Source organism: Gorilla gorilla, chromosome 10, assembly GCF_029281585.2.
Source record: "Gorilla gorilla gorilla isolate KB3781 chromosome 10, NHGRI_mGorGor1-v2.1_pri, whole genome shotgun sequence".
Classification (NCBI taxonomy): domain Eukaryota; kingdom Metazoa; phylum Chordata; class Mammalia; order Primates; family Hominidae; genus Gorilla; species Gorilla gorilla.
In genome coordinates this window covers 48,843,425-48,914,154 of record NC_073234.2, presented here as the reverse complement: position 1 = coordinate 48,914,154, position 70,730 = coordinate 48,843,425, and the positions used below count along the sequence as shown (strand labels likewise).

Here is a 70,730-nt window from a genome sequence, read left to right as displayed (position 1 = left end):
TCTTAAGCTTCCGTGTCTATTATGTAGGTCACACATGGTTTTCTGGAGTGTATGTGTGCCTGTGCCCTGCCCACTGCAATATAATGTGACTCTCAAGGCCAGCCAGTGCTCTGTCTTCTGGGAAGAGAGGTTGTGAGAGGAGAAAGACTTGGGTTTGAATCTCAGACCTGCTCATAGTTGTGGGACCTTGAGCAAGCCATGAAACTTTTCTGTGCCTCAACTTGCATGTCTGTAAAATGGGGTTTGTAATGAATATTCACATGTGAAAACTTTTGCAATGCCTGGTATATGTAAGTGCTGAGTAAATGTCTATTGAGGCTTCCCTCCTTCTGATACAATCAAGTAATATTAAGGAAGTGCCAACCATGTCCATCCTGTGACTAGTCCTGTGGGAATTCAAAAGAAACACAATGCACATTATTTATCTTCAACAAGCTCATGGTCCTGTTGGGAAGATAAAACTGTACAAGATGGTGTACCATGAATCATCACCTCCAAGCTGCATTTGAGGCTGCCTATCCCAGAAGTCTCCCAGGCAGGTCCCTCCTCCTCCTGAGGACCAAGAATTCCTAGCTCTCCAGTCCTTCATCAAAAGAGCTCCAACAGCTGCACCTAGCAGAGGATTCGTTCCTTCCCTGTTTCTCCTGTTAACCTTGTAGACTGTGCTCTACATTCTATATTAGTCTACAAACCGCAAAGAAGACTTCAAGGCACCTCATCTCTCTGTTCTGCAACTCATTGCCCTGTCTCTACCATGGGAAGAGTCAAACCAAAACATTGCTGAATCTTCTTCTTTTTTTTCTGCCTTGAGACAGGGTCTCACTCTGTCACCCAGGCTGGAGTGCAGCAGCTCAACCTCGGCTCACTGCAACCGCCACCTCCTGGGCTCAGGTGATCATCCCACCTCAGCTTCCTGAGTAGCTGGGACTACAGGCATGCTCCACCATGCCTCTCTAATTTTTTTACTATTTTGTAAAAACTGGGTGTCGACATTTTGCTCAGGCTAGTCTTGAACTCCTGAGCTCAAGTCATCCATCCTCTTTGGCCTACCAAAGTACTGAGATTACGGGCTTGAGCCACCGCGCCTGGCCTGAATCTTCTTTTATCTTGCTGCCTGCTTTCTTCCTGCTGTGGTTTTGAAGCCTGGGAGAGTAAGAGAGGAATTAATCAGCATTCAGTCTCCATTTCGTGGATGAGGGCATTGAGCCCAGAATGGTTAACTAGTCAGACAGACCCACAAGAAGCAGAGCCAGATTCCACGGTCTTTCCACACAGGTGTCGTTTTAGGGGCACACTGGTAACCGACCATTTGGCAGAAGTTCTCACCTGTCTGGAATGGCAGCTTGGCACTTGGAGCGGTAGTTCTTTGTTCTCTAAACTGTTTCCTCCTTGGGGCTGAGGCCAGGGGGTAGGCCTCTCCCCCATCTAGAGATTATTTGGGAGTCTCAGTTTCCACAGGAAAGATATGAATCATAGCTTGTGTTGATACAGGCCAGGAAGAGCAGAGGAGTTCCTTCACCTGGTTCCGTTGCCAACCCCAGCCAGGGTGGTGCATGGTTCTCAAGTGGAAAGAATAATTATGTTTGTTTTCTGTACTCTTCATTGCATGATAATCTGGCCCCCAGAAGAAAGGACACTTGTTTCCTGAGCCATACTGAGCAAACGCTTGCAGAGCTTTCCACAAAACAAAGGCCTTGGAGGGTCCAGGCGTGGTGAGTGGCTGGGCCAGCATGCCCACGGGAAGGGAGGTCCCCAGCCTTCTCTCACCATGCTTCCGACGTGGGAAGCAGGCTCCAGGCTGCCTTCCCTCCCAGCCATTCCTTTCTTTCCCATGTCCCCTGCTGGAGCCCTCTTCCCAGGCACTTCATCTCATTCTGTTTCTGTTCTGGTTTTTCTCAGCCATCACCTCTTGCCTGGGGCTGCTCATTTATTCTTTTCCTCCTTCCCCTCTAGTTTTTCCAGGACTGCTGTTTCTGAAGCTAGACGGTCTTACTCACAGGCTTTGCCGAGTTAGATTGAAATAGAAAGATTGTTCACCTCCCTTCCTCCTCCACTCCCTCTTCTGTGACCTTTGACCTGCAAAGTGACCTTTATCCTGGTGGTCAATATCTAGAAGAGTGCCTGGGACATGTGGCTTCCCTGACAACTTGTGTCACCACCCTTTTAAAAATCTCAAAACTCAAGGATTGTTAACACCTTCTTCGCTTTCTGACATTTTTGTTTTGTTTTTAACCTCTTTGTAATTCTGCTTACAACTTATCCCTAAGAAGTCATCGAAGGTGAACTGGGCCCAGCACTACCCCTTAACGCTGTTTCCCTGGAATGCCTGTGTCTGGCATGCCCTTTGATGTCTTGGTTTTCTGGTGGTAGGAGTGTTGGTCCACTTCTGAGGGTTGGGCGTTTTCCTCCCAGCTCTGACTAGCCTCCTAGCCACCCCAGATTGAATTGTGGCAGAAGTTTGTGTGATTCAGGCTGTCTAATTTAAAGAGAACTACACATTCCTTTCTGTTCTCCAGTCTTTCTGCAGCCCTCTCCATCTCTGTGTTATTGGGTCTATCTGAGAGGAGTTTTCTTGAGTTTGGAGGAGTGCTGGATTCAGGGGCCATGGTTTGTGCTCTGGTGCATGAGGCTGGGAGAGGAAAACTCTTCAATTTACCTGTTCTCCGCCCATCCTGCTCAGGGTGATCTCTGTCATCCTGGGAGGAACACTAATGTCCTTGGCAGGTGGTGGATCCCAGGACATGGGGCCAGGTGTCGATCAGGGCTGTGGAGGAGAAGAGGAAGTGGGTGGGGGATGCCTCTTCCACAGATGAGAAGTGGGGAATGCCCCAGGGAGCTTTGGCTTCCAGCCAGGCCAGGGCCAGGGCAGGGCCGCCAGGGCTAAAGACCATGGGGCAGCAAGGGTTACCTCCCTAGAGCAGGCTGGCCTGAATCATAGAACCAGGGGCCTGGACGCAGCATCTGAGGACTTAGGCCACAGCCACCTGCCCCCAATTCCTCGACTGCTAGACTTCCCAGACTTCTCCTACTTTCTGTGGAGTCCTGGCTTTAGTGAGTAACTATTTATTAGCATCTATAATATGCCAGGCACTCGCTGTTCTAGCACAGGAGATACAGCAGTGAAGAAAGCAGCCACAATTCCCTTCCCTCCTGGAGTTTATATGCAAAGAGGAGGGGAGCAGAGGTGATTTGGAGGGGCAGACACAATCCGGGTCTCCCAGCTGACACTCCCAGGGGCCGAGTGTGGAGAAGGTAATCCTGTTGTGGACACTCTAGGGGCCGAGTGTGGAGAAGGTAATTCTGTTGTGATGGCACCTGAGACATGCTGGCCAGAAATGCTTTGCCATCTTCACTATTTGTGCTGGGGTGGCCGCACTTCCTCAATGTTTGGTGTGTCTAACAGGCACTGCCCAGCCTGCCTCAGATCTTCCACCTTACAGCCCCCTTTGTGCCTGTAGTCAGAAGCAATAATTGCTCCCCAAAGAGCACTACAGGTGCCAGCTGATCTGAACAAACTGCCAAGGTGCAGGACTTTGGACATCTGCTTGCAAATGGCCACACTCACCTGATCCGCTCCTGTCCACTGCCAACTCAACAGCCACTTCACATGGGCCCAAATTTGATGGGCAGACGTACAGCCTGTGCAGGTAGGCAGACAACCTCGCCTCTCAGTCCATTTCAGCAGGAAAGTGGTGTGCTCTTTTTATTCAAACTCAGGCTTAAGAAAGTGTGATGAAACTGTCCTGTCCCTCCGTAATCCAGCCCTTCAGACACACCCAACAGGTGTGCACGTACAAGGTAGACACACAGACACATATGTCTTCAGAACATTCACAAAACAGCAATCTGCACGAGTGTGGTGCTGCCCGGGTGTGTCAGGATACAGAAGTGAAGGAGCAGAATTAGTCTTTAAAGCCTGGAGGAGCCCTAGAGATGAGGAAACTGGGGTCAGAGAGAAGAGAAGAACTGTCGAAGGCCACATAGCTGTTTGGTAGCTGGGCCAGAACTCCTGATCCCTTCTGCTGCCCCACATTAGCCCCGAGGCTTCTCCATGTTAGAGAGCACAGCAAGAAACCTCCCTGTTGCCTGAGAGGCACAGGTGAGGCCCTCCTGGAAGGAGGGTGTTGGTGAGATGCCAGCCTCTCAGGGGCCCTCCCAGGGCACCCTGACAGGAGACAAGAATTCCAGGTGTATCTTGGCCATTCATCTCCAACCTTTTTGTTTGTTTGTTTTTTGCTTTTTGTTCTAGTTTTTGAGACAGGGTCTGGAGTGCTGTGGCACAATCACTGCTCACTGCAGCCTCAACCTCCCGGGCTCAAGCTATCCTCCTACCTTGGCTTCCCAAAGTACTGGGACTACAAGTGTGAGCCACTGTACTTGGCTTCTTCAGCCACTTTAATGGCCTCGTTTGTTCCCAGGGTTAGGACGCTTCCTCCACCAAGTCTCTCTGTGGCTTGTGCTGGGGAGAAGCTGCCACACAGGGAAACTGCAGGGAAGGAAAGTGGGAAGAAATGGGATGTTGCTCCAGCTCTTCCTCGGGGTGGGGACCCAGAGGCCCTCTCTGAACTGAGGAGCGCAGGACCTAGAAACCAGCCTGGTGAACACTGGCATGGAGTTCCAGCCTGTGGGTGCAGGCTCAGGGGCTGGTGATCCTGGCACGCTGCGGGATGCTGCTGAAACCTCCCCAGTGTCACAGGGTCTGGTGGTTGCTGTGGAGGCTTGGGGGTGTTTGTCACCTGATGGGAAGTCCGAACTGAAAGCGGCAGCCTCACCCTCGTGCTGGGCTTGGCACTGCCTCAGTGTCTCTTGCACACTGAAAACTTGGACAACCTGAAAACTCTTCCCTCTTTCTTGCTTGCCAGCCCCCTTTCCTCTCCCAGTTACATCTGAGAGACATAGCTGACCTGAGCCTTCAAACAAGCTGCCTTTGCTCAGCATTTATTCTTTCAAGAAGTATTTGCTGGGGACCTATGGCATGCGAGGCACTGGGATACAGCAGTGAGGGAGGCACAGTCCCAGCATGGTGACAAGGAAGTGGGTCATTAAGAGAGGTTGTCACTTTAGGGGTAGGTGCAGGGTGTGCACGGGGAGCTCATGATACCTGGGAGGCCATCACCCCATTGGTGGCCAGGCTGTGGCCATGCAGCCTGGTGGCCAGGCCTTTGCTGTTCACTGCAACTCTAAAAGAGCTCAGAAAGCACACATCATACAGATCCCATATTTCATGGATGAGGAGTGTGAGGCCCAGAGCCTGAGAGGAAGCTTAGAGTAAAACTGCAATAGGACTGTTGTCTCCTGTCCCCCAGAACAGTGTTTGCTCCGTGCCACACTGATCTGTGTGCTGGAGCAAATGGTTAAGTGTTCTCCATGAGTTCCGCCCACTAGCGGCTTGGGCTGTGGGGAAGATAGAACCGACACATGTGAAGCAGACATCATGTAAAATGGTATATAACAGAATTTAAAAATATAGGCCGGGCACAATGGCTCACGCTTGTAATTCTGGCACTTTGGGAGGCCGAGGTGGGCAGATCAATTGAGCCCGGGAGTTTGAGACCAACCTGGGCAACATGGCAAAACCCCATCTCTACAAAAAATACAAGAATTAGCTGGGCATGGTTGTGTGCGCCTGTAGTCCCAGCTACGCAGGAGGCCGAAGTGGGAGGATGGCTTGAGCCCTGGGAGGTTGAAGCTGCAGTGAGTTGTGATTGTGCTACTGCACTCCGTCCTGGGTGATAGAGTGAAACCCTGTCTCAAAAATAATAAAAAAAAAACAATGAAATTCAGACTGTGAGTGATGCAGTCTCTGGATGGGCCTTGAGGGCTTCAGAAGATCCTTGCTCTCCTGCTGGCTCCAGATGCCCCATCTTGGGCACACACAGTAGCATGGCGGGAAGCAGCGCTAAGCACAGGAGGTGAGGCTGAGGTAGCTGGTTGGGTCTAAACATTTCCCAGGGACAAATCAGAGTGGATCCACCCACAGACACTTCAGATGGGATCACTGAATGCATTCCTGCCTTGTCTCTGTAAAGCTGTGTCTGACATGAGGCATCCGGGTGATGCATTGTTTGCTTGTGTGTTTCCGTGAATGAGAACTTCTGTAGCCATGGAGCTGTGTTTTCCATGATCTTGAGAGGACAGGTCCCTTTGGCACCCAGTCTTGGCCTAGGAATTCTTGCCTCATTCTGAGGTGCATGGCTCCCAGCTGACCTGTAAGCACTAAATCAGCACACACTGATGATGAGGATGGTGACAACGACAAGGAGGTCAGGAAACCGAGAGCCATTATGCTAGGAGTGACTGACTCAGTGTAAATGGAGAACAGAAACCTCTTCCTGATCTGCTTTAAGAGGGGTAGATATTTGAAAGCCCCAACGCAGAGGAATGAAAAGTTAGGGCCCATGACTCATTCTTGACAAAGAATTAATCCCTTTGAAGGAAGACTCAGCAGAGGGCTCTTCTAATCAGCCAGCTCTCTTTGTGTGTGTTCAAAGTGCAGTTGATTGGCATGTCTCTTGGAGGAAGGTTTCCAGAGTGTAAAACCAGATATATTACCGGGATGTCATGAGTAAGATAGTTTCCACTGAACAGACCAGGGCTGTGTCTGTGATGCAGGTTACATCTGACCAGCCAGGACACCACTTTCCTCCCTTCCCAGAAAAGGGTAAAATGGCTTAGAAGGCCCACAGGCAGACGCCAGGATGACCTCTGCATGATCCTACCTGTGGATATTCCGGCTGTTCTCCCGTCTGGCTGTGAGGGAGAGGAATTTCTTTTAAAGGAAATGCCCGAAAGTGCTTTTCACTCACCCCTCAGCACTGGTTTATTAAGCAAGAGTTAGTCAACCTGGGGTGAGCCCAGAGACTAATGAAAATGACCAGTGAATTGGGAAACAGAGGTGGGAACAAAGGGGAAAGGAACTATGACAGGAGACCAATGTCTTTCTTTGTTGTTGCTGCTCTTACCATCAGGGAGTAAACTTAATTGGCAAGAAGGATTCCATCGAGGACTTCTATGTTCTAATGGTGAACAGAAAAATATGCTTCTAAGGGAAGTTGTAGAGATTTCTGTAGATTCTTCCTGGAATGATTTAGGGGGTGTGATTCTGCAATAAATGGAGGTTTTAAAAAAATCTTTAAGATAAGCATCTATACTCTCTACCCTGATAATGCTCTTTAGGCATCATGGTATTTTACAGATTTAGGATGGAAATAGGGTTTCCCTGCACCTTTCAAAATTTCCCCCAGAAGGGACATGCCCACAGAGCCCCTCTGAAGTTGGACCTGCCATTGCTCATGTTCCTTCATTCTTTGCATCCATTGCCCTTGCCTCTTGGTTTATGTGGAGTGTGCTTGCGTGTTCATAGGTATATTTCTGGCTCTGCCAGGTGAGAGGGATTTTTCAAAGGTAAGCACATAATTCAGTTGAATTCAACATGCATCTAGTAATGTACCTACCCTCTTTTAATTTGTTCTGTAGTATTCAGGACCCTGCTATGCCACAGGTAATCTTAAACTGTATTGCTGAGTGACTTTGCGGGGTTGCTGAGTGATATAGGGCACCTCTGAACAAATAATGAACTTTTGAAGACATTTTCCAAGGCATAGGTAACACAGGCTAAAGACAGTCACATTTCACTCATCACTTTCTCATCACCGAGGAATGAACAAGAAGTCAAAGTAGGGGAAATAACACTTCAGAGACTAGCATGGGCTCCCAGGGTAAGGAAAGACAAAAACAAAGATTGGAGGGAGTCCAGAGCTGGGGGAGGAGGGAACAGTCGGCTGAGCCACCTTGGGGGAAAAGGAGGCATTCCTCTTTTTCCCAATGTGGGCTGGAATTTCCAGGCTAAAGGGCGAGCATTGCACTGGCTGATGTCACCGTCCAGCAGATGCCTAGTTTAGGCGAGGAGCCAGCTCTGGCGTCTGCTCTTAGCACCCAGAGCAGTAGCTCCTTCACTAGAGGGCAAGCAAAGCAAGGAAAGACTGGAGTGGTGGGGAATGCGGTCAGTCTCATCTTGTTCATGCTGGCAGCACTCTCCCTCCCTCCTGGGGCCAGAGTGGGAGGTGATGGAGTCAGATTCCCTGAGTAAAGCCACACCTCCCTAGCAATGCAGAAGAGCAGAGTTCCTAAGATGAGGCAGGTTGTTCCTTGGATCCTGGCTCTGCCTCTTACTCACCAAGTTACTTAACTTTTCTGAGGCTTGGTTTCCTCATCTTTAAAATGAAGATAAAGTTTAGCAAGGCAGTTGGGTACAAGATCAAGGTACAGAAGTCAATCATTTTCATGCATTACCTTTCAGTAATTAGAAAACGTGATGGAGAGAAAGGAGTTCTAACTCATAACACAAAAACTCTGAGATGCCTAGGGATACCCAACAACAACAACAACAACAACAACAACAACAACAAAATGCACAAGAATAACCAGAAAACATTGAAGACAAACAATGAGTAGGACTTGCTGTATAAGAAACCAACATGTAAATAACAGAGTGAATGTCACCAAGATGGCAGAATACAAGGTAACCTGTTCATATCCCCCCACAACAACAAGAATTCTGTACCCAACCACAGTCCAAAATCTCTCTGCAGGTTCAGACATCATTGCACATCCTTGAGCATCGAGGATGTTCATGGAAAAGACCTCACCAAATGGACAAAATAAGGCACCAGAGACTGACCCTAAAGTAATAGAGAAACCAGCATGTAATATAAAGGTCTAGTAATCACAGTGGTGTGATCAGACAAAGAGATCAATGACACAGAAGAGAAAGTGTATGAATTCAGCATGTAATAAAAATGGTATTTCAATGGTGGAAAAAGTAGGATGTTGATCTTTATGTAGCAGAAAATTATGAAAATGAAAATAGTAATTACCCAAATTCATACTGCTCAGAATTAATCACTATTAATATTTTGTCCTGGCAAGACGGCGAACCAGCTGGGGCTGTTATCTCCCTCCCACAGGATGAATCCTGAGAAACTGTAGAAACACATGAAAGGCACGGATACTAGGACGTATGAACCAGGACCTCACAAATGAAGACACCCCAGGGGCACCCAAGTCTGTTTTGAGCTGATATGGGTTGGGACAGGTGAGTAGAGCTAAGGCCTGAGGTAACAGTGAGGGGGTGGTTTGGAGGAAGGGTCTTAAGCTTCGTCCTTGCCTTTTGTCTGCCCCTTACAGGAGAAATCCAAAGCAGCAGCCCAGTCACCTGTGTCCTTGTCTGTGGTTCAACATAAAGGAGGTTGACTTCATAGGCAGGGTTGCTAGATTTAGCAAATAAAAATACAGGATGTGCAGTTCAGATTGAGTTTCAGATCAGCTACAAATTTCTTTTTAGTTTAAGTATGTTTCATACACTATTTGGGACATACTTAGACTATGAATTTTTGTTGTTTATCTGTAGTTCAACTTTAACTGGGGTTTCAGTGCAGTGGTTCATGCCTCTAATTCTAGCACTTTGGGAGGTTGAGGTGGAAGGATCACTTGAGCCCAGGAGTTTGAAACCAGCCTGGACAAATAGTGAGACCCTAACTCTACAAAAATTACAAAAAAGAAGAAATTATCTAGGCATAGTGGTGCATGCCTGTGGTCACAGGTACTCAAGAGGCTGAGGCAGGAGAATCACTTGAGCCTGCGAAGTCCAGTCAGCAGGGAGCCATGATTGCACTACTCTACTCTATCTTGGGTGACAGAATGAGACTATGTCTAAAAAAAAAACACAACAAATTTAACTGGGCTTCCTCTATTTTGTCTGGACAACCCTATTCACAGGTGACTGGGATGCCTGCTCCAAGTCTCAAGCCAGCTGGCATCTAGCTGGCCTCTCAGAGAGGGTAAGCATCTGGACTTCACTTGAGGGTAGTGAGGGACCCTGCCAGTAGCCTGCTGTCCTCGAGCTTTTTACCTGAGGAGGGAGAATGACTTTGCCTGGCACACTGGGAAGTTGTCCTAACAGCTTTTGGGACTTGAACAACATGGCAGTTCCTACGCTCTGCTTCCACCATGTCTTTGACTTCAAACTCTAGACTGCAATGATAGAAAGGGAGGGGGTCACTAATTCCCCAAAGTCTCCTCCAGCTCCAAAGCTTCTGCTAATGACCTACTCAGTGGCAAGACCCTTGCTCACCCACAGACAACCATGGGAAGAAGGCCAGACCTCAACTACAGTAGTGACGCATGGGAAAGAGTCTCTGCTGTGGCATCAGATGGGCAAAATATGACCATAACTGAAAGGGTTATTGTTGTTCTTCAGGAATTTTCTTTCACTTTGTATTCTTCTGCTCATGGATAAGACCTGATTAGCCAGTTTCTAGAATAAGCTTGTGTAAACATGGCCTAAAAGATAGAGAGTCTGTTTCTGTCTAAAAGTGAAAATTACAACCCTGATGTTGATATCTGGTCAATTTGAATGAACGTCCAACCATCAATTTTTGCTTGTCAAAATTATCATGAAAGTTTACAGTTAAAATGTGCATGGTTTTTTGTTTTGTTTTGTTTTGTTTTTGCATCCTATCATCAAATGAGGAACTCCCTTAACCTTCATCATCCAGGCTGGAGTGCAGTGGTGCAATCATAACTCACTGCCACTTCAGACACCTTGGCTCAAGTGATCCTCCTGCTTCGGCTTCCTAAGTAGCTAAAACTACAGGTGTGCACCACCATGCCCAACTAATTTTTAAGTTTTTTTGTACAGACAGGGTCTGGCTATGTTGCCCAGGCTGGTGTCACACTCCTGAGCTCAAGTGATTCCTGCCTTGGCCCCCCAAAGTGTTGGGATTACAGTCATGAGCCGCTGTGCTCAGTCCCCTTGTTGATCTGAGTGTCGTCTGTCAGCATGGACCATGTCGTCTCATGGACCATGTCATCTTTGCCAGCAGCACCTCAACACAAACTCTCTAATTTTATAAAGAAATTTTATGAATTTATTTTATTTTTTTTTACAACTTCACTTTTTCTAAGAGTTGTTGAGGTATAATGTACAGACAGCCAAAGTCACTGTTTTTAGGTGTACAGTCATAAACATTCTAACCAGCCTTTCCCAAGATAAGTTATTTTTTTCTTTTTTTTTTTTAGATGGAGTTCTTGCTCTGTTGCCCAGGCTGGAGTGCAGTGGCATTATCTTGGCTCACTGCAACCTCCACCTCCCAGACTCAAGTGATTCTTGTGCCTCAGCCTCCTGAGTAGCTGGAATTACAGGTGCATAACACCATGCCCAGCTAATTTTTGTATTTTTAGTAAAGACGGGGTTTCTTCTTGTTGACCAGGCTGGTCTCAAACACCTGGCCTTAAGTGATCCACCCGCCTCGACCTCCCAAAGTGCTGGGATTAACAGGTGTGAGCCACCAAGTCCGGCCCCAGGATAAGTTCTTAAGTTCAGCCCATGTATCTTTGAGTTGTGTCAAAACCATTCCAACACATATGGCACTGCATGGCTTTAAATCCATACACTGAGATTTGAGGATGCTCCTTTACTGTATCTATTAGTTTGAATGATGAATTTTAGAAGTTTATATCAGAGCAAGCATTGGTGGCAAAAGTCTCAATAATCATAGAGTCGGGGCAAGCACCTGCTTCTTACCAAGTGTTTCTGATCTGCAAGGTCACTGCAATGTTTCCCTGGTGGTGGGGAGCCGGGGAGAGAGGGAGTCTCAGAGATCAGTGTGGGGTCAAGCCACCAAATGATGGGGCTGAAAAATAAAAAATATAAATGATTCTTAGTTATCAGATTATGCTGATCCAGATTCCAGGAATTAGCTTCCCTTTTTGTTCTGATGCTTTATAAAAGACTCCATTTGTGGAAAAAGTCCCAAGTGGTGAGGGCTGAGTAGTTGGTGATTGTCCACCGGAGTGTCCGACAGAATCACCTAATGTTGACTGATGGAGTAGGCTGTGGAGGAGGAGCTCCCGACTCATCCTCCGTGATGACTGGTCAGTGGGGAGAGCAGCAGTTCCCCAAAGATGAGAAACCATTTGTGGGGTGCGAATGTTTCTAAACCAGGATGTGGTCAGCAATACAATCTAACACAACATGTTCACATTCTCAATATGCTTTATTCAACAGAACAAAAGAAGGCAAAGAGAGCAGAGAAAGCAGTGCAGGAATGCAGACTGCATCAGAAGGTACATCACATGCCATTCAGGGACACTGCAAGAGAAGATCAGGACAACTGATTTGTCAGATGAGAACTCCTGAGTGTAGCTATAATGGGCAGGATGGTTAGCAATTAAAGAGAGGACTCCTCATCTGCAGCTGGACCTAGACTGAGTTTCAGTTCTTATGGGGATATAGGTCATTTTCTTCTCAGAATTGTGGCAGACTCAGATACCTGTAATAATACGGGAACTAAAAAGGACATTTGCATGTCTGAGTGCTGATAACTGTTGACTTGATGGTAAGCAACAGGAGCTCAGTGGAACAGGTATTGATGAGAAGAAAAGTGAGGGCATCCCAGCTCTACCCGGGAGGGCAGGGGAGACTGGAGGCCAGGGGAGGACAAGCAACCTGAGGAGAGGGCTTTGCTGCCAGAGAGGGGCCTGAGAGCTGTGGGACTGAGAGCTGGCGGCAGCACTTCAGTGCTTGTAGCTCTTCCTGCTGGAGGAGGAGGTGGTGGTGTACTTGATGGTGGAACTGCCGCCTCCGACAGAGCTGAGGCCACCCCCAATGGCTCTGCCACTGCTGGAACTAAAGCCACCTCCAACGCCAAGACCACTGCCATAGGAGTAGCTGCTTCCTCCACCCAGGCCTAAGCCACTGCCGACACCGCTGGCACCGCCATAGCCACTGGAGACGGTGGACTGCACTACAGCTGTGGTGGGGAGGGGACAAGGACACAAGAAGCCACAATGAGCTCATCCTGCCGGCCTGAGCCCAGTCAGAAGAGTGCAAGGGCAGGGGAGGAAGGCAAGCAAAGGTACTTACAGATGTTGACTTGTCCAACGCCTTCACCATTCAGCCTGTGGAGAGGAACACAGGGAGGGTGAGACCTTCCCTGGACGAGCATGGGAAGCCTCGGTGGGTGGGAAAGTCCATGGGAAAACTTTTAGTTTTCTCCCAAGAAGAGCAATTATGGCCTTGGGCAGTGCACCTTAAAGTTGTGCTCGGTGCCAGAACCTTGAAGATGGACTCAGCTGTTGGAGGAAGTCGCGTCAGTTACCCACCTCCACTCCTCGCCCTCCAGCAGCTTGCGGTAGGTGGCGATCTCCACATCCAGGGCCAGCTTGACATTCATCAGCTCCTGGTACTCCTTCAGCAGCCGGGCCAGGTCCTGCTTGGCCTTCTGCAGGGCATCCTCCAGCCCTTCCAGCTTATTCTTGGCGTCCTTGAGTGCCATCTCCCCACGCTGCTCAGCATCAGCAATGGCGGCCTGCAGGTTGGCACACTAGGAGGGGAAAGGAAGAGAAAGAACTTGTCATCTGGTCTTCCAGAGAAGAATAAATCTGGCTGGTTCTTTTCCAGTGAAGAAGGTACCAGGAACCCAGAATTGATGGTAAATGAGCTCTGACTCTTCCTGTCTAGCCTTTTTACTGTCTTCAAACTTTTTACGTCTGGAGTCACATGATAAAATCCTGTGCCCTTTGTGTTAACTCCACTGCCTAAAGATGTGGGTGATGACCAACGGAAGATGCCACAGTGGACACAAGACCAAGGACATTAAGTGTTGTCTCCAAAGCAAAACCAAAACCATTTTTGATGATCTTACATGGATGCCACAATAATTTGCAAACGTTGTCAACTGAGATGATGAGTTTTCACATGAGGCTGTTGTGACCTTGCCTTCCTCCTGCCTCACATCCTCTCACAAGCTTGGGCCACGTTTTCCTTCCTCATAGCCCTGGTTTCGCTTTCTTTTTCACCGTGAACCTCGAGCAGATTTGCAGCAATGTTACTGATGCTTTCTGACCTGACATCTTGCCCAACTTGGTCCTTTGCAATTCCAAAGTCAATCAGTCTTCTTACATAAGCCCTTCCAATGCCTCTGGACTATACTTTTACAGCTTTGACCAGGTGAGAGTGCTTCTGCCCAGGTGATTGTTTCATGTCCTTGGGTGTGATCCATGTCTCTGAGCCAGAGTGTTCTCACTGAGCCTAGGAACTGCATGTCTTTCCTTCTCTGCTTATCAATCAATTCCCAAAGAATTTTACTAAATGATGGGTGACTACTGCCTCATGACCTAATAAAAAAAATGATGCTTTTCTCCTCCATTGCCCCTCACCATACCTGCTTCTTGACGTGGTCGATCTCAGATCTCAGCCTCTGGATCATGCGGTTGATCTCAGCAATCTCCTGCTTGGTGTTGCGCAGGTCGTCCCCATGTCTGCCTGCTGTGACCTGCAGCTCCTCATACTGCAGCCCAGAGGTGGAGAGAGAGACAGTGTCTATGGGTTCTTACCTGGGAGTGATGACTTTCACTTGTGTATCATGCATGTCATGAAGTGGACCTAATGGCTTCTCCCCAAGAAACTTGAGGAAAAGTTGATGTTATGTAGTGGGTGGATACTAAACACTGGAGTCACAGACCATCCTTATTATGGCACCACTGCCTGCCTAGTTTTCTTAGGGAGTAGAAATGTTCTGTACCAATTTCTAAAAGTCAGCAACCAAGGTGAAGCTAAAAGCAGAGATGACTATGTCCTTGTCTGTGGTAGCTTTCCTCCTGCATTGGGTTCTTTTTCCTCCTTGACTTGGGCATAAGTTCCCCAAATGTCTACTCTAATAGTGCAGAGTGCATGTCCTGTGAGAGGACCCCAGCTTCCTGTCAGGGGATGTCCCCAGTGAAGTCTGCAGTCCTCTGGTATTCAGGGATGGACACAAGGATTCCTCAGCAGCTGTCCACTCCGTGCTCACCTTTGTCTGGTACCAGCACTCAGCCTCAGCCCGGCTCCTCTGAGCAATCTCCTCATATTGGGCCTTGACCTCTGCAATGATGCTGTCCAGGTCCAGGTTGCGGTTGTTGTCCATGGATAGCACCACGGATGTGTCTGAGATGTGGGTCTGCATCTGGGACAGCTCCTGCAGAACAGAAGGTCATAAGATCAACTTCACTTTTGACATTTACAGAGATACCCAACCCTATACATCTTCTCCCCTTTGCAGACCCCATCAGAGTAAACAGAAGGATGGTGGAGATGCTTACTGCATCATACAAGGCTCTCAGGAAGTTGATCTCATCTGTGAGAGTGTCTGCCTTGGCTTGCAGTTCAACCTTGTTCATGTAGGCAGCATCCACGTCCTGGGGAAAGAGCCAACAACCTGGAGTTACCTGAGCGCACTTTTCCAATCTACCCATCTTCTAGTCCTTCTGCCAATTCTCCTCTCCTAGGCAAGCAAGGCCACAGAGCCACTTCTGTCCATCTAAATGAATTTGAATTCCTGGCTTCATCTGCTCACCTTCTTCAGAGTCACAAATTCATTCTCTGCTGCTGTGCGCTTGTTGATTTCATCCTCATATCTACAGGAAGAAAGGCATGGGACACATTTGAGCCAGTGGGTAGGATGAAACAGAAAAGCAGCCTGGGATTCAACATTTTCCCGAATGGAATATATTCTAATTGAGCTTTCCTGCCACAGAGAGCCAAAGAGATGAGTTTTGCTACTACTAAATTTGCCACTTCTTTAATCTCCCCATCCTCCCATAACCATCTGTGGTTCTTGCAGGTTTGCTCCTAGGGACTAATTTGTGCTTTTCATTTCCATGGACATGGGTTGTTAGGAATCCTACACACATCTGGCCCTGGTCACCCAATAGTCTTGAAGTGTGTGCTGCAGGAAATGGAGTCCTCACTTGTTCTTGAGGTCCTCCACCAGGTCCTGCATGTTTCTCAGCTCCGAGTCCAGACGGCCCCGTTCCCCCACGATGTTGTCCAGCTGCCTCCTGAGGTTGTTGATGTACTGCTCGAACAACGGCTCCAGGTTCTGCCTCACAGTCTTGGTGCCCTGCTCCTGCAGCAGGGTCCACTTGGTGTCCAGAACCTTGTTCTGCTGCTCTAGGAACCGCACCTGGAAGGGAAGCAAGATGGTCATTTTCCGGGCAAAGGAAGGAAGAAAAAGTGTCTGATATCCAGTTTCCTGGCAGGTCTGGGAGGTCCCCATGGTACTGGGCTACTACAGTGCATGTAGAGAGGCTCAGGCTGAGTTCTGCTCCCCCAACCCCTTCTCCTTTGCACCCCACCAGTCTCACTAGAGAAATTGTCCCACGGACCATTGAGGTGTTCTCGCGCTGTAAGCTATTGATCATCAGTGAGTTTCAACATTTCTTCTTTTCTTTTTCCAAGCACAATCACAAATCTAGTTTAAAAATACTAATTGCCTGATATATTGTACACAGTTTTTTTTACCGATAGGATCTTAGTTAGGAGGGATATTAGATGTTGACTCATGATTACATTTCATTCTACTTTCCCATTTAGTGTCTCCTCTCAAATATTCTGATGTTATGGTCATTCTCTGTTTTTAAAATTAATTAGCATTTATCCATGTTTTACAGTTGTTTCTATGTCCCTTTTTTTCTTAATCCAGCCAGATTATCTTTTCCTTTTCTTTCTAAATCTTTTTCCTCTTACCCAGACCCCAGAGTGTAATTTACCAGCCCATATACTCCTGGCATTTGCTTTGTAATCTCTTAAACACTTCAGAGGGAAGAATTAACCTACTCCACTCTCTGATGGCCTCATCTGTGCTTCAGGGTTATGAAAAGTTACGGCCCTCCCTAGGCAGGAGTGAGGGCCACTCCCATGGGGGAGTGATGCCCATCTGTGCTGCCTCCTGTGCACCCAGAGCCACCTGCACTCTCTGCAGAGCTGGGCTGAATCCCCTTCTCCCTCCCTCCTAGGGTCTCTCTGGCAGGAAGGTGTTGCTCTTCTGGTCTGGGGACCCTGAAGTGCCCGATGGAGGGCATGGCACTGGCTCACCTTGTCGATGAAGGAGGCAAACTTGTTGTTGAGGGTCTTGATCTGCTCACGCTCCTCGGCCCGCACCCGCTGGATGGCGGGGTCAATTTGCAGGTTGAGGGGAGTCAGGAGACTCTGGTTGACAGTGACCTCTTGGATGCCTCCAGGGGGGCACACAGGGAAGCCAGGGCCCCCAAAGCCACCAGCAAGGCCGGCTCCACCACCCAGACCAAAGCCAATGCCGGCTCCACCACCGAAACCAAATCCACCCCCGGTGCCACCAAAGCCATAGCTGCCTCCGGCTCTGCTGCCATAGCCGCCACTGATGGCACAGCTGCCCCCTCCAATGGAGATCCTCTTGGAGCCCCCCAGGCCATACAGACTGCGGCTGCCAAAGCCAGCTCCTCCACATGCGCCACCCAGGCCACCACTGCCCCTGGAGCGGGACACGGAGACGCTGCTGAAGCCAGAGCGGCTGACCCCAGGGAGCCTGGCTGAGTTGGCACTGAAACCCCGGCGGCTGCTGCTGTGGCTCCTGATGGTGGTGGATGTGCTGGCCATGGTTCCAGGAGATGAGAGGGCTTAGGAGAGTGTGAGAGGCTGCAGGCGAGAGGGAGGAGAAGCAGGACGAGGAATCAGACTCCAGCAGCAGCTTATATATGGAGAGCATGGGCTGGGCCCAGTCCTGGAAGGTGAGCTTGCAGGTTGGGAAGGGCTGGGCTTTACAAATAGTGAGATCACACCTGCATTATTACAAAAGTTATGAAATACCGAGATTGCATTTTTCGCTTCCTTTAGTCAGGCAAAATGTTCCTGCCTCCAGCTTTGACTTGAGATCTCAGCACAATAAGAGTATTCTCAATTCATGAAGTTGGAATTAGTCACTGTCTCTAGCAAAGGTTCTGCATGCTAGGCTGTTTATCAACATGCCCCGAGTGCCCTCCTCTTCCCAGTCTGACTTTCTTCCAGCTGAGCTGTTGGAGATCACAAGCACTGTATTGTAAATTCCTTAACAGAAATATTACAATTTCCCCATAATTGTTTCACCTTTTAGGTGCAATTTTAAACAGGTAGAGAAGCAGAACACTGCAGTGGGCCTGTATATACCTGTCACCTGCTTCCATGATGATCATCTCATGGCCAGCCTGATTTCTTTCATACTTCAACCCAATTTCCTCTTCCATTCTAGATTGTTTGAAAGCAAATTCCAGAAGTCATATTACATCTTCAATAAATAATTCAATATTAATATCTAAATAATAGGTCCTTTAAAAAATCAAAACACTATTTTTATATCTTAAAAATTTACATGCTAATTAAAATGAACAAGTGTCTATTTAGTCTTCAAGCAGTCCTATTTTTGATATCTATTTCTTATATTTTGGTGTCCCAATCAGAGTCAAAATAAGCTCTATATACGTTGTATTTGAGTGATATATCCTTTAAATCATTGAAATTTAAAAATCTCCCTTCATTTCTTACTTTTATTTGTTAAATAAAACAGGTTAACTGTTCGTTGTACTTTTTCTTTCTTGGGATTTTTCTAATTGCATACCCCTATTGTTTCCTTTAATATACGACTCTAACCTTCATATTTCATATTAAAATTAGAAGCTTATTAAGATTCTGTCTATATTTAAACATTCTAGATGTAAATGTAGTAGATTGCTCATTTAAATTTTGAATAGTACTATTTGCACAATTATTTACATGTTTACAAATTGAATACACGATACATGTTTTAACAAATTTTTTGTAAAACATGCTAAACAACAAAATAATACAGCTCAAGGCCATTCCCCAGTTACCCAATTCCTATCTATGGAGGAAGTAATGTTAGCAGTTCCTTGTGTATCCTTGTATCTTTACTTGGATATTTTTCTGTGCTTTTCCTGGGCCATGGGTGACATGTCTGTGCATATGTGTTTGTGTCAACGTGTGTTTGTATGGGTGAGGAAGAGGTGGAGGGAGTTGGCATATATAGAGAGGGAGCCTGCATTGTAGAAAGGTATATAAATAAATACATGAATGTTTTGTGTGTATGTGTTTGAGTGTGTTTTATGTATATAAAACATTTCATGTATTCATATGTACAAAACATAAAAATATTGTCTTTTTCAATTGTGATTGTGTTGTGTCTGCTTTGTCTCCTACATCTATGTTTTCTGATTCTCTTTTTAACAGTCTCTAGTCTCTTTTTCATAGCTGTTTGCTTTTCCCAGTTATTCGAGGACATTTCTCCCAAATGTCCATTACTGTCTGTTTACCAATGTCTTTCCTCCTTATGCCGCTTTCAATTTGGCCTTCATTTCTTTTTTCTTTTCTTTTTTTTTTTACACAGAGTCTTGCTCTGTCACCCAGGCTGGAGTGCAATGGCATGATCTCGGCTCACTGCAACCTCCGCCTCCCAGGTTCAAGTGATTCTCATGCCTCAGCCTCCCGAGTAGCTGGGACTACAGGTACCTGCCACCGTGCCCGGCTAATTTTTGTATTTTTAGGAGAGACGGGGTTTTAGCATGTTGGCCGGGCTGATCTTGAACTCCTGACCTCGTGATCCACCCGCGTTGGCCTCCCAAAGTGCTGGGATTACAGGCGTGAGCCACTGCACCTGGCCAATTTGGCCTTCATTTCTAAGCATGACTTTGTTGTTATCTCTACCCCTTTTCTGTGCTCCACAAATGAATATTTTATCTTTTACCTGTCTCACTATATTTTGTCTTCTTTTTCCCACTTTATAGTGTTTATTTTTCAGTATTTTATCATGCATTTTTCTGTTGAGAGTTTTTTATGAGTCTTTTTTCTTTTTGCCTATTTTTTTCAATTTTGAATGCACAGATCTTTTGTGAGTCCTGGCATGGTTCCTTTCTGACTAGTGCTTATTTTTAATGAGATGAGCCCCCTCTGGACCTGCCATTTGTAGAAAGTATTATGGGTGGAGGAGCCAGGGCCATATCCAGGCTAACAGGAGTTCTGATTGTGACACAGGGCTGTGTGAATAGTTCTTTTATTCTTTCATTCAGCCAAACCAATAAAGATCACTGCAGAGTGGCTCACAATTTACAGCCTCTTTGTTTTCTTTGCCTCACAACAAAATGCTACTAGTTGACCTTGTCTCTCTTCTTATTCAACTTTGCCTTCATAGTTTCTTGAAACTTCATGACAAGCAGGGTCCTGGCTCGTGCTCACACACCCAGTTGTGATAGTTGCAAATAAGGGATTCTTGGATTTTCACATGAGGACATGCCCTTTACACTGATTTAGTTGAGGGAAATGAGTCATCTGTGCCTGGCATGTAGTAAAACCTCACTGTTAGGCTGTGTTTGGTTTTCCTTTGCGGTTACTGTGTTGTTTGATTTTGATCTGTTTATTTGTGAGTGTTCTCCACTGGCTTTTTCTGAGATTGGCAGCTGTGGCATCTGCTCTCTGAGTTTTCCTAACAACCTTGTTTGTATTTCTCTATTTATGTGAGGACATTCTATTATTATTATAATCATCATCATCATCATCATCATCATCATTTGGTTTAAGGATTTTAAGATCTTTTATTTCTGGTTTTTGAGGGTAGAGTCTGCCTTTATGTTTTTTGTTCTCTTTGTTGTTTTTAGGTAATTTCTGAGAAGAGGAAAGTGCTTCCCTTTCTTCCACTAGATTAAGTTCAGAAGCCACTCATTTATATTTAAAATATCATATTATGTAAAATGTTAATCCAATAACCTAAGTTTGAAATATTATTTTTTTCCTCTCTTGCACTTTGTTAATATAGATGTCTCATTGTTCTGTAGGGCCTCTATCTTCCCTTGAGCTGTTTTTGAGTAACTTGAATGCTTTCCATAAAACATCATTTTTACTATCACTACAAATTTAATCTCAAACTATATTTGTGTTTTTCTCAGTGTAATAAGCCACTTCATTGCTAAAACAAACTTTGTATTATTGAAAATTTCCAACAGGTAAAGAGAACAGTATATAAACCTCCATGAATGAATTACACAGATTAAACAGTTATCAACATTTTTCTCATTATTGTTCCATTTAACTCCCCTAGTCTTTTTATATCTAACTCCCCTACTTCTTTTCTTAAAGTATCTTAAAGGAAATCTAGACATAAAGTCATTTCACTTGTCAATATTTGTATATATAGCTGAGAAATAGTGAATTTATAATCTAGTTGTGTAACAGCATTAAATCTATCCAATACCTCCTTCATATTCTCATTTCTCCGATTATGTCAAAAATTTCTCTTTGTAGCTGGCTTATTCCAAGCAACAACCTAATTAGGTTCATATATTGCATTCAGCTGCCATGTCTTTTAAGGTTATTTATTCTGTAATGAACCCTGTCTTTTTCTTTTATTTGCCATTGGTTTGTGGAATTTTTGTTTGTTTGTTTCTATAGAATGTTCATATTCTGGATTTGACTCATTGCTTCCTGTTGGTATCACATAACGCCTTCTCTCCCCTAGTTTTTCCTATGTGTTGGTAGTTGTAGTGAAGACTTGATTAGATTTGTTCCCATTGTGGCAGGCAAGATTATGCAGTAGCTGGTGCTATGTACATCCTCTTGCACCATATCATAAGATATGTAATAGTAATTGCCTACTTTTTGTGCTGTTAAGACTGATCAGGGGATTTCAGTGGTTTCAACCCAATCCCTCCATTATAAACCACTGCACACAATACAATTTTCATCTGATATATTAATATTCATTGAGTCCATCAATTTCCAGATTCACTGCTTCATTAGAGGTTGCAAAATGGCATCTTGCTGATTTTATCATGCCTTCTGTGTTTATTAGTTGGGATTCCTCTACAAAGAAGGACTCTTCATCATTTACCTTTTAGGTAACCTAACATTTAATTCATACAAGAAACTTAGAATAAGTGTTTGACTCTTTCCCTTTATTTATCAGTTTTCAGATAATAGATTGGTTCTCTAGCAATCTTCAAAGGTAACCAAGAAGGTATTTTTGTTTTAATATAATTATAAATTCACAGTTTAACAAAAAATATATTTTATATGTTTCAGTCCACTGCAGTCATTAATTCTTTTGGCACTTAAATGGTCCTATTTGAAGCAATGGAAGTTCTTTAGATTGACTTCTGTGTCCTTTGACAGGACCTCATTTGGTTTCGATAGGTTCCTTGTTTTCTAGGACCAGATGTCTCAGGCCTACTTTGTACTCATGCAATGGACATGAAATCACCTATTTCTCCTTGTAGATCTAGTTGCTTTTATTGGGAAATGATATACATCAACTAGAATTCGGATGCTAGGAGCCCTTTTTATTACTGAGTTGCCTTTGCTGTGAAGTCTTTTCAATGGTCGGAGCTAGGAAAATGTACAAATATGTTTAAAAAGATAGCAAATTAGAAGCTTATACCGATATTTCAATTCAAATAGAAGATTATATTAGGTTGGTGCAAAAGTTATGGCAAAAACAGTAATTACTTTTGCCCCAACCTAATAGAATAATGCATACCTGTATTTAAATTTTCTCACACTGATAAGTTTGGCTCTAAATGACATTAACATATTGTTTATTTGCTTTATCCTACAACATACTTGTACTAGTATCAAGATAATAATTTATATTCCTTAGGGTATATACCCAGTAATGGGAATGCTGGGTCAAATAGTATTTCTGTTTTTAGGCCTTTGAGGAATCCACATATCTTCCACAATGGTTGAACTAATTTACACTCCCACCAACAGTGCATAACCATTCCTTTTTCTCCGCAACTGTTATTTTTTGACTCTTTAATTCTGACTGGTGTGTGATGGTATCTCATTATGGTTTTGAGTTGCATTTCTCTAATTATCAGTAATGTTAAGCTGTTTTTCATATGACTGTTAGTCACACGTATGTCTTCTTTCGAAAAGTGTCTGTTCATGTGCTTTGCCATTCTTTAATGGGGTTGTTATTTTCTTATAAATTTGTTTAAGTTGCTTATAGATGCTGGATATTAGCCCTTTGTCGGATGCATAGTTTGCAAAATTTTTTCTCATTCTGTGGGTTATTTGTTCACTCTGTTGATAGTTTCCTTTGCTGTGCAGAAGCTCTTTAGTTTAATTAGACCCCACTTGTCAATTTTTGCTTTTGTTGCATTTGCTTTTGGTGTCTTTGTCATGAAATCTTTGCCTGTTCCTGTGTCCATAATAGTATTGCCTAGGTTGTCTTCCAGGGTTTTTATAGTTTTGAGTTTTATATTTGTCTTTAATTCATCTTGAGTTGATTTTTGTATATGGTGTAAAGAAAGGGTCCAGTTTCGGCCTTCTGCATATGGCTAACCAGTTATCCCAGCACCACTTATAGAATAGGGAATCCTTTCCCCATTGCTTGTTTTTGTCAGGTTTGTCAAAGATCAGATGGTTGTAGGTGTGCAGACTTATTTCTGGATTCTCTATTCTGTTCCTTGTGTCTGTTTTTGTACCAGTACCATGTTTTGGTTCCTGTAGCCCTGTAGTATAGTTTGAAATTGTGTAGTGTGATGCCTTCAGCTTTGCTCTTTTTGCTTAGGATTGCCTTGGCTATTCAGGCTCTTTTTTAGTTCCGTATGATTTTTAAAATAATTTTTTTCTAGTTCTGTGAAGAATGTTGTTGGTAGTTTGATAGGAATCACACTGAATATAATCCAATGTGATTGAATCTGCTCAAATTGCTTTGGGCAGTATGGCCTTTTTAATAATATTGATTCCTCCTATCCATGAGCATGGAATGTTCTTTCCATTTGTTTGTGTCATCTCTTATTTCTTTGAGCAGTGTTTTGTCATTCTCATCGTAGAGATTTTTCACCTCCCTGATTAGCTGTATTCCCAGGTATTTTATTCTTTTTGTGGCAATTGTGAATGGGATTGCTTTCCTGATTTGGCTCTCGGCTTGGCTGTTGTTGGTGTACGGAATGCTAATGATTTTTGTATGTTGATTTTGTATTCTGAAACTTTTCTGAAGTTGTGTATCAACTGAGGGAGCTTTTGGGCCAAGACTATGGGGTTTTCTAGATATAGAATCATGTCATCTGCAAACAGGGATGGTTTGACTTCCTCTCTTCCTGTTGGGATGCCCTTTATTTCTTTCTCTTGCCTAACTGCCCTTGACAGGACTTCCAATACTGTGTTGAATAGGAGTGATAAGAGAGGGAATCCTTGTCTTGTACAGGTTTTCAAAGAGAATGCTTTCAGCTTCTGCCCATTCAGTATGATGTTAGTTGTGGGTTTGCCACAGAAGACTCTTTTTATTTTGAGGTATGTTCCTTCAATACCTAGTTTATTGAGAATTTTTAATATGAAGCGGTGTTGAATTTTATTGAAGGCCTTTTCTGCATCAATTGAGATAATCATGTGGTTTTTGTCTTTAGTTCCGTTATTGTGATGAATCACATTTATTGATTTGTGTATGTTGAACCAACTTTGAATCCCAGGGATAAAACCTACTTTATCATGGTGGATAAGCTTTTTGATGTGCTGCTAGACTTGCCAGTATTTTGTTGAGGATCTTTGCTTCAATGTTCATCACAGATAATGTCCTGAACTTTTCTTTTTTTGTGGTGTCTCTGCCAAGTTTTGGTATCAAGATGATGCTGGCCTCCTAGAAAGAGTTAGGGAGGAGTTCCTCCTCAATTTTTTGGAATAGTTTCAGTAGGAATGGTACCCGCTCTTCTTGCACATCTAGTAGAATTCAGCTGTGAATCTTCTCTCTTTTCTTTTTTATTACTCTAGCTAGTGGCATACCTATTTCATTAATTTTTAAAAAAACAGCTCCTGGATTTATTGTTTTTTTTTTTTTTTGAGACAGAGTCTCATTCTGTCACCCAGGCTGGAGTGCAGTGGCATGATCTTGGCTCACTGCAACCTCTGCCTCCCGGGTTCAAGTGATTCTCATGCCTCAACTTCTCCAGTAGCTGGGATTACAGGCATGGGCCACCTCACCCAGCTAATTTATTGATTGATTGATTTTTATTTTTTAAGTAGAGATGGGAGTTGCACCATGTTGGCTAGGCTGGTCTAGAACTCCCAACCTCAGGTGATCTGCCCACCTTGGCCTCCCAAAGTGCTGGGATTGTAGGTGTGAGCCACCACACCTGGCCCTAATCTTTTGAATGGTTTTTCGTGTCTCAGTCTCCCTCAGTTCAGCTCTGATTTGGGTTATTTCTTGTCTTCTGCTAGCTTTGGGATTTGTATGCTCTCGGTTCTCTAGTACTTTTAGTTGTGACGTTAGGTTGTTAACTTGAGATCTTTCTAACTTTTTGATGTGGGCATTTAGTCCTATAACTTTCCTTCTTAATACTGCCTTTGCTGCATCCCAGAAATTCTGTATCTTTGTTCTGATTAGTTTCAAAGAACTTCCTGATTTTTGCATAATTTTATTATTTACCCAAAAGTCATTCAGAAGCAGGTTATTCAAATCCCATGTAATTGTCTGGTTTTGAGTGAATTTCTTAGTCTTGATTCATAATTTGTGCTGTGGTCCGTGAGACTGTTTGTAGCTGGCTTGATTTTCAGATCAACTGTCAGGGTATCACAGTACTTGTGTTCAGGAACCCCTGTTTTACTTAAAATACTAATAATAACTTAATTATTGGTTATTGTTGGTTTCTCACTGTGCCTAATTTATAAATTAAGCTTTATCATTGGTATGTTTGTATAGGAGATAACCCAGTATATGTACGGTTTGATACTATCTGAGGTTTGGGGCATCCACTGGGGGTCTTAGAACTATCCCCATGGATAAGGGGGGACTGCTGAACCTCCTTTTCATGCTCTACTCTTTGGAAAGAAGTCATTAATCACAGCCCACACTTAAGCGGGGAGCAGTTACACTCTACCTCGTTCTGGGGGAGTACTTATATAAATTGTTTGGAATTCTTCCATGTGACAGTTGTCTATCCTCTCTCACTGATTTACTCAATCATTTATTTATAGCACTATAGGTTTACGGGTATTTATTTTGTGCTTTGTACTATAATCCAATACATATATTTAGTTATTTACTTCATTGCTCAACTTTTTCCAATCTGGCCATTGGCAGCACTTTTAATTGACACCTTGTGTTTTTTCATTTTTGTTTGCTTCTTTGTTAGTTAAAAAACTTCCTTACTTTCTGACATGGCAAGATGCTCCAGGATCGTCTTTTATGTCTCCTGCCCTAGTCCTAAAATCAGCAATTTCTCCAAGAGCCACTTGCTCCTAGTCAGGGTTCTTCAGATAAACTGAACCAATAGGAGATAAATATATAAAGAGATTTATTTTAAGGAATTCACTCATATAACTACGGAAAATGGCAAATCCAAAATCTGCAAAGCTGATGTGTCAGTTTGACTTTGAAGGCTGGAAGCTGCCGTAGAACCAGAGGGAGCTAATGTCCCAGTTTGAAGGCCATAAGGCAAGAGAGTTCTCTCCTACCAGAGGGAGGGTCAGTCAGGCTTTTGTTCTATTCAGGCCTTCAGCTGATTGAATAAGACCTACCCACAATAGGGAGGGCAATCTGCTTTACTCAGTCTATGGATTCAAATCTTAATCTCATCCAAAACATCCTCTCAGAAATACTTAGAATAATGTTGACCAAATATATAGGCACCTGTAGCCCAGTTAAGTTGACACATAAAATTAACCATCATGGTAATAGTGGGTAACAGTGGGTAATAGCATTAGCAACCAAGATCTAGGTACAAGATGTGCTCATTGCTGCTGGTGTGTCATTGCTTCTGGGCCCTGTTAGGTGACAATAAATATATTTATATGTATTATTATATGTAACAATTTGTATCTATCTATTCAAGTCTCCAACTTGAATTCATTACCACATGGATCATTCTGGCATCTTCCCTTTCTTATCTACAACCTCACATAACAACAGCAAAAACCCTGGCTGCGACTATCTGCTATCCATTTACTTAATTGTTTTGTTCCTCAGTATATATTGTGATGGGACCATATAACATGAATGGAACACATAACATCCATGGAAGTTGCCACATAAAATTAATCATCAGAACATATGTTGTGGAATAGAATTAAAATTAGAGGGAAGATGGCGGATTGGAGACAGGGCTGACTTGCAGCTCCCACTTTGAAGAACAGAACATCATATGGAGACTCACACTGTGAACTTTTGCTCCAGGAACCACTGTAGAAGCATACCATGAAAACAGAAAGAAATCACAGATTTTTTGAAAAGAGGAGAAGGCCATTGCAAATTCCACAAGACAGATGAAGAACTCCAGTCACAAAAGACATAAACTGTTGAGAGCTTTATGACCCCAACCATCACCTGAGAAACCTGAATACTTATCCTGGCCAACTTAGGGCAAGCTTATATTCCCCTTCTACTATCGCAGCTGGTGCTCTCTCAAAAGTGCCACCTCCTGGCTGGAGGCCAACCAACTCAGGACAGTACAGCAACTCAGGACAGAACAACCCTGCTCCAAAGAAGGAGGAAAAAAACGGCTCATTCCACTGCCTGCAACATTCTGGTCTGTCGATGTGACAACTTCACTGCTAGCATAACCAGCATTTGAGAAAACCAGCACACTAAACATATCAACAATCAAAGACTCTCACAGAGTCTACTTCACACCCCTGCCACCTCCACCAGTCATAAAAAGAAATCAAATAATGGCATTCATAGCAGCCTGGCTAAAGTTGGAGACCATTATCCTAAGTGAAGTAACTGAGGAATGGAAAACCAGACATTGCATGTTCTCACTTATAAGCGGGAGCTAAGCTATGAGGACTCAAAGGCATACAAATGATATAATGAAGTTTGGGGACTTGGGGAGAAGGGTAGAAGTGGGGTGAGGGAAAAAAGACTACGCATTGGGTACATTATACACTGCTTGGGTGATGAGTGCACCAGAGTCTCAGAAATCACCACTAAAGAACATTTCCATGCAACCAAACACCACCTGTTCCCCCAAAACTATTGAATTTTTTTGAAACACATCTTGCAGAATAGAAAAAAATTTTTTAATTATTGTGGAATATTTTTGTGGCAATTCCCAGATATCTGGTAAAACATTTTTCAGGGTGAGGGTGTGTCTGTGAATATGTTTCTGGATGAGATTAATATTTGAGTATATATACTGAGTAAAGCAAATTGCCTTACTTATGTGAGTGGGCCTCATTAAATTAGTTAAAGGGAAGAATAGAACAAACAGGTTAGTAAGAGAGAATTCCTTTTGCCTAATAGCATTTGAGCTGGGTTTTTTCTGCCTTTAGACTCAAACTAGAACATTTGCTTTCTTGGGTCTCCTGCTTGTCCACTGCAGGTCTTGGGACTTGTCAGCCACCTAAACCACATCAACCAATTCTTTATAATCTCTCTCTCTCTCTAAATACATAGGTAAGTAGATTGATAGATGCAGATAGATAGATAGGTACAGATATATATATATATGTGTGTGTGTGTGTATATATATATGTGTGTGTATATATATGTGTGTGTGTATATATATGTGTGTGTGTATATATGTCTGCGTGTATATATATATGTGTGTGTATATATATGTGTGTGTGTATATATATGCGTGTGTGTGTGTGTGTATATATATACCCTATAGTTTCCATTACTCTGGAGAACACTGACTAAAGCACAGGCATAGTGGTGTCAGAATTGTTGGTCATGCCACCATGGGAAGCAACCTTATCAACTCAAGTACAATACTGACATACAGTTCTTACAAGTTTCTTTGCCTTTAGTCTCATAGACTCCGCTCACTTGCAGAGTTCCTAATGTCAGCCTTTTTTCTTCCCATCCACTTCAGGGAGGTGATTTCATACATTTGTAATATAGTTGGATCCTTTTGCCACATTGTACATTCCATTCTAAGATCTTTCAATCTCATAAATCATTTTCTTTAATTTCAAACATTAAGGTTTACTCCACAGTATAAAATTCTATGAGCTTTCCCTAATAAAAATTCCACAGTATAAAGTTCTATGAGTTTTCCACCATAAAAAAATCCCAGCAAAGTACTTTGTGGATATCAACAAACTGATTCTAAAGTTTTTATGGCGAGGCAAAAGACCCAGAATAGCTAACACAATATTGAAGGAGAACAAAGTCAGAGGACTGCAAGCATCCTACTTTAAGACTTACTATGAGACTACAGTAACAAAGACACGGTGGTATTGGTGAAAGAATAGACAAATAGATCAATGAACAAAATAGAGAGCCCAGAATTTGATCTACATAAATATAATCAACTGATCTTTGTCAAGGAAGCAAAGGCAATGCAAAGACAGCCTTTTCAACAATTGGTGCTGGAATAACTAGATATCTACATGTAGAAAAACGGATTTAGATACGGGTCTTATATTCACCACAAAAATTAACTTAGAATGGATCATAACTCTAAATGTAAAATGCAAAACTGTAAAGCTCCTAGAAGATAACATAGGAGAAAGCCTTGATAACCTTAGGTATGACAATGACATTTTAGATACAATACCACAGTCAGGAACCATGAAAGATATAATTGATAACATGGACTTCATTAAAATTATTAATAAAACTTCTGCTCTGCAAAACACTACCAAGAGAGTGAGAATTCAAGCCACAGACTGGAAGAAAATATTGGTAAAAGACATATTCAATAAAGGACTATTATCCAAACTGTACAAAGAACTCTTAAAATTAACAGTAAGTAATAACTTGATTATAAAATGGGCCAAAGTCTTTAACAGACACATCACCAGTGCAGATATACAAAATAGATGAGCATAGATCATCAGAGCAATGCAAATTAGCACAATAAGATATCACTACATGCCTATTAGAATGGCTAAATCCAGAACACTGACCATACCAAATGCTGGCAAGGATGTGGAGCAACAGGAACTCTCATTCATTGTAATGCAAAATGGTATGGCTACTTTGGAATAGTGTCTGGCAGTTTCTTACAAAACTAAACATACTCTTACCATACAATTCAGCAACTACATGCCTTGGTGTTTACCCAAATGAGTTAAAAACTTATGCCCATCCAAAATCCTGCACACAGTTATTTATAGCAGCTTTATTCCTGATTTCCCAAACTAGGAAGCAACCAACAAATCTTTCAGTAGTTGAATGGTAAGTCAACTGTGGCCCATCAAGGCGATGAAATATTATTCAACACTAAAATGAAATGAGCTATCAAGCCATGAAAATACATGGAGGAAACTTAAATGCATATTACTAGGAGAAAGAAGACAACCTGAAAAGGCTACATACTGTAGCCAACTATATGACATGCTGGAAAAGGGAAAAAACTATGAAGACAGTAAAAAGATCATTGGCTGCCAAGGCTTAGTTGGGAAAGATAAATAGGTGGAGCACAGAAGATTTTTAGGGCAGTGAAATGAATCTGTATGATACTATAGAGGTAGATACATGTTATCCATTTTTCATAACCATAGAATGTACAACTGCAAGAGTTACCCTTACTGTAAGCTTGGACTTTGGGTAATAATGACACATCAACGTAGATTTGATTGTAACAAATGTACCACTCTGGTGGGGGCTGTTGATAGTGAGTGAGGCTATGAATTTGTGTAGGCAGTGGGTATATGGTAAGTTTTTGTACCTCTGGACAATTTTACTGTGAACCTAAAACTGCTCTAAAAAATAAAGACGATATAGATAAACTTGGCAGACATTATGCTAAGTGAAATAAGCCAGACACAGGAAGACAAATACTGCATAGTCTCACTTATTCGTGTTATGTAGAAGAGAGGAACTTATGGAAGTTTAGAGTAGAATGATGGTTATCAGAGACTGGAAGAGGGGGTGGAGATGGGACAGAATGGGAAATGCTGGTCAAAGAGCACAATTTTAGTTAGATGAGAGGAATAAGTTTTGATATCTATTGTGCAGCAGGGTGACAATCATCAATAATAATATATTGCATATTTCAAAATAGCTAAGAAAGTAAATTTCAAATGTCTCACCACAGAAAATGATAAAGAAAGGTGATAGATATATTAAGTAGCTTGATTTAATCATTTCATATTTTGTAGATATATAAAAACATCATATTGTACCTCATAAATTTATGCAGTTTTGTTTTTGTCAATTTAAAATATTAATTTTTAAAATCCCCCCAAAATTCTATGGATTTTGACAAATGCATAATGTGACCTCACCACTGCAATTGTTTCACTTATCACCTTGCAAAGATCCTTTGCCTTTTCATATAAACTTTATCCAGTTTATTGATATTTAAACAATATCTTGCTGGGATTTTAATTGCGATTGTGTTGAATCTATGTATCAATTTAGAGAAAATTGACAGCTTAATAATTTTGAGTCTGCCAATCTACAAATCTGGAATATCTCTTCATTTATTTACATCTTTGATTTATTTCATCATTATTTAGTAGTTTTCCGCCTATGGAGTCTCTTTATATTTTGTTAGATTTATGCCTAAGCATTTAATCTTTTGGTGTTATTGTGAATGGTATTGATTTTTAATTTCAAATTTCAGTTCCTCATTGCTGGTATATAAGAAAGTACTTACTTTTGTCTAGTAACCTCGTGCCCGCAACTTTGCTCTCCCTGCTTGTTGCTGCCAGGAAAGTTTTGGTAGAGTCTTTGAAATTTTCTACATTGACTAAATGTCATATGAGGATACAGAGAGTTTTTTTATTTCTAATATATGTTACTTTTATTGCTTATTCTCATCTTACTGCTGCAGTTAAACTTCTAGTCAATGCGAGTAACAGTGGAGAGAGGGGACATATCTGCCTTGCTCTTGAACTATGTGAAAACGGCCTAGTCTCTCACTGTTAAGTATGATGTTAACTATGAGATTTTTTATTTTTCAGATGTTCTTCACCAAGTTGAGGAAGTTGCCGTCCATTTCTTGTTTGCTGACAAGCTTGTTTTCTTTGAAACATGAATTGGTGTTGGGTTATATAATAAACTTTTTCTGCATCAACTGATATAATTATATGATTTTTCTTTTTTAGTCTTCTGATATGGTAGATTTTATTGATGGCTTTTGAATATTACACTAGCCTTGCATATATAGGATAAATCCTGCTTATTTATGGTGTATAACTTTTAAGTACTTGGTAGGATTAAATTTGGTAATATTTTGTTGAGCGATTTTGCATCTATGTTTATAAGAGGTATTGGTCTATAGTTTTCTTTTCTCAAAATGTCTTTGTCTAGTTTCGGTGTTAGAGTAATACCGACCTCCATAGAATGAGTTATAAGCGTTCTGTCTGCATCTGTTTCCCAGAAGACATTGTAGACAATTGGTATCATTTCATTTCTAAATGTTAATAGAATTAACCAATAAAAATATCTGGGCTTGGTGCTTTCTTTTAGAGAGGCTATAAATTATTGATTCAATTTATTTAATAGGTATGTGACTATTCCAATTATCTGTTTCTCCCTGTGTGAATTTTTTGGTAACCTGTGTGTTTCAAGGATTTGGTGCATTTCATTGAAGTTTCAAGTTTGTTCATTTGTTGTTTTCCTTTATTATACTTTGAATGTCCATATACTATAAGATTTTTATTTTTTATATGGATACACATACATGCACATTGTTTTTAACCTCCTTTTGGTATGTTTCTACATCCTAGATAATTTACCTTGTCAGTTATTTTCCTTTTCATTATGCCTCATGAGTATATAACTGTATGTGTGGTCAGTGGGCTTAGGTCAGTTATCACATGCGTGCTGTTGGGGAGGTCTGGAGTGCAGTGAGGAGATGTCAATGTCAGAAGCTGCCCGTGTTGCTGAGGAAAAGCCTACGGGTGAACACAGTGGGAATCTGACACAGCAGGATCGTGAAACACCCTCTGTGAATTTGCCAACCAAATAATAAAATGTCTCTAGTGATGTGGGAGCCAGAATGTTAGGGGGATAATTGTCACTCCTGAGGAAAACAGGAACTGAGGTGGCCCAAAGGCAACACTAGTTCACTGACCATCCACTTATATCCTGAGACTTTCCTTAGCCATTCAGAGATGCCAGCCCAGTTCACAGACAGGCCAGTTCACTCCTGAGGGAGGAATATAACTGTCTCTTCCGATAAACAGACTCGGTTTCGTGGGATCTCTGTGAGAGGGAGGGAATTTCCATGCTTGTTTTGCTTTCGCATTTCAAGGAATAAGCATGAGAGTTTTGTGCCTGGCTGTTTGGATTTTTATTTTTTATTTTTCGAGATGGAGTCTTGCTCTGTTGCCCAGGCTGGAGTGCAGTAGTGTGATCTCAGCTCACTGCAACCTCCCTCCTGCTCCTGGGTTCAAGTGATTCTCCTGCCTCAGCCTTCCGAGTAGCTGGGATTGGCGCCCACCGCATGTTCAACTAATTTTTATATTTTTAGTAGAGATGGGGTTTCACCATGTTGGCCAGGCTGGTCTCGAACTCCTGACCTCAGGTGATCTACCCACCTCAGCCTCCCAAAGTGCCGGGATTACAGGTGTGAGCCACCACCCCCAGCCGTTTGGATTTTTAATTGTATCAGCTTTAATGTCCCATTTCCCCGTTGTGAAGATTACTGTGGTGCATATCCATGTGTGTACAGCTTTCTGCATTTGCACGGTCTCCTCAGGATACATTTCCAGAGGTGTAAGTCCAGTTCTAAGTAGGCACATATTGATTGCTGTTGATACACCTTGTCAAATAATTTTCTTAGTCATGAGGCAATTCTAAGTATAAATAAAGTATCTTATTTTCTTCCCAAATGACTTTTACTCTATTTGGCCAAAAATGTTTCTCCACTGGGCATTTAGGCCAAGCACCGGTGTATAAGGAGGAGTAGTCTTAGAGACCAAGTCTGAGGGACTGGGCTGCCAGTTCCTGCATACAGTAACCCCAGAGTGGACAATCATGGTGGACCAGGTGCCTCCCGCTCCACTTGCCAAACATTTAGGAGGAATCTAATCTGAGAAGAGACCTGAATATCAGGAAGCCATAGTGCTGTTAATTGAACCTCTCTAAAGGAGAAGGTTTAAGCCCATGGGGATATGGATTATCAGTTAAAAATAAAAAGGCGTTTGTCAACTGAAAAAGCTGAAGAAATATTGGTACCATGCATTATTTTAAAACCTGCTTTATTTAGAAATTACAAAGAGCAAAGAGCAGAGAAATCATCACAGGGAGAAAGACTGTGTACATCATACGACTAGTCACTTGTGCTTCCATGCATACTGCAGGGGGAGGGGTTCACAATACTTTTAATGTAGGGAGTTTGGGGGCCAATGGAAAATAAGTGGAAGTTGTTCTGAAATAAGCCCCAGGCGATTTTCAGTAATGAAAAGGAGCAGAGATCATTTTCTTATAATGCTCAGCCTCAGAGATAACAATTTTGGAGGCAAGAAATTAATAATTTAGTAACAAAGTGAAGCTCCAGTGGTGAATACATTATGATGTAAAATCAAAGGTTGATCTGATGGTGAGCAATGGGTGCTCAGATGGGGCAGGTATAGACAGAGGGAAGTGAGGGCACTAAGCATCCATACCCAGCTCTACCTCGGAGAGCAGGGAAGACTAGAGGCCAGGAGAGGACAGGCAACCTGAGGAGAGGGCTCTGCAGCCAGAGAGGGGCCTGAGGACTGTGGGACCGAGAGCTAGCAGACGCACTTTAGTGCTTGTAGCTCTTCCTGCTGGAGGAGGAGGTGGTGGTGTACTTGATGGTGGAACTGCCGCCTCCAACAGAGCTGAGGCCACCCCCAATGGCTCTGCCACTGCTGGAACTGAAGCCACCTCCAACGCCAAGACCACTGCCATAGGAGTAGCTGCTTCCTCCACCCAGGCCTAAGCCACTGCCGACACCGCTGGCACCGCCATAGCCACTGGAGACGGTGGACTGCACTACAGCTGTGGTGGGGAGGGGACAAGGACACAAGAAGCCACGGTGAGCTCATCCTGCCGGCCTGAGCCCAGTCAGAAGAGTGCGAGGGCAGGGGAGGAAGGCAAGCAAAGGTACTTACAGATGTTGACTTGTCCAACGCCTTCACCATTCAGCCTGTGGAGAGGAACACAGGGAGGGTGAGACCTCAGAGAGCTCTTCCTTCCCTGGACCAGTGTGGGCAGCCTCGGTGGGTGGAAGAGTCCATGGGAAACTGCTCTTTTAGTTTTCCCTCAAGAAGAGCAATTATGGCCATGAGCAGTGCACCCTAGAATTGTGCTCAGTGCCAGGAACCTTGAAGATGGACTCAGCTGTTGGAGGAAGTCGCGTCAGTTACCCACCTGCACTCCTCGCCCTCCAGCAGCTTGCGGTAGGTGGCGATCTCCACGTCCAGGGCCAGCTTGACATTCATCAGCTCCTGGTACTCCTTCAGCAGCCGGGCCAGGTCCTGCTTGGCCTTCTGCAGGGCATCCTCCAGCCCTTCCAGCTTGTTCTTAGCATCCTTGAGGGCCATCTCCCCACGCTGCTCAGCATCAGCAATGGCAGCCTGCAGGCTGGCACACTAGGAGGGGAAAGGAAGAGAAGGAACTTCTTGTCTGCTCCTCCGGAAGAGGCTGGCTCTTGTTTAGTGAACCAGGGTCCTGTAACCCAAAATTGACAGAGAATGAGCTTTGACTCTTCCTATCCAGTATTTCTCCATTTGGCAATATTTGTCTAGTCTGGGAGTCAAGTGACAAAGTCCTATGCCCCTTGTATTAAGCACCCGCATGAGAATGTGCGTTGCATCTTATGGGAGACACTACAATGGACGCAAAAACAAGCCATATGGAAGATGAATGTTCGGTTTGTATTGAGTGCTGTTTTCAAAACTACAAGAATAATTTTGAGGAATACATCTGGATGCCACATTAAAATATACAAAATTATGACCATCTGTAGGGGAGGTAATAACTTTTTTACCTGACTGTTGAGACCTGGCCTTGCTTGTGCCTCAGAGGATCATCTTCTTGGGTGGGATTTACTTCTCTATTGAGTTCTCGCTGAGGGCAAGAACTACACCTGTTCCTCACCCTAGTGTTGGTTTACGTTTCAGGAATTATATCAAATAATGGCTAATGACTGCCTGATGGGTCTAGCAAAAAATGATGCTTCTTTCCTCCACTGCACCTCACTGTACCTGCTTCTTGACATGGTCGATCTCAGATCTCAGCCTCTGGATCATGCGGTTAATCTCAGCAATCTCCTGCTTGGTGTTGCGCAGGTCGTCCCCATGTCTGCCTGCTGTGACCTGCAGCTCCTCGTACTGCAGCCCAGAGGTGGAGAGAGAGACAGTGTCTATGGGTTCTTACCTGGGAGCGATGACTTTCACTTGTGTATCATGCATGTCATGAAGTGGACCTAATGGCTTCTCCCCAAGAAACTTGAGGAAAAGTTGATATTATGTGGTGGGTGGATACTAAACACTGGAGTCACAGACCATCCTCATTATGGCACCACTGCCTGCCTAGTTTCTTTAGGGAGTACAAATGTTCTGTACCAATTTCTAAAAGCCAGCAATCAGGGTGAAGCTAAATGCAGAGATGACTATGTCCTTGTCTATGGCAGCTTTCCTCCTGCATTGGGTTCTTTTTCCTCCTTGACTTGGACATAAGTTCCCCAAATGTCTACTCTAATAGTGCAGAGTGCATGTCCTGTGAGAGGACCCCAGCTTCCTGTCAGGGGATGTCCCCAATGAAGTCTGCAGTCCTCTGGTATTCAGGGATGGACACAAGGATTCCTCAGCGGCTGCCCACTCCCTGCTCACCTTGGTCTGGTACCAGGACTCAGCCTCAGCCCGGCTTCTCTGAGCAATCTCCTCATATTGGGCCTTGACCTCAGCGATGATGCTGTCCAGGTCCAGGTTGCGGTTGTTGTCCATGGATAGCACCACGGATGTGTCTGAGATGTGGGTCTGCATCTGGGACAGCTCCTGCAGAACAGAAGGTCATAAGATCAACTTCACTACTGACATTTACAGAGATACCCAACCCTATACATCTTCTCCCATTCGCAGACCCCATGAGAGTAAACAGAAGGATGGTGCAGATGCTTACTGCATCATACAAGGCTCTCAGGAAGTTGATCTCATCTGTGAGAGTGTCTGCCTTGGCTTGCAGTTCAACCTTGTTCATGTAGGCAGCATCCACGTCCTGGGGAAAGAGCCAACAACCTGGAGTTACCTGAGCTCACCTTTCCAATCTACCCATCTTCCAGTCCTCCTGCCAATTCTCCTCTCCCAGGGGAGCGAGGACACAAAGCCACTTCTCTCCTTCTAAATGAATTTGAATTCCTGGCTTCATCTGCTCACCTTCTTCAGAGTCACAAATTCATTCTCTGCTGCTGTGCGCTTGTTGATTTCATCCTCATATCTACAGGAAGAAAGGCATGGGACACATATGAGCCAGTGGGTAGGATGAAACAGAAAAGCAGCCTGGGATTCAACATTTTCCCGAATGGAATATATTCTAATTGAGCTTTCCTGCCACAGGGAGCCAAAGAGATGAGTTTTGCTACTACTAAATTTGCCACTTCTTTAATCTCCCCATCCTCCCATAACCATCTGTGGTTCTTGCAGGTTTGCTCCTAGGGACTAATTTGTGCTTTTCATTTCCATGGACATGGGTTGTTAGGAATCCTACACACATCTGGCCCTGGTCACCCAATAGTCTTGAAGTGTGTGCTGCAGGAAATGGAGTCCTCACTTGTTCTTGAGGTCCTCCACCAGGTCCTGCATGTTTCTCAGCTCCGAGTCCAGACGGCCCCGTTCCCCGACGATGCTGTCCAGCTGCCTCCTGAGGTTGTTGATGTACTGCTCGAACAACGGCTCCAGGTTCTGCCTCACGGTCTTGGTGCCCTGCTCCTGCAGCAGGGTCCACTTGGTGTCCAGAACCTTGTTCTGCTGCTCTAGGAACCGCACCTGGAAGGGAAGCAAGATGGTCATTTTCCAGGCAAAGGAAGGAAGAAAAAGTGTCTGGTATCCAGTTTCCTGGCAGGTCTGGGAGGTCCCCATGGTGCTGGGCTACTACAGTGCATGTAGAGGTTCAGGCTGAGCTCTGCTCCCCCAACCCCTTCTCCTTTGCACCCCACCAGTCTCACTAGAGAAATTGTCCCACGGACCATTGAGGTGTTCTCGCGCTGTAAGCTATTGATCATCAGTGAGTTTCAACATTTCTTCTTTTCTTTTTCCAAGCACAATCACAAATCTAGTTTAAAAATACTAATTACCTGATATATTGTACAGTTTTTTTTACTGATAGGATCTTAGTTAGGAGGGATATTAGATGTTGACTCATGATTACATTTCATTCTACTTTCCCATTTAGTGTCTCCTCTCAAATATTCTGATGTTATGGTCATTCTCTGTTTTTAAAATTAATTAGCATTTATCCATGTTTTACAGTTGTTTCTATGTCCCTTTTTTTCTTAATCCAGCCAGATTATCTTTTCCTTTTCTTTCTAAATCTTTTTCCTCTTACCCAGACCCCAGAGTGTAATTTATCAGCCCATATACTCCTGGCATTTGCTTTGTAATCTCTTAAACACTTCAGAGGGAAGAATTAACCTACTCCACTCTCTGATGGCCTCATCTGTGCTTCAGGGTTATGAAAAGTTACGGCCCTCCCTAGGCAGGAGTGAGGGCCACTCCAGAGATCCCATGGGGGAGTGATGCCCATCTGTGCTGCCTCCTGTGCACCCAGAGCCACTTGCACTCTCTGCAGAGTTGGGCTGAATCCCCTTCTCCCTCCCTCCTAGGGTCTCTCTGGCAGGAAGGTGTTGCTCTTCTGGTCTGGGGACCCTGAAGTGCCCAATGGAGGGCATGGCACTGGCTCACCTTGTCGATGAAGGAGGCAAACTTGTTGTTGAGGGTCTTGATCTGCTCACGCTCCTCGGCCCGCACCCGCTGGATGGCGGGGTCAATTTGCAGGTTGAGGGGAGTCAGGAGACTCTGGTTGACAGTGACCTCTTGGATGCCTCCAGGGGGGCACACAGGGAAGCCAGGGCCCCCAAAGCCACCAGCAAGGCCGGCTCCACCACCCAGACCAAAGCCAATGCCGGCTCCACCACCGAAACCAAATCCACTCCCGGTGCCACCAAAGCCATAGCTGCCTCCGGCTCTGCTGCCATAGCCGCCACTGATGGCACAGCTGCCCCCTCCAATGGAGATCCTCTTGGAGCCCCCCAGGCCATACAGACTGCGGCTGCCAAAGCCAGCTCCTCCACATGCACCACCCAGGCCACCACTGCCCCTGGAGCGGGACACGGAGACGCTGCTGAAGCCAGAGCGGCTGACCCCAGGGAGCCTGGCTGAGTTGGCACTGAAACCCCGGCGGCTGCTGCTGTGGCTCCTGATGGTGGTGGATGTGCTGGCCATGGTTCCAGGAGATGAGAGGGCTTAGGAGAGTGTGAGAGGCTGGAGGCGAGAGGGAGGAGAAGCAGGACAAGGAATCGGGCTCCAGCAGTAGCTTATATATTATTAGAGAGCATGGGCTGGGCCCAGTCCTGGAAGGTGAGCTTGCAGGTTGGGAAGGGCTGGGCTTTACAAATAGTGAGATCACACCTGGATTAGAAAAGTTATGAAATGCTGAGATGGCATTTTTCACTTCCTTTAGTCAGGGAAAATGTTCCTGCCTCCAGCTTTGACTTGAGATTTCAGCACAGTAAGAGCATTCTCAGTTCATGAAGTTGGAGTTAGTCACTGTCTTCAGCAAAGGTTCTGCATGCTAGGCTGTTTATCAACATGCTGTGAGTGCTTTCCTCTTCCCAGACTGACTTTCTTCCAGCAGAGATATTGGAGATCACAAGCACTGTACTGCAAATGCCTTAACAGAAATATTAACATTTTCCCTGTAATTATTTTTCCTTCTGTGTGCAATTTCAAACATGTAGACGAGCAGAACAACACAATGTGCCTGTATATACCTATTACCTGTTTCCATGATGATTACCTTATGGCCAGTCTTATTTCTTGTATATTTCCACCCAGTTCCCTTATCAATGTTAAAATTTTTTAAATCCCAAAAATATTTGGGATTTAATTCAATATTAATTCAATATTAATCTCTAAATGATAGGCCATTTAAAAATATAACTGAAATATTATTTTGTATTTTAAAAATGTATGTATTTATTAAGTCTTCGCCCTCAAGGAGTTGACTCTAATAAAGATGACAAATAACGCAAAAGGAGATAGAAGACATCACATCTAGTGGCATCACTGAGCTAGAAAGAAAGTAATGCTTTACTAGGAAGAAAAGAGCATAGAGAGGAGGTGTAGAGGGGACAGTGGGGAAGGGTAATTTTTTTTTTTTTTTTTTTTTGAGACAGAGTCTCGCTCTGTCGCCCAGGCTGGAGTCCAGTGGTGCGATCTAGGTTCACTGCAACCTCTGCCTCCCAGGTTCAAGAGATTCTCTCACCTCAGCCTCCCGAGTAGTTTGAGATTACAGGTGCCCACCATCAAGCACGGCTAATTTTTTGTATTTTTAGTAGAGATGGTGTTTCACCATGTTGGCCAGGCTGGTCTCGAACTCCTGACCTCAGGTGATCCACCTGGCTCAGTCTCCAAAAGTGCTGGGATTACAGGCATGAGCCACCGCGCCCAGCCAATTTGTGTATTTATTAACATCAATGTGTCTATTCAATTCTCCAATGTCCTTGTTTACTTATTTCCTTATTGTTTACAATTCTTTTGTTGATAAGACCAGGTTAATTGTCCTGAGTAGTGTTTCAGTCTTTGGGATTTCCTTATTGCTTACTCACAGTGTTTCATTTAAGATGCTACTGTGTCCTCTATATTTCCTGCAAACTGATCATTAAAACTTGAAGCTTAATAAGACTCTCATATATTTAGACTTTCCAGATGTGGATGTAGTAGAATGCCTATTTAAATATTGAAAATTGGCAGGGTGCAGTGGCTCACGCCTGTAATCCCAGCACTTTCAGAGGCCGAGGCAGGCGAATCACCTGAAGTCAGGAGTTTTAGACCAGCCTGGCCAACATGGTGAAACCCCATCTCCACTAAAAATACAAAAATTAGCTGGTGTTGTAGTGCATGTCTGTAATCCCAGCTCCTACTCAGAGGCTGAGGTGGGAGGATCCCTTGAACCCGGGAGGCACAGGTTACAGTGAGCCGAGATTGCACCACTGCACTCCAGCCTGGGTGACAGAGCGACACTCTGTCTCAAAAAAATAAAATAATTAAAATAAAAAAGTTGAAAATTGTTATTTACACATTCATTTATATGTTTATAAATTGAATATGTAATAAATGTTTAAGGAGAAAATACTTACTAAAGCCACTCCCCAGCCATGCAAACTTTTTATGTGGAAGTAGGCACTGTTACCAGGTCCTTGTGTATCCTTCTAGTAACTTTACTTGGATATGTTTCTGAGCTTTTTCTGGGGAATATGTGAGATGTGTGTATTTGTGTGTGTGTGTGTGTGTGCATGTGTATGTGTATGAGAGAGAACACAGAGGGTGAGAGAGGAGGGGGAGTTTTATATGTAAAGAGTAAGGCCCCTAGAAAAGTATTGTATAGGTGAATTATAGCTAAAGAGAGAGAGAGAGAGGTTTGTCTGTGTGTTTTATATATTAAATTTGCATACATATATAAAATATTTTAAAATTATATATATATAAAACACATACGCATGTATTATCTTCCAATTAAGTTTGTGTTGTCTCTACTTTGCCTTCCAAATCTATTTTTTTCTCTTTATTCTCTTTTACCACTCTGATCCCTTTTTTTCTGTTTGATTTCTCCATCTTTTCCTATATGTCAATTACTGTGCCTTCAGCAATATCTTTCTTTCCTCTTTGTGCTGCTTTCAGTTGGTCTTTGTTTCTATTGTTCTTTATTGTCTCAATATATTGTCCCTTAGTTCTCTTAATTTATGGAGGTCATCATTTCACTGAAATTTTTTTGCTAACACTTTATTGTGCCTTTTTTCTGTTGAGCGTTAAGTGCCTTTTCTTTCCTCACTCCTTTCAGTTTTAAATGCATAGATCTTTTGTGGATCCTGGAATGGTTCCTTTCCAACTGGTGCTCACTTTTAATCAGATGAGCATCCTCTGGGGCTGCCATTTACAGGAGGTATTCTGGGAGGAAGGACCTGGGGCATATTCAGGTGGGTTGGAATTCTCATTATGATACAAGGCTGTGTGAATAATTCTTTTAAACATCAATTCAAAAAAGCCAACAAAGATCACTGCAGAGTGGCTCACAAATTACAGGTTCTCTGCTTTCTTTGCCTTACCAACAAAATGATGCCAATGGGCAACAAAATGCTATCAACGTGACTGGGCCACAGGGTGCCCAGATATTCGCTCAAAGACTATTCTGGATGTGTCTCTTTGGATGCTTCTGTATGAGATTAAAATCTGAATCTGAATTGTTAGACTGAGTAAAGCAGGTTACCCTTCCTAATGTGGGTGGGCCTATTTAGTCAGTTGAAGGCATAAATATAATACAAAGACTGAGTAAGTGGATAATCATCCTGCATGACTGTCTTTGAACTGGAACATTGGATTTTTGTTTTTACATTGCCCTCAGGCTTTATCTAAAACATCTGCATGTTCTGGGTCTCAAGCCTGTGGTGTTTTGGATTGAAGCTACACCATCAAATCTTTGGATTCTTTGGGATTGAGTCTGGAACTAGAACATCAGCTCTCCAACTTACCATCTTGAGACTTGTTAGCCTCCCAGATTACATCAGCTGATTGTTAATAATAATAATTCTTTCTCTCTTATCTATTTATCTATCTATCTATCTATCTATCCATCATCTATCATCTATCTATCTATATATGTGTGTGTGTGTGTATAACCAAAAGGATATCTCTTTCTATATAAGTGTGTGTGTGTGTGTGTGTGTATAAGCTGAACTTCATTAAAATTTCAATGCATGAGACTTTGCACAAAACACTGCCAAGAGAATGAGAAGTCAAGCCACAGAGTAAGAATATGTTGGCAAAAGACATATTTGATAAACGACTGTTACCAAAACTATACAAGAAATCTTAAAATTAACAATAAGAAACAACCCGGTTATAAAATGGGCCAGAGTGTTTAACAGATACATAACCAAAGCAGATATACAAATGGCAAATCAGCATATGAAAGATGTTCAACATTATATGTCATCAGGTAAGTTAAAATTTTAAAAAAATGAGATAACACTACACACCTATTCAAATGTTTAAAATGCAGAACACTGAGAATACGACACACTGGTGAAGATGTGGAACAACAGGAACTCTCATTCATTGCTTGTGGAAATACAAAATGACATGGCCACTTTGGGAGACAGTTTGGCCGTTTCTCCCAAAACTAAACCTACTTTTACCATGCAATTGAGCTATTGAACTCATTAGTATTTACCCAAATGAATTGAAAGTATATGCCCATTTAGAAACCTGCACACAGATTGGTGTGGTTTGGATTTGTGTCCCCACCCAAATCTCATGTTGAATGGTAATCCCCGATGTTGGAGGAGGAGCCTGGTGGGAGGTGATTAAATGATGCGGGCAAACTTCCCCCTTTGTGTTCTCATGATAGCGAGTGAGTTCTCATGAGGTCTGGTTGTTTAAAAGTGTGTAGCACCTTCCCCTTCTCTCTCTCTTCCTTCTGCTGCAGTCATGTAAGATATGCCAGCTTCTCATACACCTTCCACCATGATTATAAGTTTCCTGAGGCCTCTCCAGAAGCAGAGGCCTATAGAGCCTGTATAATTGTGAGCCAATTAAACCTTTTTACTTTATAAATTATCCGGTTTCAGGTATTTCTTTATAGCAGTGCGAGAACGGACTAATACACAGATATTTATAGTAGCTTCATTACCAGTTGACCAAACTAGTGTGAAAGGAAAATAAATCTTGGGATCCCCAAATCACTAAGCTAAAGGGAAAAGTCAAGCTGGGAACTGCTTAGGGCAACCTTCCTCCCATTCTATTCAAAGTCAACCGTCTGTATTCACTGAGATAGATGCATATCTGATTGCTTCCTTTGGAAAGACTAATAAGAAACTCAAAAGAATGCGACTATTTGTCTCTTAGCTACCTATAACCTGGAGGCCTCCCTCCCAGCTTCAAGTTGTCCCATATTTCACACTGAACCAATATACCTTCTTACATATATTGATTGATGTCTCAAGTCTCCCTAAAATGTATAAAACCAAGCTGTTCCCCAACCATCTTGGGCGCAGGTTGTCAGGACCTCCTGAGGCTGTGTCATGGTGTGCATCCTTAACTTTGGCAAAATAAACTTCCTAAATTGACTGAGACCTGTCTCATATATTTGGGGTTCACACTAGGAAGCAATCAATATGTCTTTTAGTAGGTGAGTAGTAAACAAACTGTGGCCTATCAAGACAATGGAATAATATTCAACACTAAAAAGAAACGAGCTGTCAAGCCATGAAAAGACATGTAGGAAATTTAGATGCATGTTACAAAGTGAAAAAAGCCAATCTGTAAAGGCTACATATTGTATGATTCCTGTTATATGGCATACTTTAGGCACAATTATGAGGACAGCAAAAAGATTATTGGCTGTTAGTGGGGAACGAAGGATGAATAGGCTTAGAATAGAGGATTTTTTAGGGTAGTGAAACTAACCTGTATGGTACAATAATAGATAAATGTCATAATACATTGTTCAAAATCCATAAAATGTACAACACTAAGATCAAAACTAATCTGTGTGATACAATAATGGTAGATAAATGTCATAATACATTGTTCAAAATCCATAAAATGTACAACACTAAGAATGACCCCTAATGTAAACTATGAACTTTGGATAATAATGACATGCCAATGTAGATTCGTTGGTTGCAACAAATGTACTGCTCTGTTTGGTATTGTTCATGGGCAAAGCTATGAATTTGTTTGGGCAGGGGACATATGCTAAGTCTTTGTATCTTCTGGACAATTTTGTTGTGAACCTAAAACTGCTCTAAGAAATAAACATAATATGGTTTGGCTGAGTCCCCAACCAAATCACATCTTGAGTTGTAGTTTTCATAATCCCCATGTGTCATGGAAGGGACTCAGTGGGAAGTGATTGTATCATGGGAGTGGCTTGCCCCATGCTGTTCTCAAGATAGTGAGTGAGTCTCATGAGATCTGATGGTTTTATAAGCATCTGGCATTTCCCCTGCTTGCACTCATTCTCTCTCCTTCCGCCCTGTGAAGATGTGCCTTCCACCATGATTGTAAGTTTCCTGAGACCCTCCCCAGCCATGCAGAACTGTGAGTCAATTAAACCTCTTTTTTATATGAATTACCCAGTCTCAGATATTCATTCATAGCAGCAAAAGAAAGGACTAATACAGTAAATTGTTACCACAGAAAGTGGGGTGCTGCTATAATGATACCTGAAAATGTAGAAGTGACTTTGGAACTGGGTAATAGGCAGAGGTTGGAACAGTTTGGTGGGCTCAGAAGATACAAAAATGTGGGAAAGTTTGGAACTTTCTAGGGACTTGTTGAATGGCTTTAATCAAACTACTGACAGTGATATGAACAATGAAGTCCAGGCTGAGGTGGTCTCAGATAAAGATGAGGACCTTGTTGGGAACTGGAGTAAAGGCCACTCTTGCTATGCTTTCACAAAGAGACTGGAGGCATTTTGACCCTGCCCTAGAGATCTGTGGAGCTTTAAACTTGAGAGAGACAATTTAGGGTATGTGGCAGAAGAAATTTTTAAGCAGCAAAGCATTCGAGAGGTGACAGAGCATATTTGGAAATTTTGCAGCCTGATGACGCAGTAGAAAAGAAAAACCCATTTTATGGGGAGAAATTCAAGCCCTCTACAGGAATTTGCGTAAGTAACAAGGAGGTGAAAGTTAATCACCAAGACAATGGGGAAAACGTCTCCAGGTCATGTCAGAGACCTTCACAGCAGCAGACCAAGAGGCCTAGGAGGGAACAATGGTTTCCTGGGCTGGGCCCAGGGTCCCCCTGCTCTATGCAGCCTTGGAACACGGTGCCCTGCATCCCAACTGCTTCAGCTCCAGCTGTGGCTAAAAAAGGTCAAGGTACAGCTCAGGCCATTGTCTCAGAGGATGTAAGCACCAAACCTTGGTGGCTTCCATGTGGTGTTGAGTTCACAGAAGTCAAAAATTGAGGTTTGGGAACTTCTGCCTAGATTTCAGAGGGTGTATGGAAACACCTGGATGTCCAGGCAAAAATTTGCTGTAGGGGTGGAGCCCTCATGAAGAATCTCTGCTAGGGCAGTGTGGGAGGGAAATGTGGGGTTGGAGCCCCAACACAGAGTCCCCGCTGAGTCACTGCCTAGTGGGGCTGTCAGAAGCTGGTTACCGTTCTCCAGACCTCATAATGGTAGATCCACTGATAGCTTGTACTTGTTAATTTGCCTGCTTTAATCATTCCACAGTGTGTGTGTGTGTGTGTGTATACACATGTATAAACATCATATTGAACTTCATAAATTTATATTCTTACTTTTTCAGTTAAAATAACATTAATCTTAAAACAAAAAATTTTGTAGGTTTTGGCAAATGTATATCATTATTTCATCACTACAGTTGTTTCACTTATTCACCTTGCAAAGATCTATTTTCTTTACATACAATCTTTATTCAGTTTGTTGAAACTAGCCTGCTGGGATTTGTACTGAAATTATGTTGAATCTATACATCAAGTTAGAAAGCATTGACAGCTTAATAATATTGAGTCAATTCAATTAATAATATTGAATATGTAATACCCCTTAATTTATTCACCTCTTAGATTTCTTTAATCATTATTTAGTAGTTTCTACCTATAGCTTCTTTTCTATATATTTTGTCAGATTTATGCCTAAGTACTTAATCTAATTGTGCTATTGTGAATAATATTGATTTTTAATTTCAAATTTCAGTTCTTTATTGCTGGTATATAAGAATGTACTTACTTTTTGGCCAGGTGTGGTGGCTTACACCTGTAATCCCAACACTTTGGGAGACTGAGGCAGGTAGATTGCTTGATTCCCAGAGTTCAAAACCAGCCTGGACAATATGGTGAAACCCCATCTATACAATAAATATAAAAAATCAGCCATGCATGGTGGCATGCACCTGTAGTCCCAGCTACTTGTGTGGCTGAGGTGAGAGGCTCACTTGAACCAGGGAGGTTGAGGCTACAGTGAGCCATGATCATGCCACTGCACTCTAGCCTGGATAACAGAACAAAACCCTGTCTCAAAATACAAACAAAAATGAAACAAAACAAAACAAAAAAAGAATGTACTTACTTTTTACAGTAACCTTTTTAAATGCAGTTTTGCCATCTTTGCTTATTATTTCCTGGAGGTTTTTGGTAGATTCTTTAGAATTTTCTACATAGATTATAATGTCATATGAGAATAAAGAGCTTTATTTCTTCATTTCTGTCTAACTTTTATTTCTTTTTCACATCTTCTTGATCTAGTTAGATTTCCAGTACATTATGAATAGCAGTGGGAGAGGATATGCTTGCCTTGTTCTTAGTCTAGGGGAAAAGCGTCCAATCTCTCAACTTTAAGTGTGATGTTATTAGCTATGGAATTTCTCTAGACATTCTTTATCAAGTTTAGGAAGTCTCTATTCTTTACTTTCTGAGAGTTAATTTTTTTTAACTTGAATGGGTGTTAGGTTGTGTTTTATACCTTTTTTGCATCAACTGTTGTAATCACTTGATTTTCCTTTTTTATTCCTTTGATGTAGTGGATTGCATTGATTGATTTTCAATGTTAAACTAGGCTTGCATACTTGAAATATATCCCACTTGTTCATAGTATATAATTCTTTATATACTTGGTTGGATTCAATTTGGTAATATTTTCTTAAACATTTTTGTGTCTATGTTTATAATAGGTATTGATCTGTAGTTTTTCTTTCTTGAAATGTCTTTATCTAGTTTTAATGTACGTGTTATACTGGACTCCATATGATGAATTAGAAAGTGCTGTCTTGCTTCTATTTTCTGAAAGAGATTGTAGAGTATTGTTGTCATCTCATTTTTTAAATGCTCCTAGAGTGAACCAATGAAAATATCTATCTCAATGCTTTCTTTATTGAAAGGTTATATATTATTGATTCAATTTATCTAAGAGGTATATGGATATTCTGTCAGTTTATCTTTGTGAGATATTTGGTATTTTGTGTCTTCAAAATTTAGCCCATTTAATCTAAGTTTACAATTTGTTTTTAATATGAAAGTCCTTTAAAATTTTAATTTTAATAGATGAATAATAATTGTACATCTTCATGAGGTACATAGTGATGTTTCTAGGCATATAATGTATAGTGATCAGATCAGGGTAATTAGCATATTCATCATTTCAAACATTTAGCTTTTCTTTGTGTTGAGAACTTTCAATATCCTCCTTCCAGCTGTTTGAAACCATATACATTATTAACTATAGTCATCCTACGGTAGTATAGAACACTAGAACTTATTCCTTCAAAGTAGCTGTAATTTTACATCTTATAACAAGTCTGTCTCTATCCCACCCTTCCCCCTACCCTTCCTGTCCTCTAGTATCCTCTGTCCTACTTTTCACTTCTCTAAGATCAAGTTTTTTAAGCTTCTACATATGAGCAAGAATGTGTGGTGTTAGCTTTCTGTCCGTGGCTTACTTCACTTAAGATAATGTCTTCCAGTTCCATCCATGTTGCCATGAATGACAAGATTTGACTTTTTAATATGGCTGGATAGTATTCCATAGTGTATATATACCACATTTTCTTTATCTATTCATCTGTTGCTGGACACCTAGGTTGATTCCACAACTTGGCTATTGTGAATAGTGCTGCAATAAACACGAGATTCAGATATCTATTCGATATCATGATTTCCTTTCCTTTGGGTAAATTCTCAGCGGTGAGATTGTTGGATCATATAGTAGTTCTATTTGTAGTTGTTTTGGGAACCTCCATACTATTCTTCATAGTTGCTGTGGTGGTTTATATTCTCACCAGCAATGTAAAAGAGTTTTCTTTTCTCTGCCTCCTTGTCAGCTTTTGTTATTTTTTGTCTTTTTGATGATAGCCATCCTAACTGGGGTGAGATGATAGCTCATTGTAGTTTTGATTTGCATTTCCCTGTTGATTCGTGATGTTGAGCATTTTTTATATATTTGTTCGCCATTCGTATGTCTTCTTTCGATAAATGTCTGTTCAGATCATTTGCCAATTTTTAAATTGAATTGTTTGCTGTTTTGCTGTCGAGATGTTTGAGTTCCTTATATATTCTGGATATTGTTGGATGAAGGCTCAACAAATACTTTAGTCTCATTCTGTAGGTTGTCTTTTCACTCTGTTGATTGTTTCCTCTGCAGTACAAAAGCTTTTTAGTTTGATACAATCCCATTTGTTTATTTTTGCTTTCATTGCTTGTTCTGTTGAGGTCTTATTTATAAAATCTTTTCCCAGACCAATGTTATGAAGTGATTCCCTTATGTTTTCTTCTAGTAGTTTTATCATTTTGGGTCTTAAATTTAGGTCTTTCATTCATTTTGAGTTGATTTTTATATAAAATGAGAGGTAGGACTCTAGTTTCATTCTTTTGCATATGGATGTTCAGTTTTCCCAGCATCATTTATTGAAAAGGCTGTTTTTCTCCCCAATGAGTGTTGTTGAAAACTTAGTCAAAAATCAGTTGGCTATAGAGATGTAGATTAATTCCTGCGTTCTCTATTATGTTCCATTGGTCTCTGTGTCTGTTTTTATGCCAGTATCATGCTATTTTTGTTACTACAGCATTGTGATATATTTTGACATTTTGTAGTATAATAACTTCAGCTTCGTTCTTTTTGATCAGGATTGCTTTAGTTATTGGGCATGGGGTGGTGGTCTTTTGTGGTTCCATACAAATTTTAGAATTTTTTTTCTATTTCCGGAAAGAACATCATTAATATTTTGACAGGGATTGCATTAATCTGTAGATTGCTTTGGGTAGTATTGTCATTTCAACAATATTAATTTTTCCATTCCATGAGCATGGGATATCTTTCCATTTGTTTGTATGTTCTTCAATTTATTTCATCAGAGTTTTGTGGTTTTCCTTGCAGAAGTTTCTCACCTCCTTGGTTAAATTTATTCCTGGAAATTTTATTTCATTTTTATAGTTATTGTAAATGGGATTGCCTTCTTGATTTTTTTAGCTAGTTTTGTTTTTGGGTATAGAAATGCTACTGCTATTTGTTTATTAATTTTGTATCCTGCCACTTTACTGAATTTGTTTATCAATTCTAAGCATTTTTGTAGTCTTTAGGTTTCTCTATATAAAATATTGTGTCATCTGCAAACAGGGACAATTTGACTTCCTCCTTTCCAGTTTGGATGCCCTTTATTTCTTTTTGTTGCCTAATTGCTCTGGCTAGGACTTCCAATACTATGTTGCATGAAAGTGGCGAGAGGACATCCTTGTCTTATTCCAGTTCTTAGAGGAAAAAACTTTCAGCTTTTCCTTGTTTAGCAAGATGTTAGCTATGGGTTTTCCTATATGGACTTTATTATATTGAGGTACTTTGCTTCTGTACCTAATTTATTAAGAGTTTTTATCATGAAGGGATGTTGAATTTTATCAAAAGTTTCTCTGCATCTGTTGAGATGATCATATGGTTTCTGTCCATTCTATTAATGTGATGTATGACACATATGCATATGTTGAACCATCCTTGCATTTCTGTGATAAATCCCACTTGATTATGGTGTATTCTCTTTTTGATGTGTTGCTGAATTTGGTTTGTTAGTGTTTTGTTGAGAATTTTTGCCTCTGTGTTCATCAGGGATATTGGCCTTTAGTTTTCTTTTTCATGTTGTGTCCTTGTCTGGTTTTGATATCAGGATTATACTGGCCTTGTAGAATGAGTTAGGAAGAATTTCCTCTGCTTTAATTTTTTTGGAATAGTTTGAGAAGGGTTAATATAGAGACAAGTTTATAGCAATAAGTGCCTACATCAAAAAACTAGAAAGGTTTCCAATAAACAACCTAATGTTGTACCTTGAGGAACTAGAAAAACAAGAAAGAACCAAACCCAAAATTAGTAGAAGGAAATAAATAATAAAGATAAGATCAGAAATAAACAAAAATGAGACTAAAAAATACCAAAGATCAAGGAAACAAAAAGCTGATAAACAAAATTGACAAACCATTAGCTAGACTAAGAAAAAAAGAGAGAAGATGCAAATAAATAAAATCAGAAATGAAAAAGGAGCCATCACAATGGACAACACAGAAATACAAAGGATCACTAGAGACTACTTATGAACAATTATATGCCAATAAATTTGAAAAACTAGAGGAAATGGGTAAATTCCTGGACACAAACACTTACCAAGATTGAACTAAGAATAATTAGAAAACCTGAACAGATCAATAACAAGTAATGAGGTTGAATCAGTAATAAAAAGTGTTCCAACAAAGAAAAATCCAGGAGGAGATAACCTTACTACTGAATTCTACTCAACATTTACAGAAGAATTAGTAACAATTCTTCTCAAACTAAGCTATCAAATTTCCAACAGAGTTGTTTGTAGTATTTCTTTATTACATTTTTAATGCCCATGAACCATAAGATTTTAATTTTATTTAAACCTATATGGATAATTTTTAACCTCCTTTTGCTGTATTGTTATATTCTAGATAATTTTTCTTATCAATTATTTTCTTTTTCATTATTTCTCAAGGGTACATATATATGCGGTAAGATTGCTTAGATTTTGGAAGTCAGTCTTCACCTTTCTGCTGTCAGGAAAGTTCTGGGGAGAATGTGAGGAAGTGCCAATGTGAGAAACTTCCCATATTGCTGGGGGAACTTTTGGAGATGAACACAGTTGGATACCAATAGAGCAGGATCCAGAAACACCAGTATAATCCAAGAAAATTTCTTCAGTGATACGAGAATCTTAGAGTTAGGAAGATAATTGTCACTCATGGAGGCAACAAGGACTGAAGTGGCCTGGGGACAGGACAAGTCAATAGACCAACCTTGAACCTTATTCTGAGTTTTCTCTTCTCCATTCATAGAAGTTAAACCAGGACAGTTCACACCAAAGAGAAGAATAGGACCATCTCTTCTGAGCAACATGGATTTGGTTTCTTTGGATCTCTATCAGAGCCTTAGGCTTGCTATCTGTGGATCTCTATCAGAGCCTTCTCCTATGAGAAGGAGGAAATTTTTTTCTTCTACTGTCTTCACTCTTCAAGGAATAAGCATCTGAGTTTTGGCCTGAGTCTTTGAGCTCTTAATTTGACCAACTCGAATGTCTCCAACTTTTCCCTGTTGTGAAGATTCTTGTGATGCACATCTGCATGCATACACCTTTCTGAATTTGTTCTATTTCCTCAGGATACATTTCTAGAAGTATAATTACGGTTCAGTGTATGCACATTTTAATTGTGCTTGATACATGTTGTCAGGCAAGTTTCTTGCTTATGAGGGCAATTATAATGATTAATCACATATCTGATTCTTTTGTCAAATAACTTGCTCTAGTTGGCCGAGAATATGTTTCTTAACTGGACAATTAGGCTGAGCCCTGGCATAAGGGGAAAAGTGGTCCTGGAAACCAAGGCAGAGGGAATGGGATGCTAGTTCCTGGTATGGACAGTTAAAACAGAGTGGACAATGCTGGTGGACCAGATGCCTCCCACTCCATTTGCCAAAAGTTCAGATGGAATTTGATCTAGAAATACACTCTGAATGTCATGATACCAAGCTGAAGTTTGATGAACCTCTCTAAAGGAGGGGAGTTATGTGTATAAAGAATGGATTATCTTTGAAAAATAAATATTCACTTATCAGATAAAAAAGTTTAAGCCCAAAACTTTGGCCCCAAAGCAAGGCAAAGTAAAAGAATATATTGTATTATAAATCTGCTTTATTTAGCAATTGCAAAGAGCGAAGAGCACAGAAATCATCACAGAGATACAGGCTTTGTACATCATAGGACTAGTCACTTGTGCTTTCATGGATACTGCAGGGATGGGGGTTCACAACACTTATAAGTTAGAGAGTTTGAGAGCCAGTGGAAAGTGAGTGGAAGTTGTTCTGAAATAAGCCCCTGGCAATTTTCTGCAATGAAAAGGAGCAGAGGTCATTTTCTTATAATGCTCAGCCTCAGAGATAGAACACTGGAGGCAAGAAATTAATAATTTAGTAACAAAGTGAAGCTCCAGTGGTGATTACATCATGATGTAAAATCAGAGGTTGATCTGATGGTGATCAATGGGTGCTCAGATGGTATTGAGAGAGAGAGAAGAAGGGAGGGCACTAAGCATTCATCCCCAGCTCTACCTGGGACAGCAGGGGAGACTGGAGGCCAGGAGAGGACAGGCAACCTGAGGAGAGGGCTCTGCAGCCAGAGAGGGGCCTGAGGACTGTGGGACCGAGAGCTAGCAGACGCACTTTAGTGCTTGTAGCTCTTCCTGCTGGAGGAGGAGGTGGTGGTGTACTTGATGGTGGAACTGCCGCCTCCAACAGAGCTGAGGCCACCCCCAATGGCTCTGCCACTGCTGGAACTGAAGCCACCTCCAACGCCAAGACCACTGCCATAGGAGTAGCTGCTTCCTCCACCCAGGCCTAAGCCACTGCCGACACCGCTGGCACCGCCATAGCCACTGGAGACGGTGGACTGCACTACAGCTGTGGTGGGGAGGGGACAAGGACACAAGAAGCCACGGTGAGCTCATCCTGCCGGCCTGAGCCCAGTCAGAAGAGTGCAAGGGCAGGGGAGGAAGGTAAGCAAAGGTACTTACAGATGTTGACTTGTCCAACGCCTTCACCATTCAGCCTGTGGAGAGGAACACAGGGAGGGTGAGACCTCAGAGAGCTCTTCCTTCCCTGGACCAGTGTGGGCAGCCTCGGTGGGTGGAAGAGTCCATGGGAAACTGCTCTTTTAGTTTTCCCTCAAGAAGAGCAATTATGGCCATGAGCAGTGCACCCTAGAATTGTGCTCAGTGCCAGGAACCTTGAAGATGGACTCAGCTGTTGGAGGAAGTCGCGTCAGTTACCCACCTGCACTCCTCGCCCTCCAGCAGCTTGCGGTAGGTGGCGATCTCCACGTCCAGGGCCAGCTTGACATTCATCAGCTCCTGGTACTCCTTCAGCAGCCGGGCCAGGTCCTGCTTGGCCTTCTGCAGGGCATCCTCCAGCCCTTCCAGCTTGTTCTTGGCATCCTTGAGGGCCATCTCCCCACGCTGCTCAGCATCAGCAATGGCGGCCTGCAGGTTGGCACACTGGAAGAGGAAAGGAATAGAAGAAACTTGTCATCTGGTCTTCCAGAGGAGACTAAACCTGGCTGGTTATTTCCTAGTGAAGAAGGGGCCAGGAGCCCAGAATTGATGGTGAATGAGCTCTGACTCTTCCTATCTATTGTTTTTTTTATTTTGCAGTTTTTGTCCAGTCTGGTTCATTTGACAAAAACTCATAACCCTTTTTGTGAACCACTCTGTGGGAGAATGTGGATATTTACTAATGGGAGACACTGCAGTGGACACAGACACTGGAAGAAATGTACCTGCTGGTTTGTTTGGAGTGTTGTCTCCACAGTCAAATCAAGACCACTTATGATTACCTCATATAGATGCCACACTAACATACACAAAATTAAGACCATCCTGAAGTGAGGTGATGAGTCTTCACATGAGACTGCTGAGACCTTGCCTTCCTCCCCCTCAGAATCTCTCATCTACTTTTCTTTGTCCTTTGCCCTTCCTCTACTCTCTCTTTCACCTTGAGTCTTGAGCAGATTTGAAACAATGTTCCTTGTGCTTTCTTATCTGCCCTTTTCTTTTTCAATTTGTTCCTTTGCAGTTTCCAAGTCAGTCTTCCTATGGATATAAATCCAATTCCTCTAGACCAAGCTTGTCCAACCTACAGCCCACAGGCCACATGCAGCCCACGATGGCTTTAAATGCAGCCCAACACAAATTCTTAAACTTTCTGAATACATTATGAGGGTTTTTTCTTTTTCTTTTTCTTTTTGAGACAGAGTTTTGCTCTGTCACCCAGGCTGGAGTGCAGTGGCGTGGTATCGACTCACTGCAACCTCCATCTCCCAGGCTCAAGCAATTCTCCTGCCTCAGTCTCCTGAGTAGCTGGGACTACAGGCATCCTCCACCATGCCCGGCTAATTTTTTTGTATTTTTAATAGAGGCGGTGTTTCACCATGTTGGTCAGGCTTGTCTCTCACTCCTCACCTCATGATCCACTAGCCTCAGCTTCCCAAAGTGCTGGGATTACAGGCATGAGCCACTGGACAAGGCTGTATGTTTTGTTTTGTTTTGTTTTAGCTTATCAGCTATTGTTTGTATTAGTGTATTTTATGTGTGGCCCAAGATAGTTCTTCTTGTTCCACTGTGGTCCAGGGAAGCCAAAATACGGACACTCCTGCTCTAAACCATGTTTTTGCAACTCTGAGCATCGTGACTGGTTCTCTCATGTGTTTGTGTCATGCCATAGATAGGATCTATGTCTCCTAAGCAGTGGGTACCCACTAAGGATAGGAAATGATAGCCTCCTCTCCCTGGTTTTGATAAGTTCCAGGGGATTTTCCCTAATATAATGGTTGATGGCTGCCTGACGACCTGACAAGGAAATGCTTCTCTCCTCCATTGTCCCTCACCATACCTGCTTCTTGACGTGGTCGATCTCAGATCTCAGCCTCTGGATCATGCGGTTAATCTCAGCAATCTCCTGCTTGGTGTTGCGCAGGTCGTCCCCATGTCTGCCTGCTGTGACCTGCAGCTCCTCGTACTGCAGCCCAGAGGTGGAGAGAGAGACAGTGTCTATGGGTTCTTACCTGGGAGTGATGACTTTCACTTGTGTATCATGCATGTCATGAAGTGGACCTAATGGCTTCTCCTCAAGAAACTTGAGGAAAAGTTGATATTATGTGGTGGGTGGATACTAAACACTGGAGTCACAGACCATCCTCATTATGGCACCACTGCCTGCCTAGTTTCTTTAGGGAGTACAAATGTTCTGTACCAATTTCTAAAAGCCAGCAATCAGGGTGAAGCTAAATGCAGAGATGACTATGTCCTTGTCTATGGTAGCTTTCCTCCAGCATTGGGTTCTTTTTCCTCCTTGACTTGGGCATAAGTTCTGCAAATGTCTACTCTAATAGTGCAGAGTGCATGTCCTGTGAGAGGACCCCAGCTTCCTGTCAGGGGATGTCCCCAATGAAGTCTGCAGTCCTCTGGTATTCAGGGATGGCACAGGGATTCCTCAGCGGCTGCCCACTCCCTGCTCACCTTGGTCTGGTACCAGGACTCAGCCTCAGCCCGGCTCCTCTGAGCAATCTCCTCATATTGGGCCTTGACCTCTGCAATGATGCTGTCCAGGTCCAGGTTGCGGTTGTTGTCCATGGACAGCACCACAGATGTGTCTGAGATGTGGGTCTGCATCTGGGACAGCTCCTGCAGAACAGAAGGTCATAAGATCAACTTCACTACTGACATTTACAGAGATACCCAACCCTATACATCTTCTCCCCTTTGCAGACCCCATCAGAGTAAACAGAAGGATGGTGGAGATGCTTACTGCATCATACAAGGCTCTCAGGAAGTTGATCTCATCTGTGAGAGTGTCTGCCTTGGCTTGCAGTTCAACCTTGTTCATGTAGGCAGCATCCACGTCCTGGGGAAAGAGCCAACAACCTGGAGTTACCTGAGCACACCTTTCCAATCTACCCATCTTCTAGTCCCCATGCCAATTCTCCTCTCCCAGGGGAGCGAGGACAGAAAGCCACTTCTCTCCTAAATGAATTTGAACCCCCGGCTTCATCTGCTCACCTTCTTCAGAGTCACAAATTCATTCTCTGCTGCTGTGCGCTTGTTGATTTCATCCTCATATCTACAGGAAGAAAGGCATGGGACACATTTGAGCCAGTGGGTAGGATGAAACAGAAAAGCAGCCTGGGATTCAACATTTTCCCGAATGGAATATATTCTAACTGGGCTTTCCTGCCGCAGAGAGCCTAAGAGACGATTTTTGCTTCTGCTAAATTTGCCACTTCTTTAATCTCCCCATCCTCCCATAACCATCTGTGGTTCTTGCAGGTTTGCTCCTAGGGACTAATTCGTGCTCTTCATTTCCACGGACATGGGTTGTTAGGAATATTACCCCCTTCTGGCCCTGGTCACCCAATAGTCTTGAAGTGTGTGCTGCAGGAAACTGAGTCCATTTCTCCTGTTTAACTCACTTGTTCTTGAAGTCCTCCACCAGGTCCTGCATGCCTCTGAGCTCTGAGTCCAGGCGGCCCCGTTCCCCGACAATGCTGTCCAGCTGCCTCCTGAGGTTGTTGATGTACTGCTCGAACAACGGCTCCAGGTTCTGCCTCACGGTCTTGGTGCCCTGCTCCTGCAGCAGGGTCCACTTCGTTTCCAGAACCTTGTTCTGCTGCTCCAGGAACCGCACCTGAAAGAGAGACAAGATGATCATTTTCCAGGCAAGGGAAGGAAGAAAAAGTGTCTGGTATCCGGTTTCCTGGCAGGTCCGGGAGGTTCCCATGGTGCTGGGCTACTACAGTGCATGTAGAGAGGCTCAGGCTGAGCTCTGCTCCCCCAACCTCTTCTCCTTTGTACCCCACCAGTCTCACTAGAGAAATTGTCCCATGGACCATTGAGGTGTTCTCACTCTCTAAGTTATTGGACATATTAATGAGTTTCAACATGTCTTTTCCTTCTTTTCCCAGCCAAAATTACAAACATAGTTATAAAATAGTATTCATCTGATAAATTTTACACAGTTTTTATTACTGATAGGACCTCAGTTAGAAGAAATGTTAAATGTTGCCCAATGATTCGATTCCAACCTCATTTCCCATTTGTGCAAGTCTCTGCTCTAAAACATCCTGATGTTATGGTCATTCTTTGTTTTTAGGATTAATTAACATTTCCACATAATGTATAAACGTTTTAAGTCTTTTTTTTCTTAATCTAGCCAAAATATCCTTTCTTTTGTTTTCAATATTTTTTCCTCTTATCCAGACCCCAGAGTGTAATTTACCAGCCCGTGTACTCCTGGCATTTTCTTTGACGCTTCAAAGGGAAGAGTTAACCTACTCCATTCTCTGATGGCCTCATCTGTGCTTCAGGTTTATGAAAAGTTATGGTTCTCCCTAGGCAAGAGTGAGGGCCACTCCAGAGATCCCATGGGGAGTGATGCCCTCCCTGCTGCTTGCTGGGCACCAGCAGCCATCTGCACTCTCTGCAGAGCTGAGCTGAGTCCCCTTCTCCCTCCCTCCTAGGTCTTCCTGGCAGGAAGGTGTTGCTCCTCTGGTCTGGGGACCCTGAAGTGCCCGATGGAGGGCATGGCACTGGCTCACCTTGTCGATGAAGGAGGCAAACTTGTTGTTGAGGGTCTTGATCTGCTCACGCTCCTCGGCCCGCACCCGCTGGATGGTGGGATCGATTTGCAGGTTGAGGGGAGTCAGGAGACTCTGGTTGACAGTGACCTCTTGGATGCCTCCAGGGGGGCACACAGGGAAGCCAGGGCCCCCAAAGCCACCAGCAAGGCCGGCTCCACCACCCAGACCAAAGCCATTGCCGGCTCCACCACCGAAACCAAATCCACTCCCGGCGCCACCAAAGCCATAGCTGCCTCCGGCTCTGCTGCCATAGCCGCCACTGATGGCACAGCTGCCCCCTCCAATGGAGATCCTCTTGGAGCCCCCCAGGCCATACAGACTGCGGCTGCCAAAGCCAGCTCCTCCACATGCGCCACCCAGGCCACCACTGCCCCTGGAGCGGGACACGGAGACGCTGCTGAAGCCAGAGCGGCTGACCCCAGGGAGCCTGGCTGAGTTGGCACTGAAACCCCGGCGGCTGCTGCTGTGGCTCCTGATGGTGGTGGATGTGCTGGCCATGGTTCCAGGAGATGAGAGGGCTTAGGAGAGTGTGAGAGGCTGGAGGAGAGAGGGAAGAGAAGCAGGACTAGGAATCAGGCTCGGGGCAGCAGCTTATATATGGAGAGCATGGGCTGGGCCCAGTCCTGGAAGGTGAGCTTGCAGGTTGGGAAGGGCTGGGCTTTACCAACAGTGAGATCACACCCAGTTTCTAGAAAGGTATGAAATATGAAGATTGCTTTTTGGCTTCCTTTAGTCATAGAGAAATTCTCCTGCCTTCCAGCCTTGACTTGATCCTAACACAATAAGCCCGGGTATACATTCACTGAAGTCATGAGTTAGTCATGTCCTCAAACAAAGGAGACAAGGAGCTGATCTGTGATAATTGTCCCCTCCTTCTTCTTCATCAGACACTCCCTGTGTGCCCCCTTCCCACACAGGTTTTCTACTCCACTTGCACCAGCCTCACCCTCTGAGTAGGATCCTTCCTGAGGGCGTATGGGCATTTGCCCGATGGCCTGAGCAAGAAGTAGCCTGTTGTGTTTTTTCCACTGCATTTGGACCAGCTCTTCTGGAGCTCCTGGCTGTCCTCACTTGTGTCCTGGACATAGGAACGGGGTCTGCTTTGGGGATCTAATCCTCCTTTGTCAGGCAAGAGGGACAGAGGAGTTGAGTCTTTACACTGTAGGAGCAACATTTGTTCTGTGTACTGTGTGATCACCTGCCCACATGGCGTTTACCTAAGATGAAGGGAGCAGACATTGCCCAGGGTGCTGAAAGACCTGACTTCTGCCAGGAGTTTCTTTCCATATCTGCACCTCTCTCTCCAGTGCTTGCTTTCCCATTGAGCTTAGTCTCATGTAAATCTGCCTTTCCAGTTGAAATTCATAGACACTTTCTCCCTGCTGTTTTGGAGCATTTACATAGAGCTTAATTTAAACAACGGAAAATGAGTGATATAAAAATCATTAAGGAATTCACTGGATTTTTATTCCCACAGATTTTGACATTTCTTAAGAATCAAGAGTCAGACAGTTTAATTGGGTGTGTAGGGAAAGTCGAGGGGCATATGGAAGCAGTGAATCATAAAATTGTGCCCTTACAAGTGTGGTGATGTAACATGTCAATTCCACATTTTAATTTCTGATCTCAGTGCTTGAAATCTCAAATCCATATACACCTTCTGGGAAGGTGGGCAGGCTGTCAAAGGTGAGTGTGCTTGGTTTACAGAGGAATGAGTTTCATTCTCCAGTCCATGCATTAAGCACTGTGCATGAGGAGAATGGAGAGCAATCCTGGGCAATCTTGTTCTGTGAGAACCTATGGATAAATGAGCAACCGCAGGAGGAAGAACAAACTCCCACGCTAAGAAGAGCCTCAGGAAAGCTCTTGTTACTATTTTAAAAGCAGTCCCATTTCTCCAACATTTGGAGGGGGGGACACAGCATCCAGGAGAACAGGGTGTTCCCTGTCTAAAGGAGGTGCTAACTCAGCGTCTGGCAAGAACGAGATACCTTCTCAAGACAACGGAAGCAGCTCCCCTCCCTCCACCCTGGTTGCACAACGGTTGACCAAGAATGTGCTTCCACCCAGTTCTGGGAAAGAAGTGTTCCTTCTGGTATGTGCTCCGACCCACTCTACTCTCTTGGGATAGAGGCTTTAGGCTTGGCATGAATGATGCTAGGATGGGTAAGAAGGGTTGGCAATTCAGGTGGGAGCTATATGCATTTACCCAGTGTCCTATGTCTGTGTCAATGTCCAATGTCCACGGCTGCTTTCACACTACAAAGACAGAGCTGAGTAGTTGCAGCAGAGACTGTATGCCCTGCAAAGCCTAAAATAGTCACTATTTGTCCCTTTAAAGAAAACATTTGCCAACCCCTGGTTAAGAGCATGGACTCTGGAGACAGAGGGCTCAGGTTCATGACCAAGCACCTGGGTGTCCCTATGCACTTTCTTAACCCCTTTGTGCCTTGTTTTTACACCTGTAAACTGGGAGTGAACATAGCACCGGCCTCAAAGTGCTATTGTGAGGCTTCAGTGAGACAATTAATTGAAGGTCTTAGCAAGGCATCTGGCATATAATTTCTCACCGAAGGTGAGCTAATATTATCATAGGGAAGTATGAAGACATTTTGTATGTAGAGGCCCACAAGAAGCATCAAGAACAGGGACACAAGTGCAGGGTACGTGTGTGAGGGAGGAGGGTGGTTCAGAGACCGGTAAGAGAAATGAAACCAACATTGCAGGCTTGTGCCACATTAGTAAGGACTTAGGAAGCCATGTATAGAGGTTTGCCCTGCTCCCAGATGCCACACAGAGCCGCAGAAGGCAGAAGAGCAACAGGATCAGAAGAGCAATTTGCAAGCTTGCAGCCACTCTGCTGAGCAGCAGCGTGGGGCAGACAGAGCTCCGCCCGGTGGGGGAGGCAGCATGTTGTCTGAGTGTTTGGAAGGAAAGGTGGTTGGAGAGAGGATCCAACTTTTGAGTTCTTGGCAGGAGCCCAGAAGACTGCTCTCCCTCTTCTGGAGTCAGGTTCCCCTGCCCATCCTCCGCTGGGTCTCAGGCTGTTCTCTGGGGTATGCACACAGGGGCAGCTGCTATTAACCAGCAGTGCCAACTGCATCAGTTCCTTTTTCACTAATGAGTTCCTGTCTTTTTAAGTGTGGGGGTGAACTCATCCCTGAATAAAATATGTCATGTAATTCATTTAGTCTATCAGAGAATGGTTTAACTTCAACATCTTATTCAATCTCAGGCTTGGCGTGTGCATCAGACAGCACCAGCAATATAAAGTGCCGTGTTTAATTTCCTGACACAAGTGTATCTCCTTTTGCTAGATTTATATGACATTCTCTTATATATCTACTAAGAGGTTTTTTAAAAAAATTCCCATTCCTAGCTGCCAGGCATGCTCTGGGAACCAAGTCCAGTGACCCCATAGAGTGAGGTCAGCTGGGAGGACTCATGAGAGGTGATGAAGGGCTTCTAAGACAGTGGAGGGGGAGTTAGAGAGGAGGGAATCCTGCTGCCCCTGGAAGATCTATTTCTGATTCCACTTCTTCCCAGCCCCCACCACCCCTAAAAGGGCAAGTTTGCACCTGGCTCATTTGCCATTGATTGTCTATGTCTTTCTTTGTCCTGGTGTGGGAGGTGCCTATTGTTCCTGGCCTGCTTTCAGACAGCTGCCCTAGGCTGGGCCCTGTTCTTTCCTCTCCTGTGAGTCCAGCCCTCTCTGCCTCTGAGTCTACCTCTGCCAGCTCTCACCTCTCCCAGGAGAGGGTCATGTTCATAGTCAGGCCACCCTATCTACCCTGGATGGTTATTCTCAGGTGAAACCTCTCTGGTGACCATGGCTCATGTCCCATGGTGGTGCCCAGAGGTGTTCTGTTTCCCTAGAAGAGCCGAGTGGGGAAGGCACAACCTTCATAAGAAGATTAGAACAAAGGGTGATGGTTCAGGCAACTATGTGAGAGAAACCAAAGCACGCAGTATGAGTAAGCAGGATGACAGCCAGCCTCCTCCCCAGGGGACAGCTGAACCCAGCTTCTTCCTTCTGCCGGGAGAGCCTCCCTTCAAGTGGGAGCTGTCTCTGATTGCCTTGGAATGCAGAATGCCTTTGTTCCAGGCCCAGGGATTAACCTGCACTCTTGAGTTGTTCCCAGTGTGGAGGGAGGACAGGAGGGAGCTCCTGAAGCTGAGATCATGGAAAGTCTGCCTCAAAGAGGATTTGCCTAGGAGTTCTGCCTCCCAGGGTGGAGTTGGCAGATGAGAATGAGGGAGAGGCTATTGTCATCATCATCAAAAGCTTTAAGATTCAGTGCCTAATCCTGCAAACCACAGTGCAGGATGATGCTGCTCAGAGGGAATCCCAGCGAGCCAGGCCTGTGCCTAGGGAGCACCCACTGAAAGAGAAATACTGGCAGCCACACGTGTAAAAAACATAGACAGAAGCACGAAGGCTAGTGTGAGATGTGCAGCCTTCTATGGTAGACCTAGTGGTTTAGAGAGTCTTGAAACCCTCAAAATTGTTTTACTTAGTAATCATGTTGTTTATGAATACTCAGTATGCACCTAGCTCTGGAGCTTCCCTTCTGTTTCTCAATTTTCACACACACGGTCTGTGTATTTTATTTATTTATTTATTTATTTATTTTTTTGCAGAAAACACTGACAGCATTGCCTATCTGAACGTGATCCATGAGTGGCTTTCTCTACAGCTGCAGGAAGTCTCACAACTCCATTTTCCAGCGGGATGGGGCTCTATCTCAGGTCCGTTGTGGAGTCCAGAGGTCACTGGAATAACATTTTGCACAGGCCAACCTGCCCTTAAAAGTGTGATTCCTAAATCCCCCGATGTCACTCCATGTGACTTTCCCATTGAGGATACATCAAGAACCTCTTCCTCACAGACTTGAGGGATGGAGGGAAGCATTGTAGCTGCCACTTCAACCATCAAAAGTAGATTATATGCCTGGAACGGTGGCTCACGCCTGTAATCTCAGCACTTTGGGAGGTTGAGGCAGGTGGATTACTTGAGTGTAGGAGTTTGAGAGCAGCCTGGGCAACATCGTGAGACCACATTTCTACTCTCTACAAAAAGTACAAAAATTAGTGGGGGATGGTGGTGCACACCTGTAATCCCAGCTGCTTGGGAGGCTGATGTGGGAGAATTGCTTGAGCCCAGGAACCAGAGGTTGCAGTGAGCTATGACCATGTCACTGCACTCCAGCCTGGGCAACAGAGCAAAACCCTGTGTCAAAAAAAAAAAAAAAAAAAAAAAAAAGTGGATTTTGACAAGGAGCCTGGAGTGAACTGGAAACAATCATTAGCCTACAGGATTGATGCATGTTCTGTGCTTTGAGGGGCAAATATTGAGTGTTTGTACAATTACAGAAATTACTCTGATGGCTCTCTACACATTGAGTTTGACACATGTTCATATAAAATGTAGTTACCGAGTGACATATTTTGCATGTGTCCAATCCGTCTTGACTCACCCTGTGCATGCTGGTACTGGGTAAGTAGGTGCACTTGGATGTTTACATCACTGGAAAATGCACAACCAGGCTGGGCACTGACAGGCATATTTGGAAGAAGGGGACAACCTTTGGCTTTCCTGATCCGTGTGGGGACACTAGTTAGAGGAGGAAGAGCAGTGTTTATCTTTTGAATGAGGCATTTTGATGATGGGAGGCAAGAAGGGTGGTTGGAAGTGCAGAGAAGTGCTTTCGGGAAGATGAGAAGGCGAGAAAGGGACAGGCTGCACAACAGGACAAGCAGGAACCCTCCTCTGTAAGCAGGAGATAGTGTGCAGGTGAAGGACCAGGCTCTCCTTCTGTCACGTGGCTGAGGTCCTTGATAAGAACAGGGTTGAAGGGAGCCCTGCCAGCCTTCCAGAGAGACCGGTAAAAACTCCAAGAAGAGTTTCCAATGGACTGGTTTCCTTTTCTGTCCACTGCCTTCCCCAGTTCCCACCTCCCTTCTTATCCCATCTCCACTTTGAACTCTGGTTTCTACTTCCTCACTGCTGCAAGGCTCCCCTCACTACACAGTCTAATTTTTTTTAAGTATACTTGGGGAAAAATATTTCAACTATCCCCCAGTGACATACCCAGGGCCTGGCTTAAATAATGTAAAAGATAGGATGAAGTGCATTCTTACAGAGGGATGTCTCACTCCATCGGCCTTCTGGTCAAACACCCTTTATTTCAGGAAAATATCTAGTTAATTCAGGAAAATATTTCAGGGAAAATATCTGATTAATCATGAGGTAATAGGTAATTCCTCCACATTTGGAATGATCTGGAGTAATTCCCACCTATAAAATTTACTTTCAAATCATTTTACTCTTAGAGTACAAATACCCTAGAAAGCAAGCCAGTCTCCTCTGAGATTTCCTGGAATTTCCTGGCTGCTTCCATCTGTTAATCTTGTATAATTTCACTTTAAGCCTAGGGGCAGGATTAGCGACAGATCATCGATATTCTGGCAGAAGTCTGTGGAACTCATGTTGCAAGTGAGGCCTCAGGGGGATCTGATAAATTTAATTTCCTTCTCTTTTTCCTCTTCCCTTCCCTCAGCTGTTTCAGGGAAATAGCCTGAATTTTTCCAGATAGGCACAGAGGAACACACAACATGGCTAGGAAAGTCTGGACCTTGTGGCAGAAACTGTAGATTGGCTAATCCATCCACAAGCAGGTTCCATTCCTAACACACGTCCTTCTTTCCTATCTCCACTACAGAAAGAGGAAAAGCAAACTCTTCTTTCTCTCTTTATTTTTATTTTATTGCATATCATTTTATTTCATTTTTTAGAGATGGAGGTCTTTCCCTGTTCCACAGCTTGGCTTGAAGTGCAGTGGCACGGTCATAGCTCACTGCAGCCTCCAACTCCTGGGCTCAAGTGATCCTCTGGCCTTAGCCTCCCAAAGTGCTAGGATTAAAGAGAAGTTCCACCATGCCCAACCACTTTCTCTTTTTAAGAAAACAGTTTTGTTTATTGAGGTAGAATTTACATACAGTGAAATGTGTAGCTCTTAAGTACAGAGTTCAATCTATTTTGAAAAATCCATGCACCTCTATAAGTCACACCCTATCAAGGTATAGAATATTCCCATTATTCCAGAAAATTCTTTTGTGCACCTTCCCTATGAATCCCACTGCACCAAGCAAATACTGTTTTGATTTTTCCACCAAAGAATCATAGGGTGTATGCATACTGCACATGTGCCATTTATATACATGCTGTATGTGTCTGGCTTTTTTCACTCAACAAAATGTTTTTGAGATTCATCCAGGTTGTTGTTCATATCAGTAGTTCATGCTTTTTTACAGCTGAGTGGTGTGCTGCTGTATGAATATACCACAGTTTGCTTACTCATTCCTACAGATGAGTTCCTGGGATATTTCCAGTTTGGGGTTACTGTGAATAAAGCAGTTATGAACATATTTGTGAATATTTCTGTGGGCAAATGTTTTCATTTTGCTTAAATAAATACCTAGAAATTGAATTGTGACATCAAGGGTCAATGTGTATTAGCTTTCCAAATTAATTGTGCAATTTTTTAAAATAGACTTTATGAACAACTTCAGGTTCATAGCAAAATTTAACAGAGAGTACAAAGAATTCTCATATAAACCCCATGCCCACACACACACACGCATAGCTTTCTCATTATCCACATCCCCCACCAGAGTGGCAGATTGGTTACAATTGGTGAATCTACATTGATGTGCCATTGTTATTCAAAGGTCATAGCTTACATTAGAGTCACTTTGGTTTTGTACATTCTATGGGTCTTTTAAAAACGTATAATAACATATATCCACTGTGGCAGTTTGCCACGGTTACCATGGGACTGAACCAAGGGGGACGAACGTAGAAATGAAAACTTAAGACAAAGAAACTGTTTTAAAGAAGGAGTCCGGGGAGAAGAGGGCTCCATGCTTCTAGTGAGCAAAGGCAGCCCGCTGAGCTTCCACAGCCCTTCATATTTATTGTGTAGAAAGAGCAGGGAGGAGGAGGTAATGATTGGTCAGCTGCTTAATTGATCACAGGTTCACATTACTGTTAACAGGTGTCAATTACGCCTAATCACAAGAAACACTGCCGGTGTGACTGCCCTCAGCATTCCTTCTGGGTGGCAGATGCAGTTTGTCAGTTTGCCAACAACCTGCATTCATGAGACTAGTTTGCTGTTTACTCATACAGCCTCCAGTGGTATACTGAGTTGATCACGACCCTCACTCTTTCAGCCTGCAACAACCCACCATTATAGTATCATACACAATAGTTTCACTGCCCTAAAAATCCTCCTGTTCCACTTACTCATTCCTTCTTCCCCCCTAACCATTGGCAGCCACTGGGCTTTTTATGGTCTCCATAGTTTTGCCTTTTTCAAAATGTCATGTAGTTGGAATCATACAGTATGCAGCCTTTTCAGACTGGCCTCTTTCACTTAGCAATATGCATTTAAGGCTCTTCTATGCCTGTTCATGGCTTGATAGCTCATTTCTTTTTAGTGCTGAATAATGAAATTCTATTGTATGGATGTACCACAAATTGTCTATTTATTCAGCCAATTGTCTAAGCACCCATCTTGGTTGCTTCTAAGTTTTGAAAATTAGGAATAAAGTTGCTATTAATATATATGTGCAAATTTCTATGTGGGCATTAGTTTTCCATTTCTTTGGGTAAATATGAAGGAGTGAAACTGCTGGATTGTATGGCAAAAGTATGTTTACTTTTTTTTTTTTTTGAGAGAGAGTCTCGCTCTGTCACCCAGGCTGGAGTGCAGTGGCGCGATCTCGGCTCACTGAAATCTCCACCTCCTGGGTTCAAGCAATTCTCCTGCTTCAGTCTCCTGAGTAGCTGGGATTACAGGCAGGCGCCACCATGCATGGCTGATTTTTGTATTTTTAGTAGAGACAGGATTTCACCATGTTGGTCAGGCTGGTCTTAAACTCCTGCTCTCGTGTTCCGCCCACCTCTGTCTCCCAAAGTGCTGGGATTACAAGAGTGAGTCACTGTGCCCGGCCAAGTATGTTTACTTTTGTACAAAACTACCAAACCGTCTTCCAAAGTGGCTATACCATTTTGCGTTCCCATCAGTAATGAATAAGTGTTCCCATTGTTGCATATTTTCGCCAGCACCTGGCATTGTCAGTGTTCTGGATTTTGGCTATTCTAATAGGCATGTTGTGATACTTCATTACTGTTTTAATTTGTATTTCTCTGATGACCTATGATGTTGAAAATCTTTCATATGCTTACTTACTATTTGTATTATCTGCATTGGTGATGTGTCTGTTAAAGAATTTGGTCCATTTTATAATCAGGTAGTTTCTTACAGTTAATTTTAAGAGTTATCTAATACATTGTAGTTTGAATAAGAGTCCTTTATCAGATATGTCTTTTGCTAATATTTTCTTCCAGTCTGTGGCTTGGCTTCTCATTCTTTTGGCAGTGTGTTTTGCAGAGCAGATTTTAATTTTAATGAGGTCCAGCTTATCAATTATTCCTTTCATGGATCATGGCTTTGGTGTTGTATCTTAAAAGTCATCACCATACCCAAGGTCATCTAGGTTTTCTCCTATGTTATCTTCTAGGAGTTTCATAGCTTTGCATTTTACATTTAGGGCTATGATCCATTTTGAGTTAATTTTGTGGAAAGTGTAAAGTTTGTGTTGAGATTCATTTGCATGTGGGGTATTCAATTACTCCAATAGCATTTGTCTTTGCTCCCTCATAATTGCTGTTGTTTCTTTGTCAAGGACCAGTTAACTATATTTGTGTGGGTCTAGTTCTGGCCTTCCTATCATGTTCCATTGACCTATTTGTCAACTCGTTCATCAACACAACATGGTCTTTATTACTGTAGATTCATTGTAAGTCTTGAAGTTAAGTATTGACAGTACTCTGACTTTGTTCTTCAATATTGTGTTGGGCCATTTTAGATCTTTTGCTTCTTCATAAAACTTTAGAATCCATTTTTTGGTCTACAGAAAATAACTTGCTGAGATTTTGATTGGGATTGCATTGAATCTGTAGATCAAGTTGGGAAGAACTGACATCTTGACAATATTGAATCTTCTTATCCATGAACGTACAATATCTCTCAATTTATTTGGTTCTTTGATGTCTTTCATCAGAGTGTGTAGTTTTCCTTATGTAGATATGTATATATTTTGTTAGATTTATACCAACTATTTCATTTTTGGGAGGTGCTAATATACATAGTATCATGTTTTTTATTTCAAATTCCTATTGTTCTTTGCTAGTACGTTGGAAAGTGATTGACTTTTTATATTAGCCTTGTATCATGCAACTTTGCTATAATCACTTGCAAGTTTGGGTAGTTTGTCATTGCATCTTTTTTTCTACATAGACAGTTATGTCATGTGATCAAAGTTTTATTTGTTCCCACCCAATTTGTATAACTTTCATTTCCTTTTCTTGTCTTATTTCATTAACTAGGACTTCCAGTTATTTTGAAAAGTAGTGATGAGAGGGGAAATCCTTGCCTTGTTCCTGATCTTAGCAGGAAAGCTTCTAGTTTCTCACCATTAAGTATAATCTTAGCACAGGTTTTCTGTAAATGTTCTTTATCAAGTTGTAAAAGTTCCCCTCTCCTCCAAGCTTGCTAAGAGTTTGCATTATAAATGGTGTTGGATTTTGTGTAATTGTTTTTCACAATACACCTATTGATATAATCATGTGTTTTTTTTCTACGGCCTATTGTTGTGATTGATTACATTAACTGATGTTCAAATGTTGAACCAGTCTGACATACCTGGAATAAATGTCACTTGGTCATGGTGTATAATTCTTTTATAATTCTGTTTATGCATTGTTGGATTTGATTTGCTAATATTTTATAGGGGATTTTTACACCTATGCTTATGAGAGATAATGCTCTACAGTTTTCTGTTCTTGCAATATCTTTGTCTTGTTTTGGTATTAAGGTGATGCTGGCTTCATAGAATGAGTCAGAAAATGTTCTCTGTGTTTCTATCTTTGGAAAGAGATTATAGAGAATTGGTACAATTTCTCCTGTCAATGTTTGGTAGAATCCACCTGTGAACCCATCCAGGCCTGGATGGGTAAATAAATAACTTTTGGAAAGTTATTTACTATTGGTTCAATTTCTTTAGTCTATTTTTTCTTGTGTGAATTTTAGCAGATCATGTCTTTCAAAAAATTGGTTCATTTAATTTAGGTTATCATATTTGAGGATGTAGAGTTGTTTATAATATTTCTTCATTACCCTTTCAATCCCCATGGAATATATAGTGATGTCGATTTATTCATTTCTGATATTAGTAACTTTGTGTCCTTTCTATTGTTTTCTTAGCCTGGCTAGAAGCTTATCAATTTTATTGGTCTTTTCAAAGAAATCATTTTTGGTTCCATTAATTTTCTCTATTAATTTCTTGCTTTTATTTCCTTTATTTCTGCTCTAATCTGTATTACTTTTTTCTTCTACTTATTTTGAATTTAATTTCCTTCTTTTTTTCTAGGTTTCTAAGGTGGAAGCTTAGATTATTGATTTTAGATCTTTCTTCTTTTCTAATACATGCATTCAATATAAATTTCTCTCTAAACACTATTTTTGTTGCATCCCATAAATTTTGGTGTCATATTTTCATTTTTATTTAGTTCAAAATATTTAAAAATGTATGTTCAGATTTCTTCCTTGACCCATGTGTTATTCAGAAGTGTGTTGTTTAATCTCCATGTATTTGGGGATTTTTTTTTTTTTTTGAGATGGTCTCACTCTGTCGCCCAGGCTGGAGTGCAGTGGTGTGATCTCGGTTCACTGCAACCTCTGCCTCCTAGGTTCAAGCAATTCTCCTGCCTCAGCCTCCTGAGTAGCTGGGATTACAGGCATGTGTCACCACGTGCAGCTAATTTTTGTATTTTTAGTAGAGATGGGGTTTCACCATGTTGGTCAGGCTGGTCTCTCACTCCTGATCTCGTGATCTGCCCGTCTCAGCCTCCCAAAGTGCTGGAATTACAGGCGTGAGCCACCATGCCTGGCCGTATTTGGGGATTTTTAAACTATCTTTTTGTTATTGATTTCTAGCTTACTTCTATTGTGGTCTGAGAGCATACATTGTATGATTTATATTTTTTTTTAAATTTTAAGGTATGTTTTATGGCTACAATGTGAATGTTCTATGTGAGCTTGAGAAGAATGTGTATTCTGCTCTTGTTTGGTGAAGTGTTCTAAAGGTGTCAATTATATTGAGGTGATTGATGGTGTTTTTGAGTTCAACTATGTCCTTATTCATTTTCTAATAAAAAATCAATATAAATATTTTCTAATATAAAATAGTGTTGAAGTCTCTCATTAGAATAGTGGATTCCTCTGTTTCTCTACCCCATTCCATTGGTTTTTGCCTCACATATTTTGATGCTCTGTTGTTAAGCATATACACATTACGGATAGTTATATCTTGGAATTAAGGATTATTATTGACACCTTTATCATTAGGTAATGCCCCTCTTTCTTACTGATAATTTTCCTTGCTATGAAGTCTGTCCTGTCCCAAATTAATACAGCTACTTTAGCTTTCTTTTAATTAGCATTAGCATGGTATGTCTTTTCTCC

At 42.7% G+C, this 70,730-nt stretch overlaps 3 protein-coding genes across 3 annotated transcripts; all 3 read right to left on the bottom strand.

The window, feature by feature from the left end:
- Positions 1 to 12,037: 12,037 nt before the first annotated feature.
- Positions 12,038 to 17,580, bottom strand: LOC101136938 (keratin, type II cytoskeletal 6B). The gene is made up of 9 exons (XM_031000844.3): positions 16,916 to 17,580; positions 15,790 to 16,004; positions 15,396 to 15,456; positions 15,142 to 15,237; positions 14,853 to 15,017; positions 14,226 to 14,351; positions 13,165 to 13,385; positions 12,926 to 12,960; positions 12,038 to 12,812 (listed from the first exon to the last, which is right to left on the bottom strand). Exons 1-9 carry the CDS (start codon positions 17,453 to 17,455, stop codon positions 12,577 to 12,579), a joined length of 1,695 nt encoding a protein of 564 aa, XP_030856704.2. The 5' UTR covers positions 17,456 to 17,580; the 3' UTR covers positions 12,038 to 12,576.
- Positions 17,581 to 33,923: 16,343 nt separating this feature from the next.
- KRT6C (keratin 6C) lies at positions 33,924 to 39,216 on the bottom strand. The gene is made up of 9 exons (XM_031000843.2): positions 38,609 to 39,216; positions 37,479 to 37,693; positions 37,085 to 37,145; positions 36,831 to 36,926; positions 36,542 to 36,706; positions 35,915 to 36,040; positions 35,079 to 35,299; positions 34,820 to 34,854; positions 33,924 to 34,706 (listed from the first exon to the last, which is right to left on the bottom strand). The coding sequence occupies exons 1-9, from the start codon at positions 39,146 to 39,148 to the stop codon at positions 34,471 to 34,473; spliced, it is 1,695 nt and encodes a 564-aa protein (XP_030856703.1). The 5' UTR covers positions 39,149 to 39,216; the 3' UTR covers positions 33,924 to 34,470.
- A 13,408-nt stretch (positions 39,217 to 52,624) lies between these two features.
- Positions 52,625 to 58,719, bottom strand: KRT6A (keratin 6A). The gene is made up of 9 exons (XM_004053175.5): positions 58,096 to 58,719; positions 56,971 to 57,185; positions 56,561 to 56,621; positions 56,310 to 56,405; positions 56,021 to 56,185; positions 55,395 to 55,520; positions 53,781 to 54,001; positions 53,522 to 53,556; positions 52,625 to 53,408 (listed from the first exon to the last, which is right to left on the bottom strand). The coding sequence occupies exons 1-9, from the start codon at positions 58,633 to 58,635 to the stop codon at positions 53,173 to 53,175; spliced, it is 1,695 nt and encodes a 564-aa protein (XP_004053223.3). The 5' UTR covers positions 58,636 to 58,719; the 3' UTR covers positions 52,625 to 53,172.
- Between the last annotated feature and the right edge of the window lie 12,011 nt (positions 58,720 to 70,730).

What these genes read in the sequence shown, in the direction of transcription:
- KRT6A (XM_004053175.5), bottom strand. Translation starts at nt 58,635, where the DNA reads ATGGCCAGCACATCCACCACCATCAGGAGCCACAGCAGCAGCCGCCGG. An exon ending in AGTCCTGGTACCAGACCAAG is followed by an intron (nt 55,521 to 56,020) that starts GTGAGCAGGGAG and finishes TCTGGGCTGCAG; the next exon opens with TACGAGGAGCTGCAGGTCAC. An exon ending in CTGGAGGGCGAGGAGTGCAG is followed by an intron (nt 53,557 to 53,780) that starts GTGGGTAACTGA and finishes TCCTCTCCACAG; the next exon opens with GCTGAATGGTGAAGGCGTTG.
- KRT6C (XM_031000843.2), bottom strand. Translation starts at nt 39,148, where the DNA reads ATGGCCAGCACATCCACCACCATCAGGAGCCACAGCAGCAGCCGCCGG. An exon ending in TTGCCTCCTTCATCGACAAG is followed by an intron (nt 37,694 to 38,608) that starts GTGAGCCAGTGC and finishes CTTCCCTTCCAG; the next exon opens with GTGCGGTTCCTAGAGCAGCA. An exon ending in TCGACCATGTCAAGAAGCAG is followed by an intron (nt 35,300 to 35,914) that starts GTACAGTGAGGT and finishes TTCCCCTCCTAG; the next exon opens with TGTGCCAGCCTGCAGGCTGC.
- LOC101136938 (XM_031000844.3), bottom strand. Translation starts at nt 17,455, where the DNA reads ATGGCCAGCACATCCACCACCATCAGGAGCCACAGCAGCAGCCGCCGG. An exon ending in TTGCCTCCTTCATCGACAAG is followed by an intron (nt 16,005 to 16,915) that starts GTGAGCCAGTGC and finishes CTTCCCTTCCAG; the next exon opens with GTGCGGTTCCTAGAGCAGCA. An exon ending in CTGGAGGGCGAGGAGTGGAG is followed by an intron (nt 12,961 to 13,164) that starts GTGGGTAACTGA and finishes TCCTCTCCACAG; the next exon opens with GCTGAATGGTGAAGGCGTTG.